This window comes from Castor canadensis, chromosome 12 (genome assembly GCF_047511655.1).
Source record: "Castor canadensis chromosome 12, mCasCan1.hap1v2, whole genome shotgun sequence".
In the NCBI taxonomy this organism is placed as follows: domain Eukaryota; kingdom Metazoa; phylum Chordata; class Mammalia; order Rodentia; family Castoridae; genus Castor; species Castor canadensis.
The window spans coordinates 41,426,387-41,491,324 of NC_133397.1; the positions used below are offsets into that span (position 1 = coordinate 41,426,387).

Genomic DNA, 64,938 nt, shown 5'->3' on the forward strand with positions numbered 1-64,938 from the left:
GAGCCAAATACAAAATGATGCCCATGTAAACACATTGCTAGGATCCCCCCTAGGACCTGAAGGTGGGGAGCCCTGACATTCTAGCTTCCTTAGCTCTCCAAAACATCTACTCTGGCAGAGCCACCCTGACAGAGGCCTTGTTACAGAGTAGGGGGTATCCTGGCAGACAATAAGGAGCAGTATACTGTAGGATCTTAGGCAGGCAAGTGAACTCATCAGATTTGCCTCTAAGAAAAAGTCCCCAAGGACTGGCTGTCTGGAAGATGGATCAGAAAAGCTTGCATTAAATGTCAGAAAACCAATTAGGAAGCTATTTTAATAAGGCCAAAGAGAGCCAAGAGCCAGGGCAGAGCTCACGAAGATAGGGCCAACCCAGCACAAGTCCCTGGGAGTTGTCACCCCAGGAGATCTCGTCCTCCTGTTCCTGAGCCCATTCTCAGGGGTGGCAATGCTTTTCAAATCAGGTTCTTTTCTAACACTTGGGAGGATCATGGCGGGAGGATCCTGAGTTCAAGGCCAGCCTGGGCTACATAGTGAGACCCTGTCTCAAAAACCAAAACCAAACAAACAAAAAACGAAACAGGTTCTCCAATGACTCTCTCATCTTTTCTATGTCTTGCACATGTGTTTATTATTTATATATTATTCTCTATAATATTTGTTTGTGGTTATGTTTGTCTTGCCCCACCTCCACACCTTAGATCCTTAAGGTTAGGACCATGTCCCATATTGTCATCTTGCCTGCAGCTCACACAGTTCCTAGCAAATAGTAAGCACTTAATGAGTGTTAGGTAAACTAACTGGAACTGAATTTGCTCCTCCCCACCACACTGTGCTATATGAGAATACAATACTAAGGACAGTATAGTGCAAGTCTATATTAATCCAGCCTGGGCCTAGCTTGGCCTACCTTCTTAGGACTGCAATGTTTTGGTCTACCTGGCTTTGCATAACTCCTGCTGTCTGCACTTCTGGCTACAAGGCTTCCATGTAAAGGGCTATCCACCCAGAATCAAGCCTGAGTTTGTCACCCCCTTTGGATTGTTTGTCCTTAGTTCCCTTCCTCAACTGGGCCAGACTCCCTCTGGTCAGTTTTTGCTTAGTCTCTGCTTCTTTCCAGTTTGCTTCCTTTTTTTTTTTTTAATTAATTAATTAATTTTTTTTGCAGTTTGCTTCTGAGGCCAAGCCCAAGAAGTTTTGTGGCATCTCTGACCATGCTATTAAGGTAAGATGGGGATATGTAGTTCAAAAGCAGCCAATCAACTGGATAGATCATATCTATGAGGAACCCCTTGGGAAAGGTTTGGACCAAGGCCTGATTCTACAGGCCAGTCAGATGATAGCTCGTACACTGGAGAATATCATTTTTGAGGATGCTCCCTTAGCAGGAGAACTGGAGTTGAGGTAGTTTGTCTTAGAAGGGGGCAGTGTCTGGGCCGGTACCATGATGGAGCTGGACAGTACACAGATCCAATCTCTATCTACCTTGTTTCCTACTCTTGTTATTGTCCACAATTGGCTAGAGACCTGAAATCCTGGCTAGTTACTACCTAGTTCTACTTCAGCTCTTCACCGGGCTGTTAAGAACTATGATGAATCTTAAAACTAAGACTTCACCATACTTACAAGCTAACAAATTACCCATACACTTTCATTGATGCTAGCAGAAGACACAAGGCTCCTGGGGCAGAGACAAAGGACTTCATTCCTCACCAAGGAGCATGAGCATTTATTTATATATTTGCTTAGTGGCCTTCTCTCTAATCTCATGGGAACAATGTGGATGGGCCCAAATGGATGCTTGAAGAACATGTGGGTTAGAGTGGAGGAACTCTGAGCTTAGGAAACATAAGTCATCTGTAAAGACAGTAAATGTGCCTGCTTTTCCCTTTACTATTCTGTACAGTAAGCCTGGCTCACTTTTCCTCTAGATGGAAGCATGATCTCAATCTTCCAAGGATACAATTTTTTATGGCAGTACTGGGGTTTGAACTCAGGGTGTCACACTTGAAAGGCAAGCACTCTACCACTTGAGCCACTCTGCCAACCCTTTTCCTTGGTGGGTATTTTTTGAGATGGTACACCCTTTTTGCCTGGCTTGGCCTTGAACCATAATCCTCCTGATCTCTGCCTCCTGAGTAGTTAGGATTAACTGGAGTCTGTCTTGGACAGTTTTAATTATATTACACTCATTAAAAAATGTTCAGCAGTTTCCCATGGCATGTTTGTTACAACAGTCTGAACTTTGTTCCCAAGTACTCAATCACCCCCAACTGAAGCTGTGACCAGGCCTCTTGTCCCACCATTGTGCTCTGCTGTGTGGGTGCTGCTCCCCTCCATCTGCCAAGCCTGCACATGGCACAAGTCTACCTACTACATATCCTTCCATACCTCTCAGAGTTCTGACACTATACCTCTGCAAACTCATTCATTCTGGACACTTTTGTTTGTTTGGTGGTTTTTGAAACAGGGTCCTGATACAAAACCCATGCCGACCTGCATTTCTCTATGGAGTCCAGGATGGCCTTGAATTTGGCATCCTTCTGTTTCAGTCTCACACCCAGCTAGAATTTTTTTTTTTTTTTTACTGTTCAGCCCATACTAATTTCTTTTGTTTAATTGCATTTATTTCAGAATTTTGCCTCATGCTGATCCATTTGGTTACTCAATGGCTTTATGTCTTCTTATGTGTCCACTTAGAGGTTAAGTTCCTGGAGGGCAAAAATTATCATTTGTGTGCTTTTTGCACCATTCAGTGTCTGTTGATCACTATGATAGAAACTCAACTCTCCCACTTGCTAACCATGAGACTGGACAGTTAAAACTATCCCTCAGTCTCCTTGTTTGCAAAATAAAATAAGGACTGGAGGTGTGGTTCAAGTAGTAGAGTGTCTGCTTTTCAAGCACAAAGCCTTGAGTTCAAACCTCAGTCCCAATAAATTAATAAATGAATAGACAAAAAAATAGCTATTTGAAAAAAAGGAAAAGAAAATAAAACTAGCACCTTCATTATAGGGTTGTTGGGATAACTAAACTAGATGATATGGGGAAATCTTTGCAAATTACCTGGCACACAGGAAGAACTCAATTAGTGTTGACTATTGTTAATCTTGTGGTGATAAATGAATGACTGAACAAATGTATCGATGATGAAATACATAGATTCTTTTCTTGTGAAGGGTAACCAGATAACCTTGAAAAAAATGTTTATGATAGCTACAGCGACCCATGGGAGAGGCCAGGTGAAAGAGAGGGAGGAGTGAGCGCCTTCTACAGGGCCTCACTTAACCCTTGAAAAAATGGCTCTCTGGGAAGAGAGGGAGACTATGAAAATAAAGAAGGACTAGGAAAGAATAGCCCAGGAGGAACTTCTGTCTCCTTTCTGTCTCCATGTTTCTGTCTGTTGCTTATGCAGGCTGAAAACTCTTGACAAGTAGGTGGGGCAACACTGGGAAGCACCAACAGTGACAGTGGGCCACAGGGATGGAGACTGTTCCCTGGCTAGGGGCTGACAAAGCTTCCAAAGACAAGACAGACTGCCATGCTGCCAGGGCCTCTCTGCCTCCCCACCACCTCCCATCTGTCTACAGACCAGTTCAGGATCAGCTATGGGTAGGGAGAGTTTTTACCAGCTGTTAGAACTACAACATTACTTGGGGTTTGCTATAAAAAGCAAATAGCAATACACTGGGCAGAAAGACAAAGGCACTCTCTCTTAAAGAGTGCAGTATTCTTGGGCTGCTGTGGTGCTGCATACCTGTAATCCCAGATACTCAGGAGGCAACGACAAGAGGATCTCAGTTCAAGGCCAGCACAAAGAAAGTTAGCTGGAGATCTTATATGTAAAACACACTAAAGGCAAAAAATCTGGGGACGCTTTTGAAGTGGTACAGTACTTGCCTAGCAAGTGTGAGACCCTGAATTCAATTCCCAGTACTGAAAAAAAAAAGTATTCTCAATCGTCTTCTATTAGCAAATGACTAATGTTTATCATTTTAGTACCTTTCAATATCTGGTACCGTGACAAATTTCCTCAAAATAACCTTATAAAGTAAACTTTGTAACATCCACTTTAAAGAAATGGTACTGTAGGAATAGCTGCACAGCTAATAAGCGGTGATGCCGGAATTCAAACCCAGGCCTGCGGCCTCTGAAGACCTTGGAGCTTGTCCTTGGGTTCAGTTCCTACTCTAGCTGGCTTTTGGCCACACCCCACTGGCTTCCTTATTAGCATTTCTCAGCCACTAACACAACTGTGCATGGGAGACCATTAAAGACTTTTCTGAGAGTGGATTTTTACAGCCTCGGGGGAGAGGAGAGGGAAGACAATAGATGAGTGCAGCAGAAGGCAGACAAGACAACACCACTGGTTACCCAAGGCACAGCTCTATATGCAGCAACTAAAAAAAATTAAATCTACTGCCAGAGAGAATTTCTCTTATAGCATCATGTCACTAGGAAGAAAAGAAGCATTCCCACTGGAGCTCCCAATTCTGAATCTGTGACTGCATTTTGAAAAATAATGCCAATAGATACAATAAAATGGAATCCTACAGCAATCACTTTGCCATCTGTAGGAAAATATTGGCTCTGGAAAAAGCACTGCCTGGTAGGAAACCAAAGCCTAGAAATATGTTTTAAGAATTGTGTTCCTGGCCTGCAATGGATCCCACATTAGCGAAGGTTGGCTGAGGCCGGGGTTCCTGAGGACAGGATGGGGGAGAAGCCTGGTGGCTTGTTTTTCTGCAGTCCCAGTGAGTCCCAGCACTGCTAGAAGGTGGGAGGAGGCCAAGAAGGATTTTCTCAGAGGGAAAATGGCCTCTAACACCTTGATTTACTCTGCACAGCTGTGAGAGAGTAATTTGTACCAGTTTGTGGTACTTTTTTGATGGCTGTCTTAGGAACCTAATACCTGTGCTTTCCCAGGTATTAATCATTTTTTCTGGTTTTGTATTCTCAGCATTTGTCACAGCTCTTTTGGCAGTGTCAAAGGAACTCAGCTAACACTGGCACTGAACAAGTGAATGGGCCGTATGCACGTGCAGGCTGTGTTCAGATATGTAGCAGACATTTCACTTTGACATTCTTCCTCATTTATCACAGTTGGATTGCAAGGAATCCATGCATGGGGACTTAATAAATAATGTCTAATAATAAATGTGCTTTAACATTAACTTTACAAGCCATACAAATAAAACTAATGACTACCAAAATACGTAAAATAGAGTTAACATTTGTTAGTAGCAAAATATGCAAATGTACAAGAAGAACGTGGCTCTGTGAATTTTCAACATTGCTAAGTCATGACACACGTGTGTACAGCCACCCGCCAGGCCCAAATACGTGACTATAGGTTCCAGGCCAGATGACAGTCACTATTATTGACTTGGCAAAAAGAACAAATGACACGACCCACTACCTGTATGTACCTCTTGCTGCCTCAAATTTGTGAAACAGATGAATTTGAACTATGGCATCTTCATTTTTTCCAAATGCAGCCTTTCCCTCCTCCTTGCTGAAGTGATTGCCCCCTTTTTCTGCACAGGACTGGTACTGAGGTAGTCCCAAGGCCCGTGTTTCTCAAAGCGCACTCTATGGATCACCTGCAAGAGATGCTATCATTTAAATCTGCTATCATTGAAACAGTGTGGTAACAGGCGCATGAAGAGAGAGACAGAGTAGGGTCACAGAAGAGAAAGGTCAGGGGAGGCTAAATCCATGTGGAAATGTACAATACGATAAAAAGGACAATTCAAGTCTTGGAGGAGTGAGTGGGGTGCTCAATCTACTTTATTCAACAAATGGTATTTGGGAAACTACCAAATACCATGGGTATTAGGTACCCATTTGGGAAAAAAAAAAAAAAGGTTGGATCCAAATTCTACATCTTAATAAGTTCTATATGGACCAAATTTTTTTTAATCTATAAAAGTTGGAGAATCTATGGGATAATTTTTCATAAAATTAGAATAAGACCTTTCTAGGAATAACATGAAACCCAGCAGTCATTAAATAAAATATTAATGAATTCCATAACAGAGTTTGGAAGCCCTAGAGCTTCTCTAGGGCTGGTGGAGTGGCTCAAGTGGTAGAATGCCTGCCTAGCAAGCATGAGACCCCAAATTCAAACCCCAGGGCCACACACACAAAAAAAAATAATAAAGCTCTATGGAAGCTATCAAAAGGGAAATCAGAAAACAAATGACATGTAGAGAAAATGTTTGCAACTCCTATCACACCCTAAGGCTTAATTTCCCTACTATATAAAGAGTTCTTATAAGCCAAATGGCAAGAGGAAATTAACAGAGAGAGCTCACAAAAGAAAAAGTAAATGACTAAAGTATGATTCAATATGGTCACCTTTCTTTGAATGATAAAGAAATGCCAATTTAACTGGGAATGGGAGGTTGGGGCATGGCTCAAGTGGTAAAGCACTTGCCTAGCATGCAGAAGGCCCTGGCTTCAATCCCCAGCACTGTGAAAGCTGAATAGCGATGAGATATTATCTTTAACCTAGCATATTGGCAAAGATAAAAAGACTGCTAATACACTTGGTGCACTAAAGTTGGTGGGAAAAAGACAAACATGGTGTGGGGTGTAAATTGATATGACTTCTGCAAAGGGCAACTGGGTAACACTTGTCAAAGCTGCTTATCATTTAGCATGGCAATTCCACTTTTAAGAATTTACCCAAGCTGAGTGCTGGTGGCTCACGCCTGTAATCCAAACTACTCAGGCAGCAGAGATCAAGTGAATAGTGCTTTGAAGCCAGCCTGGGAAAATAGTTCTTGAGACCCTATCTTGAAAATACCCAACACAAAAAAGGGCTGGCAGAGTGGCTCAAGTGGTAGAGCACCTGCCTAGCAAGCAGGAGACACTAAGTTCAAGCCCCAGTACCCCCTGCCAAAAAAAAAGAATTTATCCAGATGTAATCACTCTAAGTGGAAAGAGATATGTGCGTGGTCACTCCTTGCTACATTGTTTAGAGTTGGGAGGGATTAAAAACAAGTATGTCTATCAACAGCAGATCATTAAAAGAATTATGGTGTAGACCCACAGTGGAATATTATGCAGTCATCAAAAAGAAAGAGGGAACTTTATATACTGGCTTGGCATAATCTCAAAGAAATGCTAAGCAAAAAAAGGGGAAAGAGAGTTAGGTTGAGAAAAGTGTGTATGGTTTACCACCATGTGAATGAAAAGAGAGAAATATGTATGAGTTAGTATTTAATGTACATAAAATATTTCTGGGAAGATACACAAGAAACATTTCAGATCCCTACACTGTACTTCTGATCCCAGACCCACAGAGGTAGAATCTGTGCAAGACTCATGCTGAAGCTTTCAGAAGTTACATAACTGTTGATCTGGGGAAGAACAACTTGAGAAGCATTTAAGATTTGTTACCCCAGTTACAACAGGTAGAATTTTGTCCTGTTTTTCAAACTGAGTTTACCCTGCCCATGCCTTAGTTCTAGTAACTCATTCCCTGTCCTATTACACCTTTTCTTCAGTAACCAACTTAGTTCCATCACATCCAAGATCTTCCAAGAATGTAGGGGTCCTTGGGTCAGGGAATCCAGAACAAGATTAACCTATGCATGTCCAAAGCAGGCCAACAGTTTCTTCCTCACTGTTAAGATGAATGTTCTGGGATAACAGAAAAAACTCAATGGTCAGATTAGAAGCGTAAACAGAATGCAAAACCAGAGCCCTAAGGTGTTAACAGCAAAGTACAGAAATGACGGCGGAGATTTGGAATGGAAGAAGACTCTCATGGAGGGCCCTTGGCTGAGGCTGTGCTTGGAAAAAAGTAGGAAGCAAGTTCAGAGCCTGGGTTCTTCCAGAACTGAAGTTCTGCCCTCTGCTTCCACAGACCACCACCATCACCAGCACCCATCCCTGAACTGAATCACAGGACTGGGCCCCTGCTACCCAATCTCAGACTTCCCCCATCTACATTCTGAAGCCTCTGGTTCTCTCTAGACATGAATCCTGTTTCTCTGGTCACCAACACTCTGTAGCTATGTCCTGGGACACCTTGGCAGGACTGGGCTTGCTGTTATAATCTGCAGCTTCCCCTGCTCTCCAGGGACCCTTCCCCTATTGGTGGGCTCCAGTCGCCAGAGCCCAGCTCCCAGGTGGGCTCTGTGATGCCAGAGGAAACCAACCCACCAACATGAGTTGCCCTAGGAGTCATATCTCTTTAAATGACATCTTTTGCCTGGAGTGACTTGGATGTGAACATGGCTGACCTGAGAGCATGTAAGAGGTGTACAATCATGTTGGTACAGATTGAGTTCAGAGTCATGGGCCCTATGATGCAAGTGTTTGGCCAGTGTCAGCTTGTACAAGTACAGGCCCTGGTATTAGAGGTCGGGAAATTAGGAAGGCAAGGAGGTTAATGACTGACAGCTGCCACAGACTCCTGTGATGCACAAATCTGATTGTTAGGTGAGGTCTGTGCCTCACCACTCTTTGCCAGAGTGGAGCTGGTCTTGGATCATGCTCAAAACTTCTCACCAGGTAAGCAATTACTGGTGACCAAGTAGGGGGCAGGGAGTGGTGGAAGGTTCTAAACTTTATAATAGGTATATGTGCAGCTTGGAGTCTTAGAGAGAATGCTAAACTAGGTGGGCAGAACTGGATACTGTTCCCAATCCTTCTAGGTCCCCTGTTCCACCACCATCCCAAATCTTATAAGCCTCTTTGTTTTCAATGTAGCACTCTGGCTCCAGGAACTTGTTTCTCCTGCCTCCCCTTCCCTACCTTTTTTTCTATTTCCCTTCTCTCCTTTCTCTTTCTCTCTCTCTCTTTGCTTTTTTAGACAGGCTTCCACTATGTCATTCAAGCTGCGCTGGAACTCGCTATGTAGCCCAGGTTGGCTTTGAACTCTCAGTCCTTCTACCTCAGCTTCCTGAGTGCTGAGATTATAGGTGAGTACCATCAAACATGAGTTCGAGGAACTTGTTCTACACTCATTTTCCACCTAACCTGGCTGGCCTAGCACAGATACTTGGCTCCTCCAGATCTGTTTGGAAACAGGGCATTCCCAGCATTGTTGTGGTGTTATCACCACTAGTGATCTTGGCATCATTTCCAACCCTGAGAGTGAATGGCTCTGTGTCCTTATCATAAGCTAAGGCCCTTGTCTCTGAGGTGTTTAATTTCCAAAGGGAAGCTTGGCACATGTTGGGTCTATAGAAATTTCCAACTAAGAAGAAAGAACCATGCTAATAAAAAATTAAATTAAAAAATAAGTTCAACTGGTAATAGAGAAAAAAGAGAAGAGGGAACCAATTCTGTAGCTAGGAGTTGTCCTGGTAATTTTAGTACCACATGATAATTTCAATCCATTCTTTAAAGTGAAGCAGAAACTTATTTTAAAAGAGGAACAAACATCACAATGGCTTTTGAGGCCCCTATTTGTTGCCAATTTTAAAGGTTCCCTGTCTTCCCACTCTCCATCTATGTAATGAAAAGTATTTTCCTCTTTTTCTGGAGAAGTGGCCCCTGCTGTGGTTGTCCCTGAAATGTCAGCAATGTGAGTAACCCTCAGCAGAGTTAGCCATTCTCTGCTTCTGATAAAATTCTGCCTGGTCTTTTCTCCTCTTCCTCCCTGACATAAGTCAGCAGGTTTTTAAGTTCTAAGAAAAAAAGATTTCAGAATTTGTCTTCTAAGAAAAGAAGAATTCATAATTTCCTAAGCATTCGATACATTTGAAAGCTCCTCAAGATTCATTTACCGGGCTGGGGTGTAGCTCAGTGGTAGTGCACTTGCCTAGCGTGCATGAGGCCCTGGGTTCCATCCCAGCACCAAAAAAAAAAAAGACCAAAAAAAAAAAGGAGTCATGTACTGTTGAGATGTTGAGGTTTTTCTATCAATGTGTCTTAACACCTCTCCAACTGACCAGTCATCTTAAAAGGTGACTTTCTGCCATTTAAAGTCCTCCACCATTAAGTCTGTCTCTCTATTTTTTTGTTTGCTTGTTTGTTTGTGGTGCTGGAGATCAAACCTGGGGCTTGTACATACTTGGTAAGGGTTTTGGCACTGAGCTACACCCATGTCTTACCTCCTACTTGTTTCCTAAAGAAACACTTAGTTCAAGTCTGAGAGATCTGCTCACTGCTTCTATAAAATATCTCACATATTCCTGACAGCCTGTCATTTTTCCTTCCCTTCCATTTATTCAATGTTTACAACTTTTTAAAGATAATATAGCTCCAGCCCTGCCTCCTTCATGCTGAAAGAACATGGAACCAGTGAGTGCTCCCTCCCTGTTACACTATGGCATCTATTTCCTGTTTGGCCTGTTGTCTTATGATAGGCCTTGTATTTTGTGGGGGGGAGGGGAGGGGTTTGAACTCAGAACTTTGCACTTACAAAGCAGACACTCTATCACTTGAGCCATACTTCCAGTTCATTTTGTGCTGGTTATTTTGGAGATGGGGTCTTGCAAACTATTTGCCTGGGCTGGCCTCGAACCTTGATTCTCCCAATCTCAACCTCCCAGCTAGCTAGGATTACAGACGTAAGCAACTGGTGCCCAGCAAGCCTTGTATTTTTAATTTGCTTTAGTTCCACTCGTGTACATATTTACATTGCCATGTTTGATGTGTGACTTTGAGGTCAAGGATCATATATACCATTGGATTAGCATACTGTGGACTCATAGTACTTACTAATTTCAACTGGTTGACAGTTAAAGGATGTAAATTTGCCAAGTGCCAGTGGCTCCTGCCTGTAATCCTAGCTACTCAGGAGGTTTGCAGTCTGAAGCCAGCCCAGGCAAACAGTTCTCAAGACCCTGCCTCAAAAAACCCTTCACAAAAAAAAATAGGGCTAGTGGAGTGGCTCAAGTTGAAGGCCCTGAGTTCAAGCCCCAGTACCAACAACAACAACAAAAATGATGTAAACGCTTTGCTTTCATCTTTTCCCATAACCTTCCCTAATTGCTTTTAACTATGAACCAACACTCTTCTTTCTAGTTGGAAGTTGCATGGAATTCCAGGTTTTAGCCCTGGAAGGAAACTCTCTCTGGGAGCCAGGGAAGCTCTTGGCCCCTGGGGAAGGCTATCTGCATGACTTCTGCCTTCGTCTGTCAGGCTGCTCCTGTCCTATGTGAGCATGCTGCTGCCCCTTAGGCTTAAGGTGGTGCAACTCAATAGGGTTCCTTTGGACCACCTTCATGTAAAACGGATGGACTTTACCAATCACTAGGGGAAGCCAAAAGAAAAATGGACACAAAGAATAAAAAATAAAACCAGACTTCTCCATTATAAACCTTGACTCCTCCCAACATGAGCTCAATCCCAAGGTTCTCAGACTGTTCTATTCCACAAGGCATTCAGAGTGTCTACCATCTGCTTCCGGATAAAGACAGCAAAAGTTTTCGGCATAAATACTTGGGTTCTTCTTTCCTATTCCCCAAGTTGTCTTGAGCTAAAGAGTGGCAATTACAACCTGCTACTTACTTAATGGCCATATGTCCTGTACTCTCTCTTTCCCCAAAGTGCTCATCTGTAAAACGAGGATAATTATAAAGTTGATGTGAGGATTGCACAAGGTGACCTGGGCAAAGCAGTGAGCATATGGAAAGCTCTCAGTAAACACTACCCACTATTATTTCACAAGTGAGACTAAATAGAGAATGAGCCAGGGATAGGAGAGAGAGAGAGAGAGAGAGAGAGAGAGAGAGAGCAAGATCTCAATTTCAACCCCACATCTATACTACCAAGCTAGGGCCCCTTCATCTCCTCTTTCTGGTTTCTTCTTTGAAAAACATGCCTCTCTGGGACACAGTGACTTCATCCATTCAGAACCAAACAACAATGATATCTTAATACACTGTAGTAACAGTTACACTGGACATAGCCACAGAAGAGCCCATTCTTCATGCATTTCTATAGTCCCATGGTCTCAGTGTTTTCCTCAATGTGATGGACTTGTGCTCCTTCTCATTGCCTCCAACCAAGCATCTCTGCCTTCCTCCAGCAATTACTGTAGTACTCACATCATTGTCCCAACAGCCTACCACGTGGTTTTGATGAAACCTCTTTCCTCTTGGAGCCTTAGATCCTCTTTATGATTTTTATGGTCTCTTCCAATTCTATTATTCTCTGTTAGCCAAGTAGTCAGATGTTAGGGCTGAGAAGATAGACCAAAGTCTTACAGTGGAAGCTTGGAGTGCTGGATTATGGAGTTCACTCAATCTCATAGTTAATAGGGAACCATAGAAGAAAGTGGAAGAAGGAAATCATGATTGGCTTTTATTAACCATGGAGGTTAGGAAAGATAGGAAGAATTAATGAAACTTGAACAGAAGAGATGGGTAATATCAGCGCAATCAATTGGGGACAGGGAACAAAGAAGATGAGAGTCAAAGGGCTAGTGATTGGGATATTACTAACAGAAATAGAGGCATAAAAAGAAGGCTGGTTTTAAGGGGAACATACTGAATCCTGTTTTGGACATACTCTACAACTCAATAATTCCACTTCAAGGCATAAACCCCAAGGTTTATGGGCTTATATAACAAGATATGTATGGAAGAATGTTCATTGACACTGTTCATAATAACAATAATGTGGAAACAACCCCAAAGCTCCTGAACAGGAAAAGAGATAGATAAAACCATGGTGTAATTGCAGTGACACACAGCAATATGACTGAAAGCACGACCCCAATCTCCACACTCATGTGTGGCAGGCAATTTCTGCTGGTATTTCTCCAACCCTTTCTCTTCTTTCTTCTGAGCACAAAGAACCCAGATTTTGAGCTAAACAATTGCCATCAGTTAAAACACTACATGTTTTATAGCCATGTAATTAAGTTGTGCCAACGACATACAAGCAGAAATGTGTGTGTCACTTCAGACATCTGAAAGGTGGGAGCCCACCCTTCTTGACTCTTGACTCATTCTTCACTCAGTCAGCCTTCTGAACTGTGAGGACAAGGCCCATTCTCTAAGAAATGGTAGAGCAGTTTTATGAAAAGGTCCCTGATGAATTAATGGAGACATTAGACCAGTTCTGGTCTTCTATTTTGTGAAAGAAAGTTGCAACTTCTTAAACTCTCTTATGCATACATGTGTTGAAGGAGGAAGGTTTCTTATGTTCTTATGATTATGATGGAGCTCTAATTTAGATATGAAGGAAAGGGATAGAGCTTTTCAAACTGTGGAGGAAAATTAGATGATGATATTCAGCCAACAAAAGTCAAATAAAAATAATATAGGAACTAGGTACCAGTGACTCATGCCTGTAATCCTAGCTTCTCAGGAGACAGAGATCCAGAAGATCACAGTTCAAAGCCAGCCCTGGAAGAACAGTTACTGAAACCCTATTTTGAAAAAAACCCATTACAAAACAGGGCTGGCAGAGTGGCTCAAGCAGTAAGAGCGCTTGCCTAGCAAGCCTAAGACCCTGAGTTCAAACTCTAGTGCTGCCCCCAAAACAAAGATAATAATGTAGGAATAGAAAATGCAGAGCCATTATAAAAAGGATTAATGAAGAAAAATTCCCTTTAATATAAAACTAAGAGTAAATTGTTGTGAGAATTATGTGTAAGTAATAACAAAAATGTAGTTGTGAACTTGGAAGGCTGACAATGAGAGAGTTAAGACTCAAGGCCAGAGCAAGAAAGTTCACAAGACTCCCATCTCAAACAGACAAAATCTGGGCATGGTGGTACATACCTGCATCTTAGTGATAGTGGGAAGTGTAAAATAAGAGGACTATGATCCAGGCCAGTCCTGGGCAAAAGGTGAAACTGTATCTCCAAAATAACCAGGCCAAAAAGGGCTGGTGTGTGGCTTAAGAGCTAGAGCACCTGCCTAGCATGCTAGAAGCCCTGAGTTCAAACCAAAGTACAGAAAAAAGCAAAACAAAACAAAAAGACATAGAAGGGTAAGTGCACTGGGTTTCTCACTGACTCACACTGAGTCAACAGTCATCACTGAAAGTGGAATTTTAAAAAGATTTTTTTGTGACACTGGGATTTGAACTCAGGGTCTCACACTTGCTAGTCAGATACTGTACCATGGTACCTGAAAAGTTTTAATATGATCATGACTTTATTTTTCCATTATTTTGAAAAAAACAGGAACTAATAACTTTCATAGGGAAGAAACATTTTTTTAAAGTTCAGCAATACTTACAATTTCACTTCAATTTCTCTTGTAAAACACAAGTATAAAGTTACTATTTTTGTGAAGTTTCCTTTTAGTCTGCCAATTTTTTTCTCACTCTATCTACATTTGTCTACCTAACTACTTACCTTTCTGACTATGTCTTAGGTACACATAGAATGTTTTCAACAATTGTCATTTGATGTGAGTCTCAATGGTAAAATTTCTTTTTCTTTTTTTTTGTCAGAACTGGGGTTTGAATTCAGGGCCTCTTGCTTGCTAGGCAGGCACTTTTACTACTTGAGCCACTCTGCCAGTCCTGTTTTGTGATGGGCAAGACCCTATTTCAAGATGTGGTCTCTTGAACTCTGCCTGGGGCTGGCTTCGAATTGCCATCCTCCTGATTGCTGCCTCTCAAGTAGATAGGATTACAGGCCTGAGCCACCGGTGCTCGGCAATTTTTAAAGTTTTATTTAATTATTAGTGGTATTGGGGATTAAACCTAGGGTCTCACACATGCTTAAAGTGCTCAACCACTTGAGCTGTGCTCCAGTCTAATTTTACTGTAAGTTTGAACAGAGGTAGTAACTCTATAGTAGCAAATTTGTAATGAAAAAAATCAATTTCCATTATCTCTTATCATACATCTTCCTGAATGTGAAACTTTCAAATTGTCTTCTGATTTTATTTTTGTCAAAGGGAATTTTCAACCTCACTAACAAATATGCTTAAAAACAAAGTAGGTCGGGAATGTTTTATCTACATTTCGTAGGTGGGCAAACAGCGTCCAAGGTAATAGACTTAAACAACAGCTGAGCAGGGACTAGAACTGAAATGTTCTAATTTCCAGACCAGATGTTCCCAAAGAAAGACAGTTATTGTTATTTCCCCCTCGTTGAGTATGACTGGTTTTCATGGCGATAAGCTAACCCACACACACCCAGCAGAGCCATTGGTTCATAGAATTGTAGAGTTGCATAGGGCTTTAGGGGTTGTTTTAAGTGAATCCTGCAGAGGGGCCTCCCCAGATTTCTCTCCAAGCTCAACCTGCAGGGAAGCAGAGTTGCCTCCCAGCTCCCATTGTAGCCCTTCCTGGTTTTTCTCTTATCTGGTTTACATATTAATGTTACACCTAAGACTTCCTCTGAAAAAGAGGTATGGCTTCCATAAATAGGGTTCAAACTACTGATAGCCCAATCTTACAGAAATAGAGAGGTGATTTAATATAATCATCGCAGCGAGGAAGTTTTCAGAAGTACCAGCCAATTCACAGGAGAATACACAATTGTGGATCAAGATTATTTTGGGACTCTGTGATGTCATTCCATTTAGGAGCAGCTGTTCTTCTGAATTCACACTTCTTCTTTTCTCTAAACCACTAGCTAACCAACTCAAGTGCACAGATTGTACAGATCTTATGTGGTCAAGAAATATTAGATTTGATGCAGGAACAAGAACTAGGGAAGATTTGCAAATGTCTTGCCTTCTATTGTTTCATGTTCTAATTCTGAGCATCATCTTCTAACCAGTTGCAGCTGGCTGCAATTAAAAATATGAATCCATCAGGGCGCCAGTGGCTCACGCCTGTAATCCTAGCTACACTGAGATCAGGAGGATCACATTTCAAGGCCAATCCAGGCAAATAGTACCTGAGACCCCATCTCCAAAATAACCAGAGCAAATATCGCTATGCCTTAGGTTGATGAGGTCAGCTAAATGAGAGTTGTAGGCAATATAACAATCTATATTTGCAGAAAATAATGAGTAAAGTAGCATTTGCTCCACTAAGAATACAAGCTTCAGAATGAGATCTATCCACTGTCACAACTCAGTAGCTGGGAAACCTCAGGCAGCCCTACCTCGCCCACTGGTGCTCATGGTTCCAAGGAGACGATGTTGAGAGAAACCCACTAATGCTCAGAATGCACAGAGCTCAGTATGCTAAGATCACACAAATTCACCTATACTGTATGTACAGAAGCTCTCAGCATCCATAACTTGAAATCACATGGAGTAGGCTACGCCACTGTCCCAAAAATTACTGTTGTATACACTGATACTGCTCACCATAACCTAGATCTTATTGTAGGCTCTTTGTCTCATAGATTGCCATGCTTGACTCATTTTCCCCATAACACTGCCTGTCTTCTACTAAAGGCATGCTGCCTTTCAACAATTTTTCATTTATCATTTAAATTAAGTACATTATGTGCCCTCTTTGGCTTGGGAGGATTACTGTAGCTTTTACCTTGCTTTGGGGGACACCATTTGCTTTTTGGAAGGCATATTTTCACAAAATGAAGGGCATGGAAACACAATAGATCACACAATAATTTAAACATAAATGATGATAATGCAGGACTGACTAAAGGCTTCTCTACACCCACTGAGCTGCATGTGGAAATTTAACATTTTTGTTTCTGAAATTTATTTTTATTTAAAAAATATTATTTTTTGACTATACTTGGTCAAAACTGTGCTTAACAAATTTGCAAATAAGGCAGGATTACTGTATCGTGAGAACCAGGTGTAATGACATATATTTAGTGCATAGTTCTTCATTAAGAATTTTTTATTTCCTTTTTCTTGAAATGTTGAATATAAATGCCATATTTATTAATTGAACCTTATTTTGCATAGAGGAATGTGAGCTGTAATATGTGGTAAATTATTTCTCTAGTGAAGAATCAATTTGCAATTGAATCATAGCCAGTCGTCAATATACTACAATGACAACAGCCCTGGGCCAATGAGCAGAAGGCTTTGGCCCTCATCTCCACTCTGCCACACTTGTGTTCAGTTTTATGATAGAACCAGTTTTAGAGATTACAAATGGCTGCATGGATTTGTGGTGCTGGATAAGCTACAATCTCTCAGAAATTCATTTTCCTCACCGTCAGGTGAATTCATTCATTGATTAAACATGTAACATATGCTATTATGTGGCAGGCATTGTTTAAGGTGGTGACAGTATGGTGAAGAATAACAATGCCCCTTTCCTTGTGGAGGTCTATTTAATGAGTGATACACATCCGAAACGAGCAATAAACTTCGTATTTTTAGGTAGTGATAAAGTATTTGGTGAGTAGATGATCTCTAAATTCTGGTTAAAATGATAAACTATCAGGTTATTTTCGTAATGAATTATAAGTTTTCTTAGCAAATTAATTTAATACAAGATATACAATGGCTAAGCATCTAGTCAGTGGTAGAGCCTTTGCCTAGCAAAGTCTTGGGTTCAATCCCTAGCACTGCAAAAAAAAAAAAAAAAAAATCCACCTATTCATGATATGCTTGCAGGTAAATTTATAATTTCTTAAAAGTGGAAAGAAGTATTATAAGGGTAGGAATCTGAAAGAGAATTTTTGGAAAATTTCAAATAAAAGAATTATATTTGGAAATACATTTGTCTATACATGTAGAAATTGTCTGACTCAAAATAGAGCTGCTTGTGCCAAACCCTAATGGACAAACAAACACATAAAGCCGGGAGGTTGTGAAGGAGGAGTTCTGGTGCACATATACTGATAACAAGAACTGTCACAAAGACTCTATCAGAATCACAACTTTGTACAAAGAATACTTCTACAAGGTCATTGACTAATAACTGTCTATTCAACTTTGGACTGACACCAACCTTTGTTGTGAACATTTGTGGCTGAGAGTTATGTTTCAAAATAACTTACATACTCCTCCCTCGTTCTGCCTTTAAAGGTTTCCTTTTACCCTGTCCTCCAGGAATATTCCCATGATTTCCATGCTATGCATGATCTGCACTGCAATGCTCCTTGCTTACTCTCAAACTCAAATAGTTATTATTCTTTAGAGTCTCTCTCTGCTAATAATAGTGACTTAAAGAATAAGGGATTTGTTTTTCTTGTGAATCAGTAAGCCCAAATCCAGTTGCTCCAGGGGCTAGTCCTGCACCACCATGCCTGTAGAGCAGGCTAGACTGCTCCCAGTCATCTTTTCCACAGGCTGCCTTCCTCTTGCTTGTCACTTCATGGCTGCACAATGGTGGGGGAAACTCCTGCAGCAACACGGCACCAATGTCTCAGACAGAATGAAGGCGAAGGGTAAACCTTAGCTATCAGTTTACTTTGCTTCCTTTTAAAGAGTTGTCCCAGAATCCTCGCCCAGCAATTTCCACTTAAACTCAGTAGCCATAACTAGACCACCCTGACATTTTTTTTCAGCTGTACATATGCCTACGTTAAACAAATTCAAGATTATCTCAATAGGAAGGTGAGGATGAACACTGGCTAGAGAACTAGCAGTGTTCTCCACAGGATGGACCAGACTTTGCTATGGTTCTGGACATCTGTGAGACAAACATTTAATAAGGAAAATCATTGCTAGAAAATTCCAACATGACTCTTGGCTAGATCAAATGCTGTTTGGCATCCAAATGACCTCCAGTTCCCTTCTCCAAGCTCGACCTCCCATAAATCTGTTTGCTTAAGCTCCACTTGTTATTATAGCCCATAATAACAAGTGGAGCCTGTGTTGTCAACCCCAGGAGTTGGTTTGAGTAAATATGGAAGCATCTCATTTATCTTAAATGATATCCTATTTGATTCTTCCACACACATTTAAGAAGACTTATAAGCAAGCAAACCCAAAGGATGAAATAAATAGCTAAGGGGTCAAGTTGGAGAAGAGCAAAAGAGAAAAAAAAAAAATACATAGTCTAAGAGGGGTGACAGGCACAAGAAGATGCAGAGGGCCCTAGGATTATAGGAGGAAATCACAGGTGTGAGCATCCTTGACCTCCTGAACTCTAGCAATCTACATATTTCTATAAAGTCTGATTAACATGTAAACTCACTATTCAAATAAAAATGAACTATAATCACAGGTGTGTGGGTGAATGCAGGGTTCCTGCAGGCATAACATGGTCTTGGTGTTCAGAGATACTCTGAGCAGACAGTGAGGTTCAGTTGCACAGGCAAGGTTGCCTTGCATAAACTGGGTGCTGTGGGACTGCTGTATGCAGCAGTGGCCAGCGTGGGAGATGAGGATGTGAAGTGGGGTTCCAGAGTCCATTGATTTTCCATCAGCCCTTCTGGACCAGGTTTCTTGGGCTAAAGGCTAAGAGTGCACATTGTTAACTGGCTTCCAGGTATTTCTTATGGACACTGAAGTTTCATGAATCACAGCACTAGAATAGTATTTCTCAGATTTTGGTCCACAGATCTGCCACATTACAGTCCCTTTGAGAGTTTTAAAACATAAGGAGTAGATATTAGAGAATTCAAAATCATGTTTTCTTGTTTAAAAAAAAAAAAACTTAGGTTGTGGGTGTTTGGCATAGGGTGTTTGACACTTAGGGACAGGTCCAAATATCTTAGTAACAAGCAAAGTGAACCTAGTGACTTGCTTCTAAAAAAAGGATTCAGCAAAGACGACGGGATATCATTTCCAAGATTAGGTTGCAAAGACTGGCTTGCTTGCCCTCTTTTGCTCTCTGAGGGAAATCTGCCTCGATGGGTGAGCTGCCTACAGAGAGGCCCACATGGCAAGGAACTGGGAGAGGCCTCTGGCCAACGTCTGGTGAGGAATGGATGCCCTCAGACAAGTAACCTACCAGGAATGGAATGCTACCAACAACCTGAGCATGGGCTTGGAAGCAAGGCACCAACAACACCTGATCACATCTTGGTTGAGACAGACGCTGAGCTAAGCCCCACCTGGATTCCTGACCAACCGAAACTATAAAATAATACATATTAGCTTTAAGCTGCTAATTTGAGTGGATAAATTTGTACCCAGCAAAGAAAAATTGATACAGGAAGTCTTCATGTAAAAATCTTTACTGTTTTTTTTTTTTTTAGCATTTTGGCATGTAAAAGAAAGTCTTGATCAAATGGACTTTTCATTAACATGGAATACTTTATTCCTTGACATCATTCATAAATAAAAAATTACTGTACAGTACAAAGTTTGGCAAATTAGGGTTTAGGCTAGTCAGAGAGCACATATAAATCCCCAACACGGAATAGGTGCTCATTAAACAGGAAGAGCAGAACTGAATTGCTAAGCCAGGGTAACCGAGAGCCCTGAAGGATGGAAAATGAGCTCCATCTCCCCCCAGTAGGTCAGTGGTTCTCAATTTAGCACCTATCAGAACCACCTGGGGGCTGGAGCCCATCTTCACAGTTTCTCATTCAATAGCAGGGAGGGGAGGACAATGAATTTGCCTTTCTAAGAAATTTCCAGGTAACATTGATGCTGGCGACCCAAGGACCACACTTTGAAAACCACAGCATTAGGTGGGTTTCTATAATCCCCTGCTGGGAGGAGTGACAAGAGAACAATGCTTCCAGGCCACTCAAGACATCAGAGTAAAGAAAGCAAGGTTGAAGGCAGCCAGACTTGAGGCACTTGTAAGGCTCTTGGGGAGGTAACTAGATGGTGGCGTTGGGGAGCAAGGTGATTCACAGACCAGGGAAATTACACGGGAGATGCTGAGTAGTCTTGCTGACTTCACCAGCTTTCCTCCAAACATTGCACTTTAGCTGTCACTCTAGCCACAGAGGAAGAAAATAAGGCTACCCTCGTTCCTAATCAAACAGCCCCAGCCAGGCTCTCTGGGCATCAGTGAGGAGATAAAATGGCATTCAGTTAGCTACTGCAGGTCAGATGTTACTGCTATAATTAACTCTGCCTGTTCTGTTTACCTGATAGAATTGTCTTTGGGTTTCCAGATGGCCCTGGCTTCCTCTGGGGTCATGAGCTGGAGGTCCTGAAAGCCTTTCGACCCTTTCGGATTTGTCCTGACCTGATTTATGACATTTCACGACACGGTGAATTTTCTCTATTGCCATGCAATGACTCTACTTTCAAGTTGACTTTGATTCGAGGAGTCGAAAGAGTATATGATTGTGTTTATCCTTGGGCTGTTTTAAAAATGTATTTATTTCTACCATGTTCCAGAGAGAACGATATTAATAAAGTGCTTCCCCAAAACACACAAGCCCCCAGGGGTGACCATGTCCAGGCTTGCGGCATCTCTTAGCAGATGTCATAAGCAATAGCAGTGTGATAATGAAGAAGGCCTTTTTATCTGCACCGTGGCACGCTCACTTGAACACTTGGTTACCTTTGCAAATTTCCTTCACAATTCTTGCAAACAGTTAAGAATTCTAGTGCAAACTAGGAGAATATCTAAGTGACAACTCGTTTTTGCTAGTTGGGCCCTGGCTGCCTTCCAGTGATTTCTAATGCCCCTAGGACAGCAGCCTGAAATCACTATTCAGAGTCAGGTCTGATGGAGTCACAGGGAAAAGAGGAGCAAAGCATCTTGAGGGTAAAGAACAGAAATTTACTCCCAAGAATCTTCCAGTTCAGCAGGGCGAGAATTTGTGAAAAACCAATAAGCAGGCTGATATCAAATTTCAGGACCCAAATATAGCATCCCAAATGAAAAATCACACATGTAAAAACTTTTTTAAAAATGCAGTTAGCATAACTAATCTCCAGTATTATTAGTAGTTGTTTCCATAATAGGAATGAATGGAGACCTGAATTTGAGAAGTAAATTCTTTTTTTTTTTTAACTTGGAGAAAGTTTTCTATTAAAAAAACTTAAGAATCAGAATCATATCCAAATTTTAGATTCCCCATTTTCTTTGGTATTGAAATTCAGGATATAAAATATTTTATTTTGAAAAGTTTGGATCTACAAAAGTTTTCCATATAAGGAAAATATTAAGTTATCTGTAATTGTCTTGTTCATCAAAAATCTAATAAATGTATAAAAGCTACAATTATATGATTGCAAAGACCAATACCATCAAGGAAATTCTCATTTATAGATATGTTTCCTACTGGAAATATATTTTAAGTTTCTAATGGTCTTTTACCATTCTTTTTACTATGTTATCTGTATAGTCATCCAGTTTCGGAAAACAAAGCAAAAAAACCTTGCCATTCATTTTTTAAGTCTGTATATCTTGGAATTTTGTGTTTCAGTCTTTCCCATAATGTACTATCTGGAAATTGCTAACAATATTAAATTAATGAGATAATAAACTCAATTAGAAGTAAATTCATTTTTGTTTTCTCTTACTTAGTAATTAAGCTTATTTCTTATTTGTTTATTTTTATTTCTTTTATTCATATGTGCATACAATTTTTTTTCCTTTTTTGCAGTGCTGGGGATCAAACCCAGGATCTTGCACCTGCCAGGCAAGCACTCTACCACTGAGCTACACTCCCAGCCCATAGGTAAATATTTTCACAAGCGAGTGCCCTGGTTTCCCTCAGTCTTTCTTCTCCCTGGCCTCATGGGCACTGAGCTTGGTGCTTGCTGTGGTATGCATGTCCCCAGGAAAACTCCTGCTGAAATTTAATTGCCATTGTAACTGTATTGGCAGGTGGGACTTTTAAGAGGGTTTTGAATGAATTAATGCCGTGGAGTGGGCTCCTGATGAACAGGATGAGTTTGACTCTCTTTCTTCTGTGTCACATGTTCTCTCTTGCCCTCCCACCATGTAATGATACAAACCAAGCCCTGGTCAGATGCAGGTACCATGTTCTTTGACTTCCCAGCCTCCAGAACCCTGAACCAAAGAAACTTCTATTCTGTATAAACTACCCAGTTGGTGGGATTCTATTTTAGCAACATTAAACAAATGACACATCTCAATGTCTATATGCACATATACGATGAGCAAAGCATCCACCTATAGAGGGGACAGTTACAATCTTTTGTTTCAACTTCACCTTTTTAAAAAAAATCTGTTTTGGGTGTTCACAGGTATACATTCAAGCTGAACAAGGGTGCTTTTGTTTTTTAATTGCACTGTGGGTGGTATTCACTGGCCAAATCTTCATACGTTAAAGCACTTTTGTCACTCCACTATGCCACCAGGCTAACGATAACATGTCTCCTGTCTGTCTGCAAGGTTCAGGGTAAACCTGCTCCAGACATCCATGTTCAGTTTCTCTGGGGTCAACCTTCTCTGCAAGATTTAAAGGTGATGAAATGACCAAAGACTTTCAGAAGCATGGATGTCTCTGAGTCTTCCAAATTTTCACGCTCTCCATTTTCTCAGACACTCAGCAACTGGCAACCCAGCCCCACAGTTACGCTCACTCCAATCAAGTTGTTTACATCTACTTGGAAGGTCTTTTCAGTGAACCTTTTCCTGACCCACCCCACAATTTCCTCTGGTTTGTTATTTGACAGACTATCCAAATAATTGACCTAAGTCACTTGCTTCCTTCCTGTTTGAAGGCTTTTTACTGCTTCCACCAGCCTCTTTCAGAAAGCTTGTGTCTGTCTTTCTGAGCAAAGATTCAAGGTTTTCTTTAGTCTGGAGTCTGGTTCATGGTCTCAAGTACGCATTGTAACAAAAGCCTGGAGATGGGACAGGTATGAATTATAAACTTTACTACAGCAGTGTGCCATAATTGTGAGTTCCTAGAATAATGAAATATAAAGTTAATAAACACTTCAAGGGCAGGGCCTCCTAGATCCATTATAATTAAGAGGTATGTATCATTCATTTCAATCAGCATACCATGGACTGGCAGAGTGGCTCCGTGGTAGAGCGCCTGCCTAGCAAGCCCTGATATTCAGTGTATCACTTGTTTTTATGAAGAGTTAATTCTCTAAAATGGTTTTGTAATTTCCCTCTGTAAACCTCTCCTTTTACTCAATTATTTAACAAACCTTATTCTCATCAACAGTAGAAAGACAAAGTCAAACGATCATAAACTCCAATAAGTGAACTCCAAATCTAACAGCTGGAACCATCCTTGGATTCTCCCAAAGCAGGGATGGATATTGTATCCGTCAGACTTTGCCTAGCAGTGACCAAAATACCCAAGAGAGCGACTTAGTTGTATGTTTTGTAGGGTTTCAGGAAGAAGCCAAGTTAGATGTGTGTGTTCATTCTACTATCTAACTGAGAAACCCAGAAATCAGAAATGTGGTTTTTAACATCTTCACCACAGGAAGGATCTCTGTGGGGAATTTGGAATAAGTGCTAAAAGCTATCACAGTCCACCCCTTTAGCTATTTAATAATGATACATACACTTTCACCTGTACTTTAATTTCTAGACAACAATAGCAATCTGAGATGTGTCAACCTAAAACAATGAAACGATCCCACATGTAAATGAAAACATGCTCAATATCCCTCCAAAAGGAAAAACTAAAAAGTTCCCTTCCTTATACCCTTCTCTGGGTTATGTTCATTCTTCTAGTTTAGAAATATTCTCTCCTAGATATTCTGTAACATAAAGATTAAACTATAAAATTAATCACCAGCAGCATACCTTCTATGAAATAGTAAAGAAGGAAGGAATACTAGTTATTATTTATAATTGTATGTGTATAAAGAAGGAAATGTGGTAGCTGTTATGATCCTTGTTTCTGTAACTGGTCATGAGGCCACAATAAGGAGGTGTTATAACTTCCTTCTTTTGGACTGGCAAATCAGCTATTTGGAGTTCATTCTGTGTGTAATTCAATTAGCGGTAGGGCTAGACATTCTAGACTACCACGAAGAAAATTTAACTTGTGAGCCTCTTGCCTCTACCTCCTGCGTGCTGGGATTTCCAGTGTTTGCCACTATGCCTGGCTGAGCAGATTTTTTTTTTTTTTTTTTTTGCAGTGCCAGGGATCAAACCCAGGCCTTGCATATGCCAGGCAATTGCTCTGCCACTGAGCTCCATCGCCAGCCTTTAGTCTCTTCCTTTAAATGATGAACAAACAAACAGGGATCACCATACATCTGAGGAAAGACCCTTATCTTGAAGATAAAGACCACAGCAAACAAATGGGAAAAAAACCCTAAAGGAAAGAGCCTTTCTTAGGAAAATAAACCATATTTAAAAAAAAACAACTATATTTATATCTATAGGGAGATAAGAGAAAAATTCAATACACAGAATGCTACTTTTTAAAATAAAAGAATAGCAAAAACAAGAAAACCCTATTCTTAGAAATTGGGTATATGATAGTGGCATATGAAAGTAATCCCAGCATTCAGGAGACTGAGGCAGGAGGATCTTAAGTTGGAGGTACATATTGAGAACTTTCTGGGCTACATAGTGAGACCTTGCCTCAAAAATTAGGAAAAAAAAAAGAAGATGACTTACACAGAGACATGTCATTATAAAATTCCATTGGGTACGAGGACAAAACCTTACCAAAAACTGGTCACCCAGCAGAAATCAAATAGCTTCAGATTTCTCAACAGTAACATAAAACTAAAAGTCAATATGAAAAACCATTCCTAATCTAGCCACCTCACCATCAATACAGAAAGGTACTTAGAGATATTGTTGGACATCCAAGATCTCAAAAAGTTGACCCCCCCACATACCCATTCTCAGAAAATGACTGGAAAATGTGATCTGTCAAATGAGGGGAGTAAGCCAAGAAATCAGAGTATAGGGGGGCACATGAGCCAGGAGATTCAGCACAGAAAGGTAAAGGGAACCTATCAGATTAAGGAGAAGGTGGGTCCCAAACTGACTGCAGCACGCAATGCATAGGGTCTTGTTAGAAAATCTGAGGCCTAGACTATGGAGGCCCACAGTCATAGCTGCCCTTGCCTACAGATTAACTCAGGAAAAGTCTTTGTGGATAATAAGGATTAAATATTGCAACATTAACAAAAAATATTTCTAATACAAATGGCTTATTGAAGCATGGGGTCTCTCTATATCTTGATGAGACTTTCCTGACCCCCATAGACCACAATACAGAAAAATTAAAAATCTGCCTAAAAAGAGAGAAATTCTTCTATAATTAATTTGTATGTTCACATGTTCTGTGGAGGTTTATATGAGCTTATATATGCATGGAATATCTCTGGATGGACCAGGGAAGAGGATATGCCTCTATCTACTATCTACCTTTTTGTTTCTTTTTCTTTTTTTTTTACCTTGTGCATGTGTTAGCTATTAAAAAACATGAATTATTGAATAAAATACACCTTTTTTTTCTTTCTTTCTCTTTTTCTTTTCTTTTTGTGACAGAGTCTCGCTATGTAGTACAGACTTGCCTTAAACTCACTATGTTCCCTTTTTTTCTTTTTGTGCTACAGGGGACTAAACCGAGGGCCTTGAGCGTGCAAGGCAAGTGCTCTACCACAGAGCTATACCCCCAGCCCAATATCAAAGATATTCCATTGAATGAGAAAGGCAGGGCATAGAAAGTGCGTGTAATTTGTTACAAAAATAGAAGGAGATTCCTCAAAAAAGTCTTGAAAAGTCTGGAGGTGAGACTCAAGTGGTAGAGCACCTACATAGCAAGGGCAAAGCAAGAAAAAAAAAGCAAAAAGCCTGAAGAAGAACAAAGCTGAAGCATCACACTTCCTGGTTTCAAAACGTATTACAAAGTCATGCTAATCAAAGCAGTATGTTACTGGCATAAAGACAGACCAATGGAGTAGAATAAAGAGTCCAGAAATAAGCTCTGGCATACACAGCAAAATGATTTTGACAAGGGTCCCAAGACTGTTCAATGGGGAAAGGACAGTCTTTCCAATAAATGGACTTCCACATGTCCACATGTGAAAGAATGAAGTGGATCCTTATTTAATGCCATGTACAAAGCTTAACTCAAAATGCACCAAAGACAGAAATGTAAGACCCCAAACAAAACTTGTAGAAGAAAACAGGGCAAAGGTATCACACTGGATTTGACAATGGTTTCTTGACTATGATGCCAAACCCATATGCAACAACAACATGCAGCAGACAAATTGGACCTAATGAAAATTTAAAATTTTTGTGCAACAAAAGACACCATTGCTGGACACCAGTGGCTCACACTTGTAATACTAGCTACTCAGAGAGCAGGAGCATCACAGTTCAAGGCCACCCTGGGCAAACAATTCTTGAGACCCTCTCTCAAAAATACCCATCACAAAAAAGGACTGGTGGAGTGGTTCAAGTGATAAAAGCCCCTTCCTAGTAAGCATGAGGCCCTGAGTTCAACCCCAGTGCTGCCCAAAAAAAAAAAAAAAAAAAAGACACTGTCAACACAATACAAGGACAGTCCACAGAATGGGAGAAAATATTTGCAAATCTGTATCTGATAAGGGATTAATATTAAAAAGTACAGAATTCCCTAAAACTCAAAAACAATCTGATTCAAAAATAAGTAAAGGACTAAAGTAGACGTTTCTCTAAAAAAGAAGCACAGATGGCCACTAAGCCCGTGAAAAGATGCTTACGAGCATTAATACTAGGGACCTGAAACCCAAACTGCAATGGGACATCACCTCATGCCCCTTAGGATGGCTGCTATCAAAAAATGGGAAATAACAAATGTTGGCAAGGATGTGGGGTAGTTGGATTTGGACACTGTTAGTGAGAATGTAAAATGTGTACTGCTGATGTGGAAAGAGTATAGAGGCTCATCGAAAAATTTAAAATAGTTAACCATATGATCCAACAACTTGACTTTGGGGTATATGCCCTAAAGAATTGAAAGCAAGTTTTCAGAAATATTTGTTCTCACATGTTCAAATCAGCATCATTCACAATAGGAAAAGGATGGAAGCAATGCTAATGTGCATGATGGATAAATGGATAAGCAAAATGTGATAGATGAACACAAAGGAATAGTATTCAGCCTTCGAAAAAGAAATTCTGTAATATGCAAAAATGTCAGATATAACATGATTCCACTTATATGAGGTACTTAGAGTGTCAAAGTCATAAAGATGGGCAGATTAGCTATTGCCAAGGGCTAAGGGGCAGAGGGAATGGGAAGTTATTATTTAATGGGGGCAGTGTTTTCCAAGATGAAAAGGATTCTGGAGATGTTGGTGATGATGGGTATACAACACTGTGGATGAATTTATTGCCACTTAACTATATGCTTGAAAATGAGTAAGATAGGAAATTTTATCTGTATTTCACCACAATAAAAATGGAAAAAATAAAGGAAGAAAAATGACTCTGTCCCTGCAAACTAAGTTAGATTGCCCTGTTATATCTTGTCATCATATTCTGTGCTTTGCTTTTGTGATACTTAAAATCTGGCAGGGCATGGGTGGTGTATGCCTGTAACCCCAGTACTCAGGAAGCTGAGGTAGGAGGATTGGGAGTCTGAGGCCAACCTGCTGAGCCTGTCTCAAAAAAAAAAAAAAAAAAAGTGGGGGATCTTACATTTCTCATGCTCCCTTGCAGTTGGTTCTGGATGTGAAATAGATTGCACCAAATTGATGCATGATGGGAGATTTGGAAAACTGAAGAGGCAAGCACCACATTCTCAGTCATGGACTTACTGGGGCTTTCTGCAACTGCATCCACAGATCGATTTTACAGATGTCAAAAGACCATGGCAGGTTCCTGATCCCTTGATCACAGCATCAATGAATGATCACAGCAGGGGTTCTTTACTCCCCCCCTTCCTGATGGCTGCTCTCCTTTGGCAAGACAGCTCAGTGGTGATGTTCCTGTGATTACAATAAAGAACTATTACCTCCCAACAATTCTCTGAGAGACACATCCCTGTGTTAAATACTTTTTTCTGCTTAAAATAGGCAGAGCAGTTTGAACTTAAAGTAATATAATTGATAATATGGAACATTCAATAGGAACCTGCAAACCTTTATTTTTAAAGTTATTTTATTTGTATCTCTTCTCTGCACTGTATGCTTCCAAAATAAGTGTTGAGGGGCTTGAGAATTATCTATGAGATTCTCTTCCATGTGTGCTGACTATAGGCACATCAAATCAGGGTGAAAATGTCTCACTTTTTTTTCTTCCCCCTGGGGTAACTCAACTTGAAATTTATTTATTTATTTATTTTTATTATGTGCATACATTGTTTGGGTCATTTCTCCACCCTTCCCCCCTCTCCCCCTCTCCCCCACTCCCCTCACTTTGTTTTTAAAGTTTATTCACATCATACAATGAGTGAATGAGGAAATGTTAAGGATTATTTTCAACAAAGTAATTGGGGGGAGGGGACTGGAGTTTGAACTCACGTCTTCATGCTTGCAGAGCAGGTGCTCCACCGCTTGAGCCACATCTCCAGTTCTAATTTTTGTATTTTCCTGACTGAGGAAAGGAACACAATTGGCAGGAGGACAATGGCTTTCCTCTCGTGACACCTGGGATGTCGTAAATTAAAAGTGATGTTAAGGACAAATGGGGGATTCCAGATTTCCTTGTCTTGACTCAGCATCCTGAAGTGACGGTCAGCAGGTGGGATGAGCCACTAAGTCAGCTCCTAAGCCACACCAGCAACAGGCTCCTTGCCTTTCACTCCTGGTGGTACTCTGGGAGAGGATGACAATTCGGAATGCAATCTTTTTATAACGTTTGCAATGTGAGTTAGACAGCAAGTGAGTAACAGGGAATAAAACTCAGGAAATACAGCCTTTAAGTAGCACTGGGCACACATTTGACATAATGTTTGTTTTGGAGGGAGCTTTTTATATTTATATTTAATCCAGTAATATTTCTGCATGTACTAAAGCAGAGAAACATTGATGGATATCAGGGCAACTGACTGAGAAGTGCACACACATGCATTTATCACTTTCTGGCAGGGAACAAACAGCAGCAAACATTTGAGTTTGAGTTTCTGGAGATTCGCTCTACATTAATGAGGCCCCCATTCAGGAGAGAGTAAGACAGGATTGCTTTGACTCTCAGGTCTATTAAAGGTGGTTAGAGCCTGCTGAGTCTTGACCATATGTGAATTATCCACTTGGCAGATTACTGCATCCTTGAAATTCAGCCAGCCTAACCCCAAGTGACCTACTCTGCCTAAATTCTATCAGGAAACACTAACTTATTTAAACCTTACACAATGTCAAACCCTATTTTACATATATATATATGTGTGTACATAATATTTCTAAAGCCAAAGTTTTTGGATCATCCAAAGTTTGGAACTAAAATTATTTAGAGCTGACATGTCCCTAAAAACTGTTTGTCCATGCTAGGTATGGGGGCACATGCCTGTAATCTCATACTGGGGAGACTAAGGCAGGAAGATCATGAGTTCAAAGCCAGCCTGTTCTACAGAGCAGAGACCCCCATCTCAAATAAATAAATAAATAAACCTAACCAAATAAACAAACAAAAAAAACCTTTTAGTCCAATAGCTTCACTATATATCTGAGAAAACAGACACAGTGAGGTTTACTGTTTTGCCCTGCAGAACACTTAATTGTGAAATCAGCATGATTAAAGCTTAGCTTCCCTTCCATTAGCTTACAAATAAGGAAGTTTCCAAAAATATTTTTAGAGTTGTCTGCAATATGAGGGAAATGATCCCAGGTTGTGTCAAAGCTTCCTAAAAACAAGCCAGGCACCAGTGGCTCACGCCTGTAATCTTAGCTACTTAGAAGGCTGAGTGATATCACGAGGATCGTGGTTTGAGACCAGCCCATGCAAATAGTTCCCAAAACTCATCTCCAAAATAACCAGAACAAAATTGACTGGAAGTGTGGCTCAAGCAGTAGAGCGCCTGCTGACACTACAAGCAGTCTTCAGAATCTGTCCTGTCTTTATTTTATTTTGTGACTGAGACTGCTTACTGCCATAGTGCATCTCTTCCCTACAAGAAGACCTCAGTTGTCCTCTGTAAGCTGTTGAATCTCAGGGAGGAGCTGGACCCACAAGGAATCTGGAAAGACAACCCGTAGGCTAAGGAGTATGTGCCATTAGCATGAGCTGCTGGAGAAGGGACTTTGCCATGTGTGTTTAGTGCTGCTCAGCAGCTGGCCACCAGGAAACATCGTGCCTTGGAAGCTGTTCAGTGATGGCCTGTTGGACTCTGCTAGCAACCAGAAGAGCAGCCAGTGGAAAGGAGGCAGTGACTATGCACTGGCAGACAAACACCACAAGGTTGTTTCAGCACTGCTGACTGCCTTTCAGGACAAAGACATGCATATGTTTGTAGATTTTCACAATCTGCACCATCTTCTGCCCATTAGGACAGCTACTATTAAAACCAAACCAAAGCAGGACATAACAAGTGTTAGGGAGGACGTGGGGAATTCTAACCTTTGAACACTGACTACCGCGGAATGTAAAATGGTGCAGCCGCTATGGAAAACAGGATGGAAGTTACTCAAAAAATGAACACTAGAACTACCTTATTGTCAGTGGCAAAAGTATTTCCAGAAGACCTTGGTTCTTGTGCTCTGGCTGGAAGAATCCAAGCAGAACATGTGGTTATAAAGGGAGTTTATTAAATGTTAGGGAGGGAAAATACAAAGGGGAACATGGTAGGGTGCAGGTGGAGTCTGCCAGCAGAGAGAGAGAGAGCTTCTCTTATTAGGTACTTTTATAATTTACATTAATCTAAGGGAAGGGAGGAACCAGGTGATGCCCATCCAATAATCAATGAGTGGAGAGGGGCATGGGCAGTTCTGGCCAGGTGAGGGTGGTCTGGGCCATCCCTGGGCAACCTGCATCTGAGTCCTAAACTTTCCCTACTTCTAGCCTGCCTCAATATGACCCAGAAGTTCCACTTTTAAGTATATGCCCAAGGGAATGGAAAGCTGGGACTTGAGGAGGTGTCTGTACACTCATCTTTACATTCAATAATATTATTCACAATCGCCAAAAGGTGAACAGATGAATGAACAAGCAAAACATAGTACGTACATGCAACAGAATGTTACTCAGTTTTTAAAAAGGAACAGAATTAAAAAGGATGTTAAGGACAGATGGGGGATTCCAGATCTGGTGGATCAGTTGGGGGCTAACATGCCACCACATGGATGAAACTTGAGGACTTTATGTTAAGTGAAATAGGTCAGTCACAAAAAGACAAATACTGTATGAGCCCACTTATGTGAGGTTTTTGGAATAGTCAAATTCATAGAGAGAGAAAGAATAATGGTTGCTGGGCTGAGGAAAGGGAGGAATGGAGGGTTGTTGTTTAATGAGTTCAGAGTTCAGTTTTGTAGGATGAAAAGAATTCTGGAGATGAATGGTGGTGATCATTGCACAGCAATATGAAAGTAACTTTGTGCCACTGCACTGTACAGTTAAAAATGGTTAAGATGGTATATTACCCAGCATTTCATCGCTCTAACAAAACATCAGACACAGGCTACATTTAAAGAAGGGGTTTATTTAGCTCACAGTTCTGGGGGATTAAGGGCATCATGCCTTCATCTGGTCAGTTCTGGTGAGGACCTCATGGTGAATGGTGGATGGTGGAGCATATGCAGAAGAATTGCATCTTGAATAGGAAGCAGAGGGACTGGGGCCCCACAATTCCTTTAGAGAGCAAGCACCCAACTGACCTAAGTACACACCTCTTAAAGGTTCCACAGCACCCAATACCACCCCACCGAGGACAAAGCCTTCAGTAGACCCTTGGGGGACGTTCAAACCACACTCAACCCATTGCAGATGATAAAATTTTTGTTAATTATATTTTTACCACAATTTTTTTTAAAAAAGGAAGTCTGCAGTATTCCTAAAGTGTATGTTAATTGAATTTGTAAAGTATTCAAAATTCTTTTTTTTTTTTTTTTGTCTTGCTGGTGATTTAGCCAGGGCCTAAGCACTCTATACTGAGCTATCGCCTTAGTCCTCAAATTTCTTTTTTTTAATTCAAATGTAAACCACAGATATCTTCTATTTTTCCCTTTGCTCCTTCTTTCCCTTCCTTTCTTCATTCTTCTCTCTCATCTCCTCAAACATCTGTAGGCTACTGAAGATACACTAAAGATTGTGTGAAACCTGAGGACTTTTCCATAGAAGGTACCATACCTGCTTGGAATCCAACAGGGAAGCTCCTTGCTGATCATCTGACCACGGCTCTGATCTCAGTTTCTCATGGCCACTTGGATCAGGGACAACCAATACAACCCTGAGGATGAAGAGAAAGCTGTTGGAATTTGGGATTTTTAAGTGAAGTCTTGAAGGATGAACAGAAGTCAGCCCACTAAAGAAGGAAAAATCTGAACTATCAAAACAATTTTAATAACATGCTTTATAGTAATAAAGCTGCAATTCATGTTATTTTTTTATCCAACTAATGTTCATTAAACATTAGGTTCTAGGTGCTGGAGATATGGAGTGAAGAAGATAAAGTCCTCTCACAAAATTTAGGGGGAAACAGTAAAAACATTAGACAAGTAAAATGCACAATATTATCAAATTGTGGTGACAGCCATAGAGAATAATGTGGGAAACAAAAGGGATTTTGAGGGAAGAGAGACACTGTCGTGTTAATTCTTCTATGGCTGCTGGGGAAGATCTTGCTTCAAGTAGCATTAGAGCAAAGGACCAAAGGCAGAGAGGGAAGGACTGGGGGGGGAAAGTGGAAGCCAGTACTTGAGCTGGAAGCATTCAGTGTGCTTGGAGGACAGTGTCGCTGTAACTGGAGGAGGGAGGGGGAGAGTATTTGGAGAAGAAGTGGTGATGGAAGAATGGCAATGTTCCCATCATCCAGGGCATTTGAGGACATTGGCATGTACTATTTGAGCGATGGAAGCTACTAAAGGGTTTTGAACACAGGAATGGCTCAAAGGGGAACATTTTGCCTGCTCTGTGGAGAAGACTGGAAGGGGCAAGAATGAAATAGGGTTTATCAACTGAGACAGAGTATTGTAAAAATCCAGGAAAAGTTGATGGTGGCTCAGACCAGGATGGCAGTAGTTGAAGTTGTCAAATTTCAGGTATATAGTAAAGATGGAGTCAACAAGATTTGCTGATAGATTGGATAGCAAGTGTGAAAGAGAGCAAAACAGTCATGAATGACTCTCAAATTTTTGACAACTGGAAGCATAGCATTGCCATTTACTAAGGGAAGCCTATAGGACAAGCAGGTTTGGGGTGAGAGTAGGTTGGGAATCAGACATTTGGTTTGGACACATCAAGTTTAAGGTCCTTATTAGACCTCCAGGTGGAGATATCAACCATCTATTATATATAAACGCCATAGTTTAGAGAAGTCCAGATGAAGACATACATTAGAAGTCTCACATAGTACTGGTTTTAAGCCATGACACTAATTGAGATTCCCAAGGGAGGGAGTGTAAATAGTGAAGACATCTAATGACTAAGCCAGGGAGAGTTTGGGGAAACTCAATAGTCAAAGGTCAGAGAGTTGAGACGGAACTAGCAAAAAAAGACTGAGAAAGAACATCCAACGACATAAAAGGAGAACCAAAAGTCTTCAAGAGAAAAAGACAGACTTGGAGGAAGAGGGATGGAGTATCTGTGTCCTGTGCTAAAGACAGATTAAGTACAATGAGGGTAAGAATGGACCACTGTATTTATTAGCATGAAGGTCAGTAGTGACCTTCTCAGAACTGCTTCCCTAGGTAGTAGTGTGAATGCTTTGTTGGAGTGCAAGTGAGAGAAATAGATTTTATCTATTTGAATTCTCTATACCTGATCTCCTTATCTATGAAATCAGAACTGTACTAGTACTCTTCTCACAGAATTGGGAGTAACACATCTGAAGTGCTTGGTAAAGATCTAGTATATAGAAACTCATTCATCAGTATTAGCTATTGTTATTGTTTATATTATTATTTTTAGATTTCAACCATTTGGGGGAAATTGACATTACTTATCTTCACCTTACTTTATCAACCTTTAAAAAAATAAAACTCAGATAAGAACTGCCATATTTATAGAGGGATAGCAAGGTCACTGAGAATAATTTAGAGCTGCCAAGGACTTGTTTAAAAGTGTTTTCAAGTCTGACCCAGAATTCTGACATTTAGAAATAGGTAAGAAGATACAAATATCTAAAATCATACTTTCTTTTCAGAAAAAAAGAATCATCGTATTTAATGACCATTTTGGTCTTTTTTAAAATTGTTTTTAAATACAGAAATAAAATGAGGGTATATAGACAAATGCAAAAAGTGGGGGGAGGAAAGAAATTAGAGATGACTCCTTTAAGAAGTTGTGCTGCAAAGGGGACCAGAAATATTGAATGCTGCTGCAGTCTATTTTTTTTAAAGAGGGGAGAACTAATAATGTATGTTAGAGGAAATGATTCCATCAAGAGGGAAAAATTAATGACAGGATGAAAGGGTGTCCTTGAGAGGGAGAGAGGAGTAGAATCTGGAGTCCAAGTGCAGAGGACTTGTGATGGAAGGACAGGCAGCATCTACAGGTATAGATACAGGTGGATGGGGAAATGTAGCAGTGAGGGGTGTGGAATTTCTCCTTTTCTGCTTTCTTAGTAAGATAAGAAGCAAGATCCTCAGCCTAGAATGAGGACAGGGAGAGGTATTGGAGAACTGAGAAAAGATGTCATAGTGAGATAGTCACCTAAGAGACAAGGAAAGTGAACATATTAAGGGAGGGTAGAGGATTACCTTGCAACACTGAGGACCTAGTGGAGGTTGATGGTGATGAATTGAAAGTGAGGAGAGGTTTTTTTTTTTTTTTTTGTCTTTTCTTTTTTGGTGCTGGGATTGAGCCCAGGGCCTCACACACATTAGGCAAGTGCTGTACCACCGAGCTACATCCCAGCCCTCTGAAAGTGAGACCAGTGTGCATGTTTTCCAGTCATAACCATGACAGGAGGAGGTGGAAAACTGACATTCTTGGTTTGGGATTTTGTTAGACAATGAAAGAAGAGAGGGGTAAGACTATGTGGGTATACAAAGGGTGATTGTAGGGAGGCACCATGCGAACTGAAGCAGGAAAACAAGGGAGTGGTGAAATAGTAGAATTCTGACAGGGTCTAGAGAGATGACTAGGAAAGTTAGAATGCAGAGTCAGTCACATGACACTATCAGGAACGACAAGACATGACTGTGGGTGTGGGTGGGTAAGGTGGGAGGGAAGACAAGATCACTGAGGAGAGGAGAAGCAGAGGCCAAAGGCTGGAGAAGCCTCTGTCTAGGAAGGATCATCTGCATGCCACAGGAGTTACCCAGAATGCCACAGGAGTTACAGGGTTGTCTCTGGGGAAAGTGACAATGAGCAGGAGCTAACCTCTTCAAGGAATGATGATGAGTGAACTGGGACCCACAGATGGCTGCAAAAAGAAGAGTTGGCTGTTGTTCAAACTAATATGAATTGATTCAAACTTTAGCAGGAGATGAGATGGGGACAGAAAGAGGGTGAGTTTAGAAAGAGGGAGGGACAGTGGTCTTAAAGCAGTGATAAGGAGCACATAGCGAGTGGAGCATAAGCTGTGGCAGAGAAAGCAGCCACTCCTTGAGAGAACGGTAGAGGAAACCAAGCTGTTTTTGGTTAGGCCAAGGTCACAAGAACGTAGGAAATTTTGTTGAGTGCGTTCTTCAATTTCTCTAAGCCTACTCCCCAGCTGAAGATTAAAGACATCTGTGATTACTCTTATCCATGTGATGGAAGGGTTAATAGGGTAAGGTGGACACGCCACAAGTAAGTTCAACAGTGAAGAACCTGGGGATGGAGAAAGAGCAGAGTTTATGGCAGGGGACAGGAGGAGGAGGAGGAAGAGGGGAAAGAGGAGGCGGAGGAGGAGGAGGAGGAGGGAGTAGGGGAGGAGGAGGGCATGGGGGAGGAGGAGGAAAGACATTTCCCACAGCTGAGCACTTGGGTGTGTGCCTGGTTTGCTTGAGTTTTGCCTCTCCTTTGAGAGCAGGAATCATGCTCACAGTGAGTTTGAGTCTCCTAGAGTGTCTAACCTTGCGCCAGGGAATAGTCAGCAGCTCAGACCCACAGCCTGCCTAATTATGTCTTTTCTGGTGGGAAAGCACTTACAAGTATTCACCATTCTGAAAACAAGTGATCTGTAGTTTTGTAGAAATGCCAGAGAAAGTCCTGATTCAATCCTACCAGATTTTTACTAAGTGTTCATTGTTCATAAACTCTCTGGTTAAGATGGATGTGAAGTTGAGCATGGTGATGCATGCCTGTAGTGGCAGCACTCAGGAAACTGAGGCAGGAGGATTGTTGAGTTTGAGGTCAGTCTGAGCTATATAGTGAGGTCCTGTCACGAGAGAGAGAGAGAGAGAGAGAGAGAGAGAGAGAGAGAGAGAGAGAGAGAGAGAGAGAGATCCTAAGGTCACTTAATTACATGTTGAGAATGCTCTGTGCTTGCAACCCTAACTCTAAGCCAGTTACCTCACACATACCCATCACTGGTTATGACAGAACAAAAATTCACTATGTCATTTGTACAGAAGGTAGGTAAGAGGTGCTATCACCAGATGTCAGGGTTAGTATATTACACTCTTCAGTTTACCAACTTCCATCTTACAAAATCTGACAGAACCAAAACCCTGAGCCAGGGTAAAAGCAGGTTGATACTGTTCACCATTAGAAGAACAACTTTAGACAAATTAAACTTAGAAGAGTTTAAGCAAAGGATGAGTCAAGAATCAGGCAACCTTCAGAAGCAGCCAAGGGGTTCAGAAAAATTTTGCTGCACAGTTGGAAAACATTCATGGACAGAAAACAGAAATGAGATACAGAGAGAGCCCTATGGTCACAGCTTTTCTGTTCCCTTACCTGAACACAGTTTAAACATTTGACTGCTTGAAATTGACTAAAGTTCAGAGACTGCGACTGGCCAAGACTCAGCTCTTATTACAGGAGTATACGGTTAGAAGGTTTTGGATTTTCTTGTGCATGAAGTTAAGTTGCAGTACGTTACAGAAGGGCCTAATAAGGACACCTTCTCAGACACCAACAGATGACTTTAGTAATAGCTTATACGCTATGAGCCTTTAAGGACCTGCTAGTTGTATACCTAACAAGTGCTTGTGAAATTCATCAAAAACAAAGCTTTCTTACCAAACTCCAGAAACACAGATATAGCATTAGAACTGGCGGAAAGCTTACAAGTCGTTGAATGCAGGCTTTGCCAGCCAGGTTTTAAAGCTGTATCTAATATCTTTTACCACCTTTCATGCTGTCAGCCTCCATGATTCCTGGAAGCCTCACTAAGGAGGGTACCCGTGTGGCCAGTCTCACCTCCTCACACCTCTTGCTCCTCCCACATTCACCTGGTGGCTCCAATGTTGGCACTCAGTCTCCCTCACATTGGGACTTAACAGTTGCAAGGAAACTAAAAAGGGACAAATAATAAAGGGACATTCTGGAGTACTGATAATGTTTTATATGTTGATAAGGGTGTAGGCTATATAGGAATCTGCATTTGTCAAAACTCCTGAATGATATGCTAAAAATTTATGAATTCCAGTGTATGCCAATTTTACCCAAATACACAGTAAAAAACAATTGAGTCCTATTAAATGACATGCATGCTGAAGTCTTTAGAGATGAGGCATATTGATGTGTGCAAATGCATCACACATATCACTTGGATATCCCTGTGAAGATAGGGATAGATAAAGGAATTGTTTGCAAGGAGGCAAACATGGTAAAATGTTAATTGCAACACCTATGTGATTATATGTCCACTGTATAATTCCATTCTTCTAAAAAGTAATAGTCATATATTTAAATAATTGATAGTAATTAAATGATATATAAATTACATAAAATAATGTATGTTTTACCTTAACTGACAAAACATTTAAAATTTTTTCACAATAAAATGTTGAGAGGGGAGAAAAGTGGCAGAATGGTTCTTTTTTAAGCCAAGTGGGTCATTTTACAGATGAGGAAACTAATGCTCAGAGAGCGTGTCTGATCCTGTTATTCCAGTGTTTCAGATCCCTGAAGGTTCCCTATTCCCTTTATAATAAAATCCAAGCCCTTTAGTTTGGCACACAAAGCTCTTCATAATCTGTCATCTGACCCCTGCCCCAACCACATCTTTAAAGCTCTGAGCAAAAAGTACAGAGCTGTAAAGAGACACACAGGCAGCTTAGCAGATAATGATCTGGTTCTCCTTCAGTAGGATTGTAGAGTCAACCAATTTTACTCATCAAAGCAATATATGTACGTAGTTTAAAAGGTCACGCAATGCCAAAAGACTTATAACCAAAAACAACAATATTTTTATGCATCTTGGCCTAACCCACACCATCCTAATAATCCAGACACAATTACTTCCAGCTTTTTAGAGCTATTTCTATTTGCTTCCAAGTTTCTGAGTCTGTGGTTCTCTATTCATCACGTTAGATATTATCTGTTGGTTTCCTCTTATTGTAGGTGAGGCCATTAGTGCACATACTTTTCCCCATCCTTTCCTGCATTCTTCCAACATAATTATATCATTTTTTGGTTAAATCAAAAAATTCGGGCTGGCGGAATGGCTCAAGTGGTGCAGTGACTGCCTAGCAAGAACAAGGTCCTAAGTTCAAACCCCAGTACTGCCAAAAAAAAAATTCAATGTTAATTGGTATGATTGTATTAATACATACATACATACATAAAGCAATATTATAACATATATTAAAGAGTAGTAAACATATATAAAGTGTAACATTATACATTAACCAGTACTAAACAGCTGATGAATCAAGAAGCATGTTATGATTACATTTTCTTTGTTGTGTGTCCTTTAGTTTCTCCTGAAGTTGGTAATTGCCTCAGATTTCATTTGTTTAGATCTCATTAAATCACTTGTAAGTGTTCCCATACCCACTGAAAGCTTTGTAAACACTTCTTAATAAGGATTGTCACATGAACAAACCTCTTAGATAATATAGTAGTTCCATTTTGTTCCTCCAGCACTCCATTCCACTTAATTCACACAGATAACCTCCTAGGCCTGCCCCATAACCTAATCTTCCCTTTCCTGTGTCTTCTGAGACTTTTTTTGTCTTCATGCTAGAGATTCCCTTCACCCAGTTCTCCCGATACACTGTGCTCTTTCTTGATTTATTTCTTCATTTGATAGAACATATCACCCAGTAGTTTCTTAAGAAAGGATATGAGAAAAGAAGATCTTTTTGAGATTTTGCATGTATTAGCATATGTATATTCTATCTTTACCCATAATCAATGGTTTTTTTGATGAGTGGGCATCAATTCATTGGTTGAAAATCACCTTTACTCAGACTTGTAGTGGATTCACTCATTTGCTTCTGGCGCTCAATTTTGCTGAGAAGGGTAGCATCATCCTTTCCACAGTCCTTTGAACTCATTTTTCTCTTTCTCCAAATGTTTCCTCCCCTGAGTTGTTGTTTTCCTGGTTTCTAACTACACTCTTAGAGGATTTCATACGACCTCCAGTGATCTTTGTTTATACGTTTATAACTTATAAAGAGTACTTGAAAACTGTATATGTGAGGATGGCCTTGTCTTCTGGTGACCTTCATTATCACATTAACAGGTGACGATCTGACTTCTTCATTTACTATTGTTAAATTTTAGTGTAGGTCTCTTCTCTAGTATTCAGATAGCTTCTCATTTTTGGAGTTCAGTTCTGCAGAGAAGGATCACCCCATCTACTATGGGAGGTGGGGGAAGAGAAACAAGTTCCATTGAACTTGGCAGAAAAGGGCTCTGAGGTAACACAGACCTCTTTTCAGACTCTAGTACTGAGGCAGGCTAAAATTAGGGAAAGTTTGGGACTCATAGAAAAATATTACATGTCAGATTGACCATGCTCTGGCTCAGCCACTGCCCACACCTGGCGGGAACCACCCATGCCCCTCCCACTCATTGATTATTGGATGGGAATCACCTGGTTCTACCCTTCCAATTAGTTATCGTAGGTTTTAAAAGCACCTGAAGAGCAAAAAAACATGCTCTCCACACCAGCAGACTCCACCTGGGTCTCCCCATGCTCTCCTTTGCATTTTCCTTTCCTAACTTTTAATAAACTCCATTTATATCCATTTATGTCCTGCAGTGAATTCTTCCTGGTGGGATACAAAGAATTTGGAAGTCTTCTGATCACAGATTGCACCAGTGCCATTAACAGTACCTCACTGCCCACTCTCCTCTGTACTCTTTTCCCAAGGCTTTTTAGTCCAGTGTCTCCAGATACTCTCATCTTTCTTCCTTGCACAATGTGTGGAAACACCTAGAAGTCTAGCTGCTCATACATACTCTTAAATTACCCCCACTGGCACTCCCTTGCCTGGCCTCTGCCTTCCAGGTACCTCATGTCACCAATTCCTGAGTTTTTCTGATGTTCAGGGGGGTGAATCAGCTCCTTCAGATTAGTTTGACCTTCCTCCTCTTTGGTTCAGAATCACAACTGTTTCCTAATTTTACTGAAGATAAACTCCATGTTTCTGGTTTTTGCTGTTATTTTAGGCCACTTATTGAGTGAAATAGGGGGCGCAGAACCATCTTTGCTCTGGAAGTCTTCCAAATGGACATTCTTTATTATTTGTTCAAGAAAATTTTAGAGGAAGTTTTTGGGTACTGCATGGGGAAAGGGCAGAGAAGGTGAGCTCTCTGTAAGTTTTACAACTTGAACTGGATCACACCGGAACTAGGTGATTGATCTGATCAGGACTTTTTTTCTCTCCAGATGGCTTCATTCTCCAAGTGGTAGGAAATAACTTGACATGACACCTTCACATTACTACCCTCAGAGAGGAAAAAGCTGTCACCCATCTTTTAGAAGAAATAACTGAGGAAAGTTTTTTGACTGCCCCAGCTTACAGCATGGGCTAATCCCACTATGGTCTAAAAAGCTCCATTTGGACACAAGAGTGAAAGAGAAAAGTGACAAGTTCCTACAAGAAAGGAAGCAAGTAACAGGAATGTTACCTGGGGGCATCACGGCATTTACTCTCTTGCTGACTGACAGCTCAGCACTGCCCCTGAATGGACTTCTGGATGAGATGGAGGGGAAACATAAATTTCAGTTCTTACTCACTCCCCAGGCACCATTGAGGATCTACTGTATGCCACTGGGTAATGAGAATTAAAAGGTGAATAAGATTCAGTCCCTGGCCTCAAGGAACTCACATCTGTCAAGAGAGCCTCGTAAACAAGCAATTTCAGTAGAGTTCTGTGAGTGCAGCAATCCAGACACTTAGAAAGCAGACAGAGAAAGGAGGAAAGAGGAAGTATTTTTGAGTGGTGATACAAACTGGACTTTGAAAACATAAATATGAGCTCAGCAGATAAACAGGAAGAGGAAGACATTCCAAGCAGAAGGAAAAAAAATGCAAAGTCTCACGTACTCATTTGTTCAAAAATATTGATATTTAACTTGATGCTGATGGCTCACGCTTGTAATCCTAGCTATTTGGGAGGATGAGATCAAGAGGATCCAGGTTCAAGGCCAGCCCAGGCTAACAGTTCGAGAAACCCTTATCTCCAAAATAACCAGAAAAAAGTGGATCAGAGGTGTGGCTCAAGTGGTAGAGTGACCACTTTGCAAGGTGAAGCCCTGAGTTCAAACTCCAGTTCTGCCCCTTACCAGAAAAAAAAAAAAAGATATATATATATATATATATAGGTCATCTTTGGTTCAGAATCACAACTTTCTCCTAGTTTTTACTAAAGATAAACTCTTTGTTTCTGATCTTTTGCTCTCTGTGTTGTTTTAGGGCACTTTGGGGATGAATAGCAGTCAGAACCAGCTTTACACTGTCATCTTACAACTAACTGTTCATCTTCAACATGTACATTCTCGTCTACTAGATACCCTGCACTAGACAGGCATTGGGATGCAATTCTGAACAAAGCAAAGTCCCTGCTAGACATGGTAGAAACACCTATAATCCTAGCACTTGAGAAGCAGCGGTAGAAGGACCATGAATTTGAGGCCAGCCTGGATTACATGGTGAGTTCCAGGCTGCCCTAGGCTACACAGCAAGACCCTGTCCTAAAATAACAACAACAAAAAAAGAAAGATAGAAAGAAAGGGAAAGAAACAGAGAAAATGGAAGAGAAGAAAAGCAAAATCCTTATTCTTTACATTTGCAATATGATGAAATCAAACAATCGAATTATCGAAAAAATGAACATCTAATTACAAACTGTGACAAATGTCATGGAATGAAAGTAACAAAAGAGGCAGGGGATGTAAGAGGACGGGTCACAACATGAAGTATTCAAGGAACCAAAGGCAGTTCTATGCGGCCGGATAGGGGTAGAAGGCCCAGATGTCTTGGAAAGGGCAACATCACTCTCATTTTACCCTTGCTTGTAAGTAATTCTTCAACCCCTGGACAGAAAATTATGAATTATAGGGTTCTTTCCTTCTTTCAGTCAGTTTAGCTTGTCTGAGCATTTCAAACTTCCTTTTGAAAATTGTGGAGACTCAACTCATACCTGCTGTCATTCTGTAGTCTGCTGCCTCTCTCCAACTGAATTTTTTCAGAACCCTTCAGTGAAATTTTTGAAAACTTCTCTAAACAATTTGACATCATCAAACACCTTCTCCATCTTGGAGTTCACCTCTTCCAGATGAATGCTTTAAGGATACCAGCAGTTGAAGCCATTTTTAACAGTTGACTTTGGATGTACTCTGTCTTCTACTACAAAGATGATTAGCATTGTTGATTTCCATTTAGCAAACCAAGCTGCCAAGATTTGTCCTTTTGTGTGGTATTACCCAGTTGTGGTGAGTCACTGCTCTGTCCCACAGAACACTGGCTTCCTCACTATGCCAGCTTGGATTCCTATGATTCATAGGCTCTAACATCTGCTATGTTCAAATTCATGTTTCCAGGGAATACCCATCTGGAGCAGCCTATTAAATGCTTAATCTAGAGATGATGTCCAAGGGCACCCAGACCAACCCCCAAGGACCCTCAGTAAAGTGGCAAAGTCACATGATTTGTCTTTGATGCCTCCTCAGAGCCCACAACCTCGACTCTCCCCATGTCCCTTCTCCTCAGCCACAGTTCTTTTGGTCTTACTTCTCATGAAAAATTTCTTTTGGGGTCACAGGGAGTCATGGAGAGAGATGAAGAGAACTGTCTTGGAGTGACTGTCATAGTAAATGATTCGATCTGGAAGCACAGGATATCTAGGTATCCTCACCCAAACCATTCTTACATATCTTAAAAGAGAGGTCCTCGGGGAAGGAGAAAGGGGCCTGTGGGAACTAGATAAGGGAGGAAGAGGTTCAGAGAGCAGGAGCCCTGATGAGAGTTCCACCTTTAGGAGCAGAAAAGGAGCCATCTATATTCCTAGATAGTAGATAAGGACAAAGGTGACAGCACGACTTAAGCCTTTGGAGACTTCCTAACTTCCCCCATGTTATTTTTGTTGTCCCTTCTGTCTCCCCAAAACCCTTAAAACTGAGAGGGGCTGTGTGCTTATTTTGATTCATAGCCAGAGTAGGTATACCCCACTTGACATCCACTCAGAGAAAATGAGGGCCAAAAACTCAAGAGTTTAACTGGGAAAAGAGTTTTAGAATCCACCCAACAAGCTCTAGAGCAGTACAAGCCTCTCACGCCCAGGTGTTCCGTGTTTTAAAATTACCTTTCCCTCCTTATGCCTAATCCAAACTCCTGTCTGAGCAAAATAGGAAGGAGTGCCTGGACCACCAAGACAAAATTCAGGAAGGCTTACCAGAAGAGAAAGATACATATGAGCTTCTTAATTTGGCATCATTTCTAGCAGAACAGATGTATGATGCCCATACATCAGCTTTGGAGTCTGGGTCAGCTGCTGTAGGATCCAGGACCAGCATCATTTTCCAAAAGGAATAGCTACTTTCTATTTCATTTTTGGAAGAAAGTAGCGCAGAGCCAGTCCCAAGAGAAATATCCAGTGGAAGAATGTTTTAATCTTCTAGATTCACATCAGAGTCCATGATTTCCTTGCATTTATTCCCAAATGTGATTATATTAAGAAGGTACAAATGGTAAACACTTCACATTAATTACAGCTTGTATTCTTGAGCCCTACAGAGTTGTGCTTATGCAGGTGACATCTGTCTGGATTAGGATCCTTGTTTCTTCCATTTAACAGCAGAGTTACCTTAAGCAAATATTTAAATTCCCAATGCCCGTAAAATAAAGATTATAAACCCTTGACATGGCAGAGCTAACAGCAGTACAGACTTGACTTCTACTAAAATAACAATGGATATAATGACTCCATATTGCACACCTCATTTGTACAGCAAAGACAACTGACAGCCCTAGTCATGAGTAGACAGATAGCATTTCCAGCCAGTCCAGCACTTACACAATATCTAACGAATAAAGCCAGATATTGCCAGTCAAAATAAAATAACTGTCTAGTGGTTTTAGCTTTAAAAGATGTGGTGCTAATGCCATTGTGGCTCCTCCATGATCCACACCTCCATGTATTCATGCCTTGTATCAGAGTTGGTCTATGTGAAGGATAGAAAAATGATGGAATATCACTTCTGAAACTAAGTTACAGAAGACATTGCCACTTCTCCTTGATCTCTCTTGGACTGTTCTCTTTGAAAAATGTCAACTGCCATGATTTGGGGCTTGGAAAGAAACCTATGAGGCAAGGAACTGAGGTCTTCTGCCAACATCTGGCAAGGCATTAAGGCTCTTGACAAGAGCCATGGATGTCAGCCTTCTTCCAGTCCCAGTCATGTCTCTGATGACTGCAGCCCCGGCTGACATCTTCACTGCAACCTAATGATGAGAAACCACCTCCAACCTGAAACATTCCAAAGTCCCAGCCCTCAGGACTGAGATAATAAATGTTTGTTGTTGTAAGTTTGTGCTAAGTTTGAGATAACTTTGGGGAGTACACAACAATACACAGCTAACATAAAATGCTTTCTCGCTCTTGAATCTCATCCCCCTCCTCACTGAGCCAAACTCCACCATATCCCTTGATAGAACAATAATGTCGCCATTTATAAATCGGCAGCCATTTTACCCTCAGACCTCACTTGAGAAACTCCCAAGGACAAATTCCCATGCTCTAAGACAGCCCCACCCCTACCAGAGACTAAACACATGTGCTAACTTCCTTACCCTCCCCCTTCTATAAAAGCCATGCCTGGCCCAGGTTCGCTGCTGTACCATATTTTCCCCGGCCAGCCTGGCAGTTTGGGTCTGCCATTAAACTTTGCTCTATGGAAGTGAGACTTTTCTCATGAGCTTTCTTTGTGAGCAGTGTTTTTCCTAACATCCCTGACCACTCAGAGCTTACTCTGCAGAAAAAAATAGTACCTACCTCATTAGGTTGGGAAGATTGAGCAGGATGCTACATGTAAAGTCTTAGTTGTGCCTAGGACATTGGAATCATTCAACCAATGCTATTTACCACTATTATATAGAAACATAAGCCTGTGGGTAGTTGCACTGGACCTTGGTGTCTGGAGGATTTAGGGCAGAGGATAGTGAATGAAGACTTAGTGAAATGAGAAGAGAAGAAAATCCCAAGGAATCTTTTCCATTCAAATAGCTTATAGGGAGCAGGCCTCTTGCAGCTAAGCCAGGGCTTCCTTCATTGGGAGCAAGAGGAGCAGGTCAGAGAAGGAAAATTCTCTTTTCTTGGCCCCTAAATGACTAAAATAGTATCTAAAAACAGAAAAAAAAATTTTAGTAAGTAAGAAAGAAACAGGAAATAAAGTGGTGGAGGTCATTTTCATCTGCTTCTTTTGTTCTGAGACTCCCTTCTTTATTTGCAGCTTTCACTGGGCCAACCAGAAGATATGCATAAAAAAGAAAACAATAAATTCCTATTATGCACAACCATGCACTCTGCATTTTAGAATGAGGCACAGTCTATTGTCTACTAGCTACTCATGCCCCAGGCCACCTCTGACACAGGGTATACAGGAATGTGGTGGGATTTGGGGTTCAATCCATGAAGTTTATTACTGGGTCATTCTTTCTTAGGAAACCATGCCAGAAGGAAAGAGTTTTGGGAGCACAAAGAGCAAAGCAAAGAATCTGATTTGAGTGTTTGTCAATCAATATGGCAAACTAAAGTGATTAGACAGAAGAGAAACCAAAGAACAATCAAAAGCCTAGTTTGGTTACAGACAAAGTAAAATGGAGTAATCTTGAAACTAATTTGGTAAGTGTGGCTCATGCACTGAAGCATTACTCTTAATACACTAGATGAAACCATCATAATTTTTATCTTTTTCAATCACTATTTTATGCCCATTGCCTAGATCAAACACACAGTAGATGCTTGATAAATATCTGCAAAAGATTGGATATATGAATGAGTCTGTAACTCAACATCTCAAGAAGTAAGGATGGACTGGTGGAATGGCTCAAGTGGTAGAGTGCCTTCCTAGTAACTGAGGAGGCCCTGAGTCCAAACTCCAGGACCACCACAAAAAAAAAAAAAAAAAAAAAAGGAAAAAAGAAAAGAAACATGGGCAAACTTAGACTTATTATTTAGGTATATACAGATTTATTTTTTAAGTTATATCGTTATGATTTTCATCTTTTTTTAGGAGCCATCTGCTTTAGTAGTCACAATAGTCACAGTGTGTTATGAATTCCACTTGGTTTCAAGTTCTTCATTTGTCAAAACTCTGAGTTCCACTTACTTGTTAGACCAATTAGAGAGAATCTTTCCGGGATATGGAACTAGAAGAGAGAAACAAACTGGCTATTTCAAATTCCCAGGTCAGTATTAATGTAATAACATAGAATTTCTTGTCTCTCAAAAGTTGTAAACTAACATATCTTTGAGGGGTAGCAATATTCAACTACCTATCTTCAACTGGTTGTGTAACACTTGTGCCCCCAAATGATCTAGCCTTAGAGATACTGCTTTAGTAAGACTATTTAACTCAGCCTAAGACTCAATCGGATTGTGGCATATCTGTTGTTTCATTTGTATGAATCAGGCAGAAACTTAAGCAATTACAATATTTTCTCTGCCATTACTGTTATAGAAAAGAGACTTGAACTCTGTCTAGAATCTTTTTTTTTTTTTTTGGCAGTACTGGAGTTTGAACTCAGGGCCTCACATTTGCTAGGCAGGTATACTACCACTTAAGCCATTTCCCCAGCTTTGTTTTGTGTTGGGTTTTTTTGAGATAGATGCTTGAGAAATATTTCCCCAGACTGGCTTTGAACCTTGATCCTCCTGATCTCTGCCTCCTGAGTAGCTAGGATTACAGGCATGAGCCACAGGTGCCCAGCTGGCTAGAATCCGTTTGTCTCTAGTTTTAGGACTTAATAATTTCCAGAGTCTCTTGTTAAATAAACAAATCTCTCTACACAAGGAGATACCACAGCATAGAGCTCAGTTTAGAGTCTATGTGGGAAAGACTCAGCAGTTCCCCATCAATTGTCTGTCCACAGCCAAGTTGGTTGGAGCTTCCTCAGAGCTCAACTTGGGAGCAATACTGTCATCTTGAGCCATTCTACGTCAAATGACAGCCATCTGCTCACCATGTGCCCTTCATATTTGAATAAATAAAATATTCACCCCACAGGAAACCCATTCATTCATAATCCTTCCAAGATATGCACCCCCATCCCAGAGCAGTAGCCCCTGTGTCAGCAATTCCATGAGTGTCAAGAAGGGATCCCCCATGAGCATACCTTGGAAGTAGTGAAAATATTTGTGTATTTCTAACATGAGAAATACTCATGATTCCTTTTTTGGAAACTTTCATCTTCCCATCTGTCTGTAGTGGATTACTCACATGACACACAAAAGTGGGAGAACAATTATTTACATGAACCCTGGCTTAAAGCACTAAATTTTGACCATACTGATCCTGATTTTAAATGCTGTTTGATTTACTGTAGGTCTGATATTTATAGTCATAATATGTTTCTTTTATAGATAATCTATTTAAGTATCAGGAATTTGAGAATGGTGAATAAAAAAAGTTAATTAAATCCATTCATCCAGCAAGTATTATACACCTACTTAGTTGCTTAGTACCAACTGTGGGATATAGAAGTAATTTTATATTTTTTGAGGTGATACTGTGACCTTTTCACTTTCTTCCTTATTCAGAAGGTAACTGGATTTATATATCTATAAAGTAATGGATTTCTAACATTAAATGCAGCCTTATGCCAATTTGCACTATCCTTTTTTTTTTGGAGGTACTGGGGTCTGAACTTAGGGCTTCATGCTTGCTAGGCAGGCGCTCTACCACTTACGCCACGCCTCCAGTCGTTTTTGCTCTGGTTATTTTGGAGACAGGGTCTTGCTTTTTGCCCAGACTAGACCTGGATGGTGATCCTCCTATTTTATGCTTCCTACTATGGCTGGGATGACAAGCATGTACCACTGCCCATTGATTGAAATGGGGTCTCCTAAACTTTTTTTGCCCAGGATAGCCTTGAGCTTTGAGCCTTCCAATCTCTGCTTTCCAAACAGCTAGGATTACAGGTGTGAGCCACTGGTGTCTGGCTTGCACTATACTTATTAAGTTAGGAGTTTAATAATTCTTTGTGTTGTGTATGTGTGTGTGTGTGTGTGTGTGTGGTACTAGGGTTTGAACTCAGGGCCTTGTGCTTACTAAGCAGGCACTCTACCATTTGGGCCCTGACCTGAGTTTTATAATTCTTATAATATGTACATTGTAAAGTTTGTAGAGTTTCACTTTTTGGTTTTTTTTTGAGACAGGGTTGCTCAGGCCTCCAATTTCTAGGCTCAAACACTCTTGTCTGACCCTCCCAAATAGCTGAGACTATAGATACAACACTTACCACTATGCCTGGTTTATATTCACCTTTTAAGCGCTCCTTTCTGTCAAAGATTATTTTCTCAAAACAAATAAAACCTGGAAAGCAAATACTTTGAGAATCAGTATTGCTGTTGTCAGTACTATAAAACTTGCCACTTCAACACCATTGATGAAAAACAGCAATGGCTGAGAAGGAGCCAATTTCCTAGACTTTATTATTGCTTAGACCAAAGGAGCAAGTGGTGAGAAAGTGACAACATCAAAAAAGAGAATTACAAAGACAAAGGTTTATAGCTTTGGCTCTGCTCTGCCAGTTGAGAACTCTCCCTAGAGGGCAAAGGGCACTAGTGTGACTATTGACTGCTTTAAGTAAAATCTTCCTAGACCAACTATGAATGCAGGGAGGAGAAACAGGCCTTAATAAACATATATACTATAGACATGCATATACATATACATGCATATCTCTATATTATATAATATAAAATAGATATGTATGAGAGAAAGTAGTGGGAAGGAGTCAGGAATCAAAGGGAAGCTTGTGTGAGACTCCTCCCACCTCTGGTCTTGGAAAGGTTTTAGCCTTTTGAAGTAAGCACCTCCCAAAAGGGGAGAGTCATCAGAAAGAGTTCACACCTGTGAGCCTGTTTTTGTTTTTTAGTTTGCATTCCAGTAAGCAGCAGAACAATCTGGGAACTGTCTTTGGATAAAGCGAAGTTTAGCTCTGAACACCGCTAGAAAGTCAGTGATTTTAGGATCGTAATTTGGAAAAGAAAATAAAGGTGCCCTGAGGTTTTTCCTCATTCTAATCACTGAAGTGGAAGATTCCTAAGAGCAGAGATTTGCTGTCAGCTATGAGTTGGTCCTCAAGAAATATTTGTTAGTTGAGTAAATGGATGAATTGAAGTCTCAACCAATTAAACCAGTAAGTCTTGAGTGTTTTCTATATGCAATGGGGAATATAGGAGAGTATAAGATGTGGTTGCACCTAGAGGAAACTTTGTAGCCAGATAGGGAAACAAAGTTAACAATCATAAAGTAATTGGGAAACAATATGCAATTGCAATAGTGGCAGTAATGAAAACTGGGTCGTGAGTAGTTCAATTTATAATGTTTTTAAGGTGCTTGGCGATCAGAGAAATGATGCGGAGGTGGGCCCTAAAGAATTCAAAGGATTTAAATAATCTGCCTGTTTGCCTATCCTGTTCCTCCAAGTGGCACCTTGGATGCTGTGGAGCAAGCAGATCCTCAAAATCTCTGGAGTTGTTTCCTATGATGTAAACATTTAAGAATGTGTTAAATAGCCTGGTGCTGCAGCTCATACCTGTAATCCTAGCTACTCAGGAGGCAGAGATCAGAGGATTGCAGTTCAAGGCCAAGTTGGGCAAATAGTTCTTGAGATCCTACATGGAAAACACCCAACACAAAATGGGGCTGGTGGAGTGGTTCAAGTGGTTGAGCATCAGTAATCCTAGCTTCTTGGGAGGCTGAGATTGGAAGGATCATGATTTGAGGCAACCCCAGACAAATCGTTCATGAAATCCCATCTCCAAAATAACCAGAGCAAAATGAATTGGAGGCATGGCTCACAAGCATGAAACCCTGAGTTCAATCCCTAGTTCCAAAATAAATAAATAAATAAATAAATAAAAAGATCAATGGATTAGGTGGATCAAAGCTATTTTTATTTGTTTAATCAGGCTAGGGAGGGGTTCTCTAGATCATCAGATTTTGCACTACCACCATGCTAATGCTGCCACACCCGTATCTATTCTCTCTCGGGAGTTTTGCATAATGTTATTCTCTTCCCACATTGTTCTTCAGCCAGGTTGCAGATAAAATGAATGTTTGTCTGTTATCCCAAGAACAGGATTTGCTGAATTTAATAGTGAATAGGGTCACACTAGGACTTTCAGAAGACATTGATAAGTGTCCTAAAATGAAAGTAACATATAGCCCAAGTTTCTCCTGAAATTCTTTGTGTTTTGCATTGCTCTAAAGACGAAAACAAATAAAACAACTCCTCCATCTCCCCCCCCAAAAAAAACAGATGTAGAAAAATACACAAAGCCTAATAGCTTATAGCTCAGTGACTCATTGCCAAACACCATTGTAACCACTATAGAGGCCAAGAAACAGAACTCTGCCAGGCACAAACACCCACCCAGAAGCTTCTCCATGTGCTTGTTCCAATGACAACCTCCTCTTCCTGTTTATGACCACTTTCCGAGCACTAAAGCAATACGTGCTTTCTTTACAGTATTATCACAAGTGATAATAGAGTATTCTACCCAAATGTGTATTCTTGACCACAGTTTAGCCTTATCTGTTAAAATTATTTTCTTTGAAATCTCTTTTAAGTTACGAGTTCCTCCTCCAGTTCTTTTACACATTATCTGTGGAAGAACCCAAAATCTTTGACCTGTACATTCTCCTACACTCTGATGTTGCTGATAATACACCCATGGTACAGCTCACCAAGTTTCCTGCCTCGATTTCTTGTGTATTGGCAGCTAAATCTAGAGGTATGATCAGACTCTCAACTTTGATCCCTTTGGGAAGACTAGGTGATGGCATTTCACATGTCACATGTGTGAAATACATGTCGGGTTCTCTTGCTTTTTGTGATGTCAGCAGATGCTGATGCTCAATGATGACAATTCATTCATCAGGAATTGAAAAGGAGTGATACTCTAATCCTATCATCCTTTTTTTAGTTGGAATACTTTTGCATAACGATACTCAGCCCCGTTTACTATTTAGTGGCCCAATACACTGTTCATGTAAGAAAGGCAAGGTAATTATGTGATCCTCTTCCATTTCAAGTCCAGGAATTAGTTGTCTATCATCAAAGGAGGTCAATTTCCAAACAAACAACTATAAATACATAAATGTATATATACATACACACATATATGTATAGAACTGTATATAATTTTGAACTTGTGTATTTAAATATAATTGATAGATTTTAATCAACTTTAAAGTTCAAATTGCAATTGTCCTATCTTTGGCCACTGAGAACCTCTTTAGTTTGGCTCCTGGCCTTCAGACTAGACCCTGGTAAGTCTTGACGGCTTCCTCACTATCTAGTCTGATAAGATGTTGAAGATTATCTTATATATTCATTGCCTGTTGGAGGATGAATCGTATCTTCCAAAGTTTGTTTGTTGAGTTTCTAACACCCAGTATCTCAAAATCTGACCTTATTTGGAAATAGGATCTTACCAGTGTCATCAAGTTTAAGTGAGGTCATTCGAGTGGGTCCCAATCAAATGTGATGGTTTCCTTGAAAAAGAATGAGAGCACAGAAGTCCCTGATAGAGAGAAGACAATGTAAATGACAGATACAATAGCCATCAGAAAGCCCACTGGTACAGATCATTCCCTCATGGCCTCCCATAGGAACCAACTCTGTCAACACCTTGATTTTGGACTTTTAGTCTCCAGAACTGTGAAACAATACATTTCTTTTTTGTTTAGACCACTTAGTTACTGGCATGTTAGTAAGGCAGCCTTAGCAAATGAATATTCTTCCTATTACCTAAAATCAGCCATTTATCTAAAAAGTCCTGGTTTCTTTTAGGGAAAGAAATTATGGTATTTCAAGATAGCTTCTAGGCATGCTTATGACTACAGGGTTGATCACTATATCCAGGCCTCTTTAGTGGGCAGAGATATGAAAACTAAAAAGAAAATAGCCCTTAAAATTAAACAAACTTTTATTATAAAACAAGGCACAAACACACATTTTAAGCACAAAATAACTCTGAGTTAATTATGGCATTTCCAATTCAAATTTGAGACTACAGGTTTTTTTGTTTAATGCCTTCTGTATTCAGTGTTCCATGCTGAAAAGTCCTAATTTTCAAGAGCAGAGGGCAAAATAGAAGTAGAATATCTCGTAATTGCTGTTTACTTTATTCTATATTATATACATTGGAAGCTCAGAAACAAACAAGTGTAATATTTTTCAGTATTCTCCCTCCCTCTAGTCCCTCCCCCCCACCCCATTTTTGTGTATTTGTTTTTAGGATGCTGGGGATCTAACCCAGGCCCTCCTGAATACTAGGCAAGCACTCTACCACTGAACTACACACCCAGCCTCTCACCCCCACCCCAGTTTTAATAGTTGCACCACACTGACATCATCAGATAGTCATTCCATACCATATCTCCCTTTTAGCCCTGGTTTAGACTTGGTTCTTCACATAATGGTTTGCTACAAGCTCATGAGCATCCCTTATGTCAACATCTCTAAGCATTTGGTCGTCTAAAGCTTGCTTCAGCCCAAAAAATGAGAGCGATGTTCTCTGAGTTTTTGCCTGTTGAAAAATACTTGTGCTTTTTATATTTGACAGTTGGTTTTGCAGAATATAAAATCCTTGACTTGCTTGTAATCCCAACACTCAAGAGGCAGAGGCAGGAGTATCCCAAGTTCAAGGCCAGCCTAGGGCTACATAGTGACTTTCAGACCAGCCTGGTACATAGTGACACCCTATAAAAATAAAAACAAATAAATAGATAGATAAAATAAAATTTTAGCTCATATTTTTTCTTAAGTATCTTAAATATGTTCCTCCATTTTTGTTTGACATGAACTGTTGGCAGATCTGGTTACAATCTGTGCTTGTCCTATAAACTAACATGGTCTGTTTGCTTACATAACTAAAGAACTTTTTTTCCTTTTACTTTAAAGTCCAACAATTTTACTAAATTAAATTTTGGTTGTTCTGGGCGAATATTCATAGATACATGGTGTGCTCTTTCAAATTGTAATTTAAATTATTTTTTCTTTTTATTCCAGGAAAGTTTTCTGAAATTATAGTTTTAATGTTTGTTCAATTTACTCACTTTAATCTCTTTTGGGGGCTTCTCCTTGTCTCTGTGTTGGACCTTCTTTCCCTTCAAATTGTCACTTTCTCTTGGATTATTTCTATCTCTTAATTTCTTTTTGATTTTTAAAATTCTTATCTTTTCACTTCTTTCTCTTAAGATATTATCTGTATGCATATTCTGCTGCATTCTTTCTAGCTAAGACTTCATTTCAGAAATGATTTTCTTTTTGTTTCTGATTTTCTCAACTCTATCACCTCATATCTGAGCTTAAAAATTTTTCACTTCTGGGCTTTTTCTATGTCTTATGTCATTTTCTTAATATCTCTCAGCTTATTTTGAAATTGAAAATTATAGTCATGATGTATTCTCTGCACACATTTCTGATGTCCTTTCTGAAAGAACATCTTCCTGTTTTTGGGGGATGGGAGTAAGGGACAGTACTGGGGTTTGAACTCAGGACCTCACACTTGCTAGGCAGTTGCTCTACCACTTGAGCCACTCCACCAATCCTTTTTTGTGTTGAATATTTTCGAGATAGGGTCTTGCAAACTATTTGCAGGGGCTGGCTTAGAACTAAGATCCTCCTGATCTCTGCCTTCTGAGCAGCTAGGATTACAGGTGCCTGGGCAATGTTGCTCATTCTTACATGAAAAAAGTTTTTCTAAACTTTTAAAGGGTAAGAGGTTGAAAGTAGCATTGCTAACATCACAGAGTTCCATCTTGCTGTTTTCATGAGGTATTAAAAAATGAACTGCTTGCTTTTTAAGATTTTGTGGCCATGGATTTTCTTTTTCCTTGGTCTCTACTGCCTTTATCCTGATTAATTTTGATTCCTCTTCCAGAAGTCTGGGTCAAGCTGGCTGATCAGCTATATAAGTTTATTGAGATGAAACTTCTAATTTCTTCCATCTTCACTGTGAGTCTCTGCTATTCTTGAATTGATATGTTGCACTTTGCACTCACTGTATGTCTATTGGCTATTTTTTTCCTACAATGTTCTCAAGTTCCTAAGAGGCCCTATTGCTTTCCTATGTTTTCTACACAAATGGCAGAAATGTGGATATTAGTGGTCTGTTCTCCTGTGCTTGTATTTGTGGTCTTCTGGGGATACCTTATCATCTAATTTTATCATAAGTACTTTTGGTTTTGCTGTCTAGTGGCTATATTTGTTGTTATGTGGGGATTTGGAGAGATTAAAAAACTATGTCACTGTTGCCATGATCTCGGCATCCTTCCAATTCTAATAACACAGTTTAAAATATAAAGCACAGTAGTACTGTCCTCATGCAGCCTCAAAGAAGATGGCCTCCTGAGACAGTACATTGCCACCTAGACAAATCTGGTCCAGCAGATTGTGGTCAGGCAGGAACAGCACCATCCCAAATTCAGAAATTAAGTAGGAAGTCGATCTTATTGTTTAGTAATTTTGTTTTGATGTTTTCTTAAAGTGATCAAACATTTCAATATCTAAATGCATAACTATGTACCTCAGAATATTATTCATCCAAATTAAATTAATATACAAATAGTTCAAAAGCATAAACATTGCATTTATGTTACATCTGAGTATAGCTATGTGCTAAATTTCTATATTCATTATTATAGCCAAGAACTAGAAATATTAATTGAAAGTAGCTACTTTTAAAAAACAAATCTGAAAATCAGCCAAAAGAAACATCAAATTCAACAAAATTATGAATAGCTTTTGGAGTGAGCCAGAATATTTTAATGTGAATTAAACTAGGAAATAAACTCTCTGGTAAAATATTAAACTAAAAAGTATATTGAACTAACAAATGATAGGGTTTTTAAGACAGAAAGAAAGAAAGAAAGAAAGAAAGACAGCTCTCTACAGTAACAAAAAGAAATAACTCTAATACAAGATGAAAACCTAAATGTGAACAAAATGTGTCATTAATGGAGTCCTTCATTATCTAGCGTAGCCTGTAATGGAGAAAACGGCAAGTGTAATTCTGTTTTCTTACTACAGGCAGTATGCACACTCTGTAAAATCCATCTCTTTATTTTCTGGTTGAAAAGATCATTGTAGAAAAGGCCTGCCAGGAATTGGAGGTCATGCTGATTTATTGGCAATTAAACCTGCAGGATTTCTGCACTCCCTTCAAAACAAAGTATCTGAGGCTATTCAGCCAGTATGATTACATAGTGGGCTATCTACTAAAACCCAGGAGTCTTTCTGTTAGTGCACAACAGATACAATTGAGTTGGCTGTATTTAGAAAATTACTGCTATTTTCTGTGCAGATTCTTGTTGTATCTTCCTCAAATCGCCTCAGCCCTAAGAATTACCTTGTTAGTCAATTTAACAAAGTAGAATCTTGCCAAGTGATATATAATTCAGCTTGGACGTATAAGAACTTTGAGGAAAATACAAACATGAACTCACTTAAAGAAAATGAATGTATTACTGAATCTATATAATCTGTCACCTTAGGTATCTCATCTCTAGTTTTCTGACATGCCAGCTAGTTTGGGAAGATGTTTTAGAATTTGATACTCATGTGAATTTAGTTGCTTTTATCCACTTCATGTCTAGACACAATCCAAGTTACTTAGCCTAGCTGTTTAGACCATGGAAGCCATTTATATAGAGACTGGTCCTATCGATTTCCACTTGTCCTACAAACAGTTTACAGGCATGCTTAGGATGATGAAATCTCAGAAACACGGGCAAGTAGAAAAGGGAAAGAAGGTAGGAATAGGTTGGTTGAGGGTGGAGAAAAGTGATCAAATCAGCATTTCTGACTCTGCCCAACTCCACCTGGCAGAATGAATTCAGTTATATCTGAATTAGTTCTCCTTAGAAATGGGAATATGGACACTGCCCCATATGCTGATCGCTACAGGACCATCTGCCTCAAGCACTAGCTTACTTCCACCACTCCTAGGTTTCTGCTCCTCCCTGCTGGCCTGTGGGCTAAGGTCTCATTGATTCATTCATTTGCGAATATTTATTGAAACTTTAATATGTGCCAATTACTGTTCTGAGCATGTCTGTGCAAGGTACTCTTTTTCTTTAATTTTTTTAATTTGTAAAATTTTAAACAAAAATGACATTTTGGAAAATATAGAAAAATGTAAGGAATAAATTTGAATCCACACATAATTCCAACAAATACTATTAAACATTTCACTGTGTATCTTATTGGTTTTCTTCTTCTTCTTTTCTTTTTTTAACCTCTTCTCTCTTTTTTTTTTTGTCAGTACTGTGGTTTGAACTCAAGGCCTTATGCTTGCTAGGCAGGTGCTCTGCCACTTGAGCCACTCTGCCTGCCCTCTTCTAATGTTTCAAATGTTTTAGTTGAAATATTTCAGGCATACAAAATAGTAGAGAATGCCCATGTCCACTGTCAGTTATGGATGAAGGCCCCAGCAAGCTGAATTTAACTGCCTCACCAGCAGGCTACCATTACTGTGAATTTTACTTTTAACTGCATAATAATATGATATATGGCCTATTTTTACCATATAGATGTGATATATAGGATTGTTTTCTGTGTAAGTGTGAAAGCGTGAGTGTGTGTCTGTGTGTGTTTTGGGGATTGAACTTGGGGCCTTACGCATGCTAAGTACATGCTCTACCACTGAGTTATACCCCAGACCCTACTTTGTATGTTTTTTAGACTTTATATGAATATTACTCTGAATATGTTCTTCTGCAATTTGCTTCTATCCCACATCACTGTTTGAAATTTATTCTTTTTTTCTTTTTTTTGGTGGGACTGGGGGTTTGAACTCAGGGCTTCACACTTGTAAAGAAGGTACTCTACCGCTTGAGAGCCACAACTAAATTGCTCTGGTTATTTTGGAGATGGAGTCTCTCAAACTACTTGCCTGGGCTGACCTCGAATCTTGGGCCTCCCAATCTGTCTTCCAAATAACTAAGGTTACAGGTGTGACCCATGGGGACCTGGCAGAAATCTATTCATATTGAGATTTGAAGCTCTACTTCATTGATTTTTAACTGTTGTGTCATAGATAATCCAGTAGATGACTATGTCATAATTCATTTATTCATTCTCTCATGTATCAGTAGTAAGTTGTTTGTGCTGTAAAAACAAAAAACAAAAACAAAACATGGTAATGACTATTCCTATCCCTTTGTACATGTAAGGGGAAATTTTTGGGGAGTACACACCTAGGAATGAAATTGTCTAGACAAAGGATGCAAATTACCAGAATTTTACCAAATGGCCCTTCAGAGTGGTTCAGACAAGTTACAATCCTATCAGTAATGTTAATAAAATATACTCTTCATATATAAAGAAACATATGTATGCCTACACTCATACATGTATCATATGTATATGGTATGGATGTCATGTGTACATATCAGAGCTCAGAAGACCCAAGCCTGGATGTTCCTGCTTGGACCTGTTTTCCTTTCCTGTGCCCTGACCCACCTTCTTTCACTTTCCTGTCTTTCAAGGCCCAGCATAAGTCCTCAGGAGAACTTCCTCCTCACTGGGTTCTATAAATCTGTCCTTTCCCTCATTCCCCATCTGCCCCTTGCATACCCAGTGGGTGTGTTCAGTGTTTTAGGAACCCATGCTATGGTTCACATCATTTAACCAGTTCTATAACCATCTGATGATCCAGTGACCAGTACTACAGGCATGATGGGCTCTTGATATGGGTGGTGAATTATTGATAGAGTGAAGACAGCTTCCTTTTCCTGCTAAGGAGAGGTCATGTCACATTCTTGGAGCAACTTCCTAGAAACAGCTCTCCTCTTCCACTTTAGTAAAATTAAGTTAAGATGCAGATCTATACATTCCTCCCTCATGCTTTGCTCTCACGCTGTCTTCAGTAAATTCCCAATGACAGCAACATGCTCTCAGGCTAATCTTCTTGAAACCACCACAAGTAATAAAACTATTCTTTGAAAACCATAGCCACAAATCTGGGCAGGGTGGTGCACAACTGTAAGTCCAGCACATAGAAGGTTGAGCAGGAGGATCGTGAGTTCAAGCATAGACTATGTAGCAAGTACCAGGGCAGCCTGGGCTACAGAGATAGACCCCTAAAAACAAAAACAACCCCCTCCAAAAAAAGGAAAAAGAGGAGAAAGAAAACAACAGCCACACATAGGTCAGAAAATATAGGCTCACATTTTATCTTTGCTCAATTAGTACTGAGAGCCTCCAGTCTTCTCAGTTACCCAAGTGTATTTTATTCCTGGGTCCCTGAAAAGCCTGAATTCTCCTTCTGTTTTCAATCTCTGGCTATTGTGCTAGTGGAGTGCCTCAAGTGGTGAGAGCACCTGCCTAGCAAGTATGAGTCCCTGAGTTCAAATTTCAGTGTTGCCAAAAAAAAAAAAAAAAAAAAATCACTTTCTAGCTATCTTCTAGTCTTCTCTTCCCATATCCCGAGCAATACACACTTTTTTTGGCATGTCTAGTCCCAAATTTTGTTCTGTTTCCCTCAACTGGGTATCAGATATTCAGATGTAGGTTCTGTCCAATTTTACACAACCTTTCATTTTGGTGTTGTGGAAAAAAACAGCAAAGCAGGCTTTACAGTGGCTGGCACTGGGATTGATTACTCCATCACTTAACTGTGTCATTAGAAAGTTACCAAATCTCTGCCACTTGTTAGGTTGTAAAACCAGTGCCTAACCAAAATCTTAGTTTTTTAATATTTGAAAATATAAGTGTAAGATTCATATTGAGTATTTATTGGGTGTCTCCTAAGACACAAAGTTTTCTCTTAGATAATTTTATATATAAACCTGTATGATACGTGACCAGAAGAAAAATGGCATTTCACCAGAGGTACCTGCCTCTATATATAGTAAATGTGCTTTCTACTTCAGGTTTCTGAAATTTTTTAGACTAATTTAGAATTACACATTATTTTATAGTAAAAATCTTGACACCAGTAAGATTGCATCAATAAGATCCAATATTAATTCATTGTTATACATACCCACATCTAGGTAAATGCTTTTGAAAAGTAAAGCCGCTAGAAAAGAGCTCGATTTGTTCTGAACTACTTACCTGAAAAAGTTACCGGAAAGCCTCAGCCACATTTTACATGATCAAAGTAGAGCTACCCGAGATCACTGCAGGACTTAGGCAACTTGAGACAAAGAAAAAAAAGAATCGTTCATTAGGAAGTGTGAGAAATGTCTCGGGGTTGATTTTGTTTAAATGCCAATGTGAATTGATCATTAGCATTTTGAGAGCCATGCAAATAACACCACCTAAGGGGCTAAACCAACATGGGATTGTTTCAGAGCAATTAATTCACTTCCAAGCTTCTTGTATTAACACCACCTTATTTCCCTAGTGTAGATAGACAATTTGTTTAAAAAAAAAAAAAAAAAACAACCAAAAACTGTGATATTCTGCCAATAAGATTACAGGGTGAAAGAACAACCCCCTAGTCAAATGCAAATTGTAGTCATATTAGTATGCTAATGAGCTAAGTGATAAACTATGGGTCAAATTTCTCCTTCTTCAGCTTAAATAGCACTTGAAAAGGGCTTATTTCTAAATGTTTGGGAAACCTAGGAGCAGCTGCAATTAAGGTTTATTACGTGAATATTATCTGTACATTATCTGTTCAGCAATATGAAAAATTAATAGATGGACTGAACTAAAATGAGACATAATTCTTCCTAATGATCTGCAAGTTATGGAGAAATGTGGCTTAAAAGGGACATATTTAACCACTTTAAATTTAGAGTGAAATCTTCTAGAGATTTCTTACATTGCAATTTTTTAAATTTAGCTTTGTTTTGTCTAGTCGAAGGAGGATGAAGGAGGAGCCAAGAAGGAAAATATGAGAAAAATGGTTGAAGTAAGATACGTTTTCATGAGAAGGAAGTGAGTTACATGTTTAGAGACAACAATTTCTCCTCCTTGACCCCTTCTCAAAGACTTTCCTGGCTGGTCCGAAAGCAGTGGTGTTCACAACTAATTGATCAAAGACTTTCCTGATTGAACCTGCTCCCATACCCTTATTTCACCCTCTCACTAGGCAGCTTTGTGCTTTCATAGAGTTTTTCATATTCACTAGCTTTACATTCTTGTGTTTGTTTTCTAAGTTCCTTAAAATTTGGGGACAGGTCTCACTGTGGTTTGCAGCACCCAGCCCCAGTCCTTGTCTACAGGTCAGCTTCTGGAAAGCCAGGTGAAGACAGAGGAGGCTAGGAGGAGGGTGGAGAAAGTCTCCAAATGGTCACACAGGGGCTTCCCTCTTCCTTTTTTGTGTCCCTTCTTCCCCTCTATCCTTGTTGCCACTTCCCCAAATTTCATGTCCATAGGCAAGTCACTGAGTCTGTTTGGGCCTTATCCTTCACCATTCATGAAATGGCCAGTGTCAAGATGGTAGTCTCAACCTTGGCTGCATAATAGTCACCTGGAACTTTACAAAAAACTGATGACTGGGTTCCATGCCAGAGCTTCCAAATTTAAGGGTGTGGTTGTTGCCAGGACATGGGGAAGTTTAAAGCTCCTCGGGTAACTGTATTGTGCAGCTTAGGCTGAAAGCCAGTGTCCTAAGGGTGTTATAAAAATTAAAGAGCCGAAGGGGGAAGCAGCTGATTAGTAGTAGGGGGTAAAAAAAAACCATATTTCCTTCTTTCTCCAGTTAGCTTTCATGTGTTCATAGTACATATTAAATATGTATTAGCAGAAATGATATGATGTCACTTTTGAGATGAGGCTATAAAAAGTCTATGATTTCCATCTTAAGCTCTTATTCTCTCTCACGTTCTCAAATCCTCTGCTACCTTATGAGCAGTCCTATGGAGAGGTCCATGTGGCAAGGAGCTGATGTTTCTGGCCAATGGCTGATGAGAACCTAAGATCTGCTTATCCTATGGGAGTGGGCATGGAAGCAGGTGTTTCTCTACGCATTTGAGTCTTCATATGAAGCTGCAGCCCCTACCAACACCTTGATCTCAGCCTTAGGAGAGACCCAGCCGGTGACCCAGCTAAGCAGGGCCCGATTCCTGTTGGTTTTAAATACTACATTTTGGGTGACTTGCTTATAGAAATGGATAACTAATACACCAAATTTCGTCTGTCCATCACCAGATGAGAGACATTTGGATTTTTCTGAGTTTTCATTTGTGAAAATTATGAACATTCACATACATGACTCAGAGGACTTTTTAAATGGCACTAAGCTCAGCTGGCTTGTAATACTCCTATAGTTCCAACTTTTTTTCCTTTTTTTAACTGCTTGCTTGTTTAAAACACTTTCTTATCTTGTCAAGGAAAACTATGCGATCTATCACCTATGTCCTTTAGTAATTTGTTAAATCAGAACACAGTAGGTCTGTGTGTAAATTCAGTAAATTTTAAAGGCCATTCAGGTCCAATCTACCTACCTCTTGACAGTCAGAGTGTTAATGTTTCAGGACATTAAAATATAATGCTTAATATTACATTTGCTTAATTTTATACTGGGTGTGCATGTGTGTGTGTCTGGTACAGAGGGTAGTTTGATGCCCTGGATGAATTAGTCATACAGTTTCATTTTGATTTTTTTTTTGCCTCTTATTTGCTTCCCAAAGCATTTATCTCTTAGAAAAAGAAAGAAAAATAAATAAACAAAAACACCTTTTTTTTTTTTGAGACAGGGTCTTAGTATACAGCCCAGACTGCCCTTGAATAATTTGTGATCCTTCTGCTTAAGTCTCCTGAGTGCTGGGATTACAGGCACCGCACATGGCCCTTTAACTCTTAACTAAGGGTAGCGTTACCATGATATGTGTCCCAGTCCTTATGTGCTGATATAACAGGATACCACGGACTGGGTAAATTACAAAGAACAGAAACTTGTTTCTTACACCTACAGAGACCATGAAGTCCAAGATCAAGATGCTGGCATTTGATCTGGTGAAGACCTTTTGCTGCATCTTCACATGGAGAATGTGGAATGTCACATGAAATTTCATTCATAAGGCCCTTAATCTCATTAATGAGAGAGGACTCCTCATGGCCCAGTCACCTCTTAGGAACATCACATTAACAAAACCTGAATTTTGGAGGAGACACATTCAAACCTGACGTATTCAGGGTTGTGTGACATGAACCATTTTGTAATAGTATCTACGGACTCCTTAGCCTGTACCAGGCACTGCTCTAAACTCTGAACCTGCATTGCACTTTAGTTAATCCCTACAACAACTGCATGAGCTAGCTGCTTGCAATATGATGGTTGTTTTGTACAGTTCTGGGGTACAGCATTCACATTGTGATCTTTTATGGGGTTTTGCTTGTTCATTTGTTTGGGAAGTCCTGGGGTTTGGACTCATGCCCTATGTTTGTAGGTGCTCTGCCAATTGGGCCATGTCCCAGCCCTTTTTTACTTTAGTTATTTTTCAGATAGGGTTTTGCATTTTTGCCTGGGGCTGGCCTCTGACCTCTGTCCTACCTATGCCTCTTGTAGTACACCCAGCTTATTGATTGAGATGGGGCTATTGCTAACTTTTTGCTTGGGCTGGCCTCAAACTAAGATCCTCCTGATTTCTGCCTCTCAAGTAGTAGGGATTATAGATTATAGATTTTTCACCGCCACACCTGGCATTGTTTTGTTTTTGAGATAGGGTCTCACTGTAGCCCAGACTGGCCTCAGATCACTCTCCTCCTGCCTCAGCTTCTTGAGTGCTGTGATGGCAGGTATACACTACTACATCTGGCTCACATTGTGATCTTTGTGAAGGGGATCCCTGGATTGTTGTAGTGCTAGGCTGCCTGTTGCTACTGTCTAATATTTCTCTACTCTTATATTACAAGGCAAAGAAAGGCATTTGTGGGGATGGTAGTGCATGCCTGTAATCTCAGCACACAGGAGAGGGAAGAGATAGGAAAACTGCAAGTTAAAGGTTAAGCCTAGGTTACAATGTGAGTTTGAGGCCAGCCTGAGCTACATTGTGAGATCCTAAATATCTTACCCATGCTTGTAAGCAGCAGAACCCTAGGCTCAAAACCCAGCATGGGGGTAGGGGAAACTATAGTAGATATCCCTGGAGGACAGGAAGAGAGATATTTTCAGAAGGAGACAAAGAAAGGGCTTCTACAGTGTGGTAGTATTATATTGTTACCCTAGTCGTGGTTACTTTATAGTTATTTTTAATATTCATACTTACATTTTTATGTATTCTTTTCTAGATGATACAATTTCTCAAAAGGAAAAAAAATTAACTTGAGTTAATTTAGTAGGTTTTTATTCCTGTCATACAAACATATTCCAAGATCCATTCAAGGTAGCTTAGTAGCAGTATTCATTCAATAAATAAAGTGTATGCATGTGTGTGTATGTGTGTATATGTGTGTGTGAGAGAGAGAGAGTTTAAAGCATACTATTTAAATATCACTGAACTCTGGCATTAGAAGAAATCTTATAAATTTTCTAGTTAGTTGAAGGTCTTCATTTTACAAAGAGAATATTGAGACTAAGTCAGAATCTTGGGTTCTTTCTACCAAGTTATTTCACTTTCCTAACACAAGAGACAGCAATCATATCAGCAAGAAATGCATATTTCAAAGACTCAATTATTTTTAATGCTTATTTTATTCTTAGAAGACTCAAATGCCTCAGTGCTGAAAATAAATTATCTTATGTAATATAATA

At 40.1% G+C, this 64,938-nt stretch overlaps 1 long non-coding RNA gene across 1 annotated transcript; it reads right to left on the bottom strand.

Annotated features, from left to right (window-relative positions):
* Positions 1 to 32,905: 32,905 nt before the first annotated feature.
* On the bottom strand, positions 32,906 to 60,429 carry LOC141414809 (uncharacterized). The gene is made up of 3 exons (XR_012439678.1): positions 60,348 to 60,429; positions 52,718 to 52,806; positions 32,906 to 32,950 (listed from the first exon to the last, which is right to left on the bottom strand). It is a non-coding gene; the product is annotated as an uncharacterized lncRNA (long non-coding RNA).
* Between the last annotated feature and the right edge of the window lie 4,509 nt (positions 60,430 to 64,938).